Source organism: Salmo salar, chromosome ssa01 (genome assembly GCF_905237065.1).
Source record: "Salmo salar chromosome ssa01, Ssal_v3.1, whole genome shotgun sequence".
NCBI classification, from domain to species: domain Eukaryota; kingdom Metazoa; phylum Chordata; class Actinopteri; order Salmoniformes; family Salmonidae; genus Salmo; species Salmo salar.
The window spans coordinates 11543955-11616043 of record NC_059442.1 but is presented as its reverse complement, the minus strand read 5'-3'; the positions used below and the strand labels follow the sequence as shown (position 1 = coordinate 11616043).

Genomic DNA, 72089 nt, shown 5'->3' with positions numbered 1-72089 from the left:
GCAAAGAAAATATGTAAATATATATATATATATACACGGGACACGACAAGAGGAAGACAAAGGCCGTCTGAACTGCTACGCCATCTTGGGCATTAATATATATAATTAATATAGCTTACATGTGGTCAACAATCTAAGCCAACCTCATCTGTTTTGCCCCATAGTTGCATGCATGTTGATTGTTGCTGCTAAAGCCACAGAGAGAGTACATAGGTATTGTAGTTAGTGACGGGTAAGACAGTTGAATGTTAATCATGTTTAAATTTAGTAAACTACCACATACAGACTACATTTACATTTACATTTAAGTCATTTAGCAGACGCTCTTATCCAGAGCGACTTACAAATTGGTGCATTCACCTTATGATATCCAGTGGAACAACCTCTTTACAATAGTGCATCTAAATCTTTTAAGGGGGGTTAGAAGGATTACTTTATCCTATCCCAGGTATTCCTTAAAGAGGTGGGGTTTCAGGTGTCTCCGGAAGGTGGTGATTGACTCCGCTGTCCTGGCGTCGTGAGGGAGCTTGTTCCACCATTGGGGTGCCAGAGCAGCGAACAGTTTTGACTGGGCTGAGCGGGAACTGTGCTTCCTCAGAGGTAGGGGGGCCAGCAGGCCAGAGGTGGATGAACGCAGTGCCCTTGTTTGGGTGTAGGGCCTGATCAGAGCCTGAAGGTATGGAGGTGCCGTTCCCTTCACAGCTCCGTAGGCAATCACCATGGTCTTGTAGCGGATGCGAGCTTCAACTGGAAGCCAGTGGAGAGAGCGGAGGAGCGGGGTGACGTGAGAGAACTTGGGAAGGTTGAACACCAGACGGGCTGCGGCGTTCTGGATGAGTTGTAGGGGTTTAATGGCACAGGCAGGGAGCCCAGCCAACAGCGAGTTGCAGTAATCCAGACGGGAGATGACAAGTGCCTGGATTAGGACCTGCGCCGCTTCCTGTGTGAGGCAGGGTCGTACTCTGCGAATGTTGTAGAGCATGAACCTACAGGATCGGGTCACCGCCTTGATGTTAGTGGAGAACGACAGGGTGTTGTCCAGGATCACGCCAAGGTTCTTAGCACTCTGGGAGGAGGACACAAGGGAGTTGTCAACCGTGATGGCGAGATCATGGAACGGGCAGTCCTTCCCCAGGAGGAAGAGCAGCTCCGTCTTGCCGACTAAAAGTCCTAGGTGAGTTTTGTGCATTGTTTGTGCTGGTAGTCTTCTTTTTGTTTCTTTAATACAAATGTAGTCTCTAGACCCCTTATGAATGTAGGTATCTCTTTCCCAACTCCATTGGTTCTTATAGATCATGTTCCCAAACCAGTCATGGATGTCACATCTCTCTTCAACACAAGTGTGGGACTCTGTGATGTCACAGTGAACTGTTAAGGTAAAGATGGCTGGATGTTGTCTGTCTGTGGATGGGGTCAGTGTACACTGTCACAACAGTTACTGTCTCTGTCTGGGGTCAACATCATCATCTCCAATGGCAACGGGACTATCCAATGCACCGGCAGCAACCACATCAGCGCACAGACCATCTCTCAACCAATGGAGGACATATGACAGTCTAAATCTCTGGAGACTGCTATGGTTCTGGTAAGGAGAGTGCTGTGGTTGTGGTCAGGATAGTGCTGTGGTTCTGGACAGGAGAGTGCTGTGGTTCTGAACAGGAGAGTGCTGTGGTTCTGGACAGGAGAGTGCTGTGGTTCTGGACAGGAGAGTGCCGTGGTTCTGAACAGGAGAGTGCTGTGGTTCTGGACAGGAGAGTGCTGTGGTTCTGGACAGGAGAGTGCTGTGGTTCTGGTCAGGAGAGTGCTGTGGTTCTGGTCAGTAGAGTGCTGTGGTTCTGGACAGGAGAGTGCTGTGGTTCTGGACAGTAGAGTGATGTGGTTCTGGACAGGAGAGTGCTGTGGTTCTGGACAGGAGAGTGCTGTGGTTCTGGACAGGAGAGTGCTGTGGTTCTGGACAGGAGAGTGCTGTGGTTCTTCTCTCCCTGGTTAAGTGTTCACTGAGTTTTAAGCTCTTGGAACAATGACCTGTTTGGAGATGAAACATTACAACATTTAAATGATTAAAATGATTGTTATTTAAAACTATTGTCTAGTATAATGCATAGATGAATGAATGACAGAGCAGGTACCTCTTCTAGTGAATGTTGTTCTTTAGGGATTTTCTGTCTTCTGGTAAGTTTGATGTATCCAACACCAAGTAACACAGTAACTAGGAGTAATATACCAGTACCAGTAACACTACCCACAATGGTGCCAACTGGTAACACTGAGGCTACCACATCACCCCTACCTGAGGACACACACACACACACACACACACACACACACACACACACACACACACACACACACACACACACACACACACACACACACACACACACACACACACACAGATTAAGAACAGTGTTCATAAAATGATAGTTTCATACAGGCAGAATTATTCCAATCTTAACTAGTGAAGAATTACAATAATGATGTCAAAACTTTGACTGAACTTGAATTCATATGATATTATTAGTAGGTTATTAAACAGTGATGGAGGTATACAGTGAAGGTGGAGGCAAATGGTACTTACAGTCCTCCATGGGTTGAGAGATGGTCTGTGTGCTGATGTGGTTGCTGCTGGTACATTGGATCCTTCCAGTCAATACGGAGATGGTCATGTTACCACCGGTTAGTGACGGAGACTGTTGTGACAGTGTACACTGACCCCATCCACAGACAGACAACATCCAGCCATCTTTACCTGAACAGTTCACTGTGACGTCACAGAGTCCCACACTTGTGTTGAAGAGAGATGTGACATCCATGACTGGTTTGGGAACATGATCTATAAGAGACAGTTTTTAGAACCAAAGAAGAGACAGATAATTATTAGTCCTACATTCATTATTGAACCTGATCAGACACATTAAATGTACAGCACATTACCAGAACTGAAGCATTAGATAACTCACCCTCCACTAACAGTCTATATGTAGTCGTTGATTCTTTCCAACTTTTCCTGTAGTTTACCATGTAAATTCCACTGTCTGTGTTCAACAGATTCTTAATACACAGAGAATGGTTCACAGAGTTATAATCCACCTTCTGCTTGTATTTAGGAGAGATCTCTTTGTCATCAACTATTACATCACTGTCCTTCATCCATTTAAGTCCTTTGATCATCTCAGGAGGTTCTGCAACAGCCAGACATATTGAACCCCCCTTCAACCCATACTGGTCCACTGAAGGTTCTGCCCTGATTCCTAATGAGAGAGGACCAAGATCACATTTACCATTTCACTGACAGTCATTAATGTACATATTAAATCATTAAGTCATTTGCTGCCTAAAATTAAAATGTTTCCATTTACCCATGTTATGTGCACAAAGTATTCTTTCTAGAGTTTAAGTTCAAAATCAAAAGAGATTTCTCCACACGATATAATTAATACAATTAATGTTACCTGTGTTGATACCTAGCCATAGAATGAGAAAAAAAACAAGAATATTCATATTATTTTTGAAATTGAGAGATGAACTCTGCATTCTTCTGTCAAGAGTGCTGTCGCCTAATGATGCAGATGAATATACAGCTCAGTGGAATCCATGTCAAACAAACCCACCTCTTTCAGGAGTCAGCGCGGTGCTATTTGCGGAATTCTCCAACCATCAGCCCCGCCCTACATTGTCATGTAAAATCTTCTCAGGGTGAAATAGTGTCCTGTCTGTCTGACATGGCTGTGGTTGTTGTCATAGTAATAATCTAGAAAAAAGAAACGCACACCTATTAAGGCGAGGTGCTGGCTAGCGGAGTAGAACACTAGAAAATAAGGGAAGGCCGCACACTCTAAGAGCTCAGATGCAAAAATGTAATAACCTAATAACCAACGTTTCGACAGCAAAGCTGTCTTCATCAGGGTATCATCACAAACAATGCGAGATGAGTCATTTATATAGTGTCAGAAGACACACAGGTGTTTGTAATCATGGCCAAGTATGGCCTAATATCATTGGTTAATTCAAATATTTAAAAAAAAGGCATACAAAGAACATACAAAAAGACGTATGTTTTGTATGTTCTTTGTATGCCATTTTTTTTTATATATTTGAGTTAACCAATGATATTAGGCCATACTTGGCCATGATTACAAACACCTGTGTGTCTTCTGACACTATATAAATGACTCATCTCGCATTGTTTGTGATGATACCCTGATGAAGACAGCTTTGCTGTCGAAACGTTGGTTATTAGGTTATTACATTTTTGCATCTGAGCTCTTAGAGTGTGCGGCCTTCCCTTATTTTCTTGTTGTCATAGTAATGACATGGGTGTGGTCGTTGTCATAGTAATGACATGGGTGTGGTTGTTGTCATAGTAATGACATGGCTGTGGTCGTTGTCATAGTAATGACATGGCTGTGGTCGTTGTCATAGTAATGACAGGTGTGTGGGCGCGCAGTGAAACTTTTGCTTCCTATCTTCCAGAAGTCATGTAGCAAACTGAGGCGACAATGCCTGCAATGGACATGTCCCCGTTTCTTTGAATGTTTAAAATCATAGTGTAAGAACACTTTAAAAACCTAAACAAGTATTGTTTGGCTAGACACAGCAGTCAAAACACTTGGTAGCTGTTTATCTTTCTAGCACATTCACTCATTTATTTATAATCAATTAATGAGCTAGTTAATTACCACATTTTTATCAAACTGTCAACAGTGTAGCTGGCAAGCAACAAGACAGGCCAAATACGTTTTTAAAAAACACTTGAGGGCAAATACTTCAGATTTGACCATTCAGACAAGTGGCATGGCCAGTAATCATATTTGTATCTGACTTCAAACCACCAGGAAGGTGGTTTAAATATCCCATTCCATGTGCTATTTGAGTGTTCAGAGTGCAGCCTTCCCTGTAGCTCAGTTGGTAGAGCATGGTGTTTGCAACACCAGGGTTGTGGGTTCAATTCCCATGGGGGGCCAGCACAGAAAAATAATGTATGAAATTAAATGTATGCATTCACTTCTGTAAGTCGCTCTGGATAAGGGCGTCTGCTAAATGACTAAAATGTAAATGTAAAAATACGTTTTGAATCGGATATGCAAAACAAATGGATTTGATGTGAACAAGGCTTTACAGCATCTTGAAAATACCCCCGTTCTCTGTTCCACATGCTAACACCCTACACACATTTTCTACTGTCACAGTGTAACCGGTGTGAAATGGCTAGCTAGACAGGGATAAATACACTGGGGAAAATAAGCGACAGCTGGAGGGGGTGGAGACAATCACAAGGACAGGTGAAACAGATCAGGGCGTGACACATTGCTTAGAATCAAGGGCAATGGTGACATCATTGAGGACCTTTAAGGTTGCAGTGACACATCCATACCCTGAGAGGAGACCAGATTGCATACCAGAGATAATACTATAGACATCAAGAAAGCCAGTCAGTTGATTATTGACACGTCTTTCCAACACTTTTGATAAACAGGGCAAAATAGAAATAGGCTTGATCTCCCTCTTTAAATAAAGGACAAACCGTGGCTGCCTTTCAAGCAGTTGGAACCAGAGAGGAGAGACAGGTTAAAAATGTCAGAAATGGGCTTGGCGATTATAGGGGCAGCAACCTTAAAGAAGAAAAGGTCTAAACCATCTGACCTAGATGTTTTTTTGGGGTCAAGTTTAAGGAGCTCCTTTAGCACCTCAGACAAAGTGACTGCCTGCAGGGAGAAGCTCTGTAGCGGGGCAGGGGAAAAAGAGGGAGGAGCATTGGGGCTAGTCGCATTAGAAGGGGTGGGAGGTGAGGAAATGTTGGATGGGCAATGAGGCATGGCTGAGTCAAATAGGAATCCTGACTTAATGAAGTGGTGATTAAAGAGCTCAGCCATGTGCTTCTTGTCAGTAACAACCACATCATCAACTTTAAGGGACATGGGTAGCTGTGAAGAGGAGGGTTTATTCTCCAGGTCTTTACCGTTTTCCAGAACTTCTTGGGGTTAGACCCACAGAGAGAGAACTGCTCCTTAAAGTAACTAACTGGCCTTCCGGATAGCATGAGTGCAGTCATTTCTCATTTGCCTGAACGAGAGCCAGTCAGCCTGAGTATGCGTGTGCCGAGCCTTTCGCCAAATGCAATTCTTGAGGTGGAGTAACTCTGCAAGATCACGGTCGACCCAGGGGCTGAACCTGTTTTTAATTCTCATTTTCTTTATGGGGGCGTGTTTGTTAACAATATCACAGAAAACATCAAAAAAGAAGGTCCATGCGTCTTCAACAGAGGGGATCAAACTGATTCTACACCAATTTACAGAGGCCAGTTCATGAAGGAAGGCGTGCTCACGAAAGTTTTTTAGCAAGCGTCTATGAGATAATCAGGACAGGTCATTTCACTGAGCAGCGATTACGAACACAGACTGTAAAACAGTGATCACTAAGGTCATTACAGAAAACACCAGTGAAGTCATAGACAGGTTTGCACAGCTAGGCGATATACACTATATACACAAAAGTATGTGGACACCCCTTCAAATGAGTGGATTCTGCTATTTCAGCCACACCAGTTGCTGACAGGTCTATATAATCAAGCACACAGCCATGAAATCTCCATAGACAAACATTGGCAGTAGAATGGCCTTACTGAAGAGCTCAGTGACTTTCAACATGGCACTGTCATAGGATACCACCTTTCCAACAAGCCAGTTTATCAAATATCTGCCCTGGTAGATCTGCCCCGGTCAACTGTAAGTGTTGTTATTGTGAAGTGAAAACGTCTAGGAGCAACAACGGGTTAACCGTGAAGTGGTAAGCCACACAAGCTCACAGAACGGGACTGCCGAGTGCTGAAGCGCGTAAAAATCATCTGTCCTCAGTTGCAACACTCTACCGATTTCCAAACTTCCTCTGGAAGCAACGTCAACACAATAACTGTTTGCCGGGAGCTTAATGAAATGGGTTTCCATGGCTGAGAAGCCGCACACAAGCCTAAGATCACCATGTGCAGTGCCAAGCGTCGGCTGGAGTGGTGTAAAGCTCGCCGCCATTGGACTCTGGAGCAGTGGAAACCCGTTCTCTGGAGTGATGAATCCCGCATCACCATCTGGCAGTCCAATGGACAAATATGGGTTTAGCAGATGCCAGAAGAACGCCACCTGCCCCAATGCATAGTGCCAACTGTAAAGTTTGGTGGAGGAGGAATAATGTTCTGGGGATGTTTTTCATGGTTTGGGCTAGGCCCCTTAGTTCCAGTGAAGCGAAATCTTAATGCTACAGCATACAATGGCATTCTAGATTATTCTGTGGCAACAGTTTGGGGAAGGCCCTTTCCTGTTTCAGCATGACAATGCCCCCTCGCACAAAGCGAGGTCCATACAGAAATGGTTTGTCAAGCTCGGTGTGGAAGAATTTGACTGGCATGCAAAAAGCCCTGACCTCAACCCCATTGAACACCTTTGGGATGAATTGGAACGCCAATTACGAGCCAGGCCTAATCGCTCAACATAAGTGCTCGACCTCACTAATGCTCTTGTGGCTGAATGGAAGCAAGTCCCTGCATCAATGTTCCAACATCTAGTGGAAAGCCTTCCCAGAATAGTGGAGGCTATTATAGCAGCAAAGGGTGGACCAACTCCATATTAATGCACATGATTTTGGAATGACATGTTTGACGAGCAGGTGTCCACATACTTTTGGTCATTTCGTGTAGCTGACAACTCAGTGAATGACTCTCTCTGTCTCTCTAATGTTAACTTTGCTCATACTTTTGTTAACTTTTTCATTAGGGTTCACCTGAATAATTTTTCTTGCTTTCTTTCACTTTCTCTCTTGTTTACATAACTGTTAGCTGTTGATAATTATGTTAATTATGATGTTAACTGTTGCTAATTTGTTGTTAATTTCCTCTTTGCATTTATACATTTACATTTTAGTAATTTAACAGATTCTCTTATCCAGAGCGACTTATAATTAATTAGTGCATTCACCTTAAGATCGCTAGGTGAGATATCAACACATCACATCAACACAACACATCATAATCGTCTAAAGTACACTTTCCCTGACAAAGTATTTATCGGCAGAGTCTGTGCTAGTGGTGGAAAAACAGAAGTGTGTATAGACAATTGTTTGTTAGTTTTTTTTTTGGGGGGGGGGGCAAGGGGAGATGCGAAGTGAGAGTTATTTAAGATACTCTTCAAAGAGGTAGTGTTTCAGACATTTTCAAAAGACGTGCAGAGACTCTGCTGTCCTGACTTTAGGAGGAAGCTGGTTCCACCATTGGGGTGCCAGGGCAGAGAAGAGCTTTGACTGGGCTGAGCGGGAGCTGCCCTCCCGTAGGGGTGAGAGGACCAAGAGACCAGAGGTGGCAGAACGAAGTACTTGGGTTGTGGTGTAGGGTTTGAACATAGCCTGAAGGTAAGGAGGTGCAGTTCCCCTTGCTGCTCTGTAGGCAAGCACCAGGGTCTTGAAGAGGATGCGAGCTTCGACTGGAATTCAGTGGAGTGTGCGGAGGAACGGGGTGACATGGGAAAACTTGGGAAGGTTGAACACCATGGGGAGCCCAGCCAACAGCGTGTTGCAGTAGTCCAGACAGGAGATGACAAGTGTCTGGACCTGTGCCCCTTCCTGTGGGATGTAGAGTCGTACTCTACGGATGTTGTAGAGCATGAACCTGCAGGAGCGAGTCACTGCTTTGATGTTTGCAGAGAACAACAGGGTGTTGTCCAGGGTCACGCCAAGGTTCTTTGTTATGAATTTGAAAAACATATTTTCTGCAAAAATGTATTATTTTTCTTACATTTAGATTTCAGGGAGTATTTCATTGTACATTTACAGTGAATTACTGGCAACAGAGTGTGCTCCTGTAATGTCAGCTTACAGTAGGCTCATTTAAATACAGCTATATGCCCCATTGTATTAGTACAGGACTATTTTCTAGCTATAAAACATATTCATTATGATGTTACAGCATTCAGGCACCAAAAATACAGTACTTTACTGTGTGCATCACAGTCAGGATTAGCCTGGTATCGTTCCACTCCTTAACAGATATTTGCCATGCTAAACAGTGTTTAGAAATGACATAGTACAAGTAGTGCAACGTTAGCAAAAACAAGTTATGGATGTGAACAAGGCAAAAGTAATCTTTATCTTATTTCAAATAAATAGACAACAATAATTGTTTCACCTCTTCCATACTCACTTTACAGAATTCACAATTACAATGCTTGTCTTTCATAATTTGGTCAGTTATACTTGGATGTGGGGTGTCGGCGTTCGTTGCTGGCATGTCATGCCTAAATGTGTTAATCTGTCTAGCGTTTCTCCAGCTTCTGTCTCTCCTGCTCCACTCGGGTTATGTCATAAGCCTCCTCGTACACCAGCCTGTCTACTTTGTGCTCCTCATTGTAATAGATGCACTCAGTCTTCTTCTGGTATTGGTCTTTAACCTTTAACCTCGTTCACCCAGAGAATCAGCTCTTCTCCTTCTTGGGCTCTTCGTTTCCTTTCTCTCCTTGGAGGTCCACCATGCTCTACCATCTGAGCCACAGGGAAGACACACATTTGTATCCTGTTGACATACATTTCTAACCAATTAACACACATTTGTAATCTGTTAAATGAGAAGAAACAGATGGGCCTATATACATTTTATAAAAAACTAAGCAGCAACCAAATGTGAATGAAAAATGTGTGTTACGAATCCCTTTGTCCCTGCAGTCTCGGGGGGACGGCAACGAGACTCGTAACATAACTCATGCAAATTATAATAGTGATAAAGAACAGTGAGAACAAAAACCACAGACAACTGAAATCTACCGTCAAACACTACTGGTTTATTTTAAACACACGGTAATGGGGTCTGGGAAGAGGGGCTGAGCTGGACCCAAGGAAAGAAACAATAATCCAAAACCACCCCTAAGCTAGACTAGCCTATTTCAATAACAGCTAGCTATCTAACCAAAAATACAGTGGGTGGTCCGCCCAGTTCTAACTAGTGTACTTAGACACTGTTTTCCTACAGGTAATGTCTGCCCATGGGCGACTGGTCTTGTTACCCCCTTTTCCCACCAAACAAACAAACAGTCAAACAACAAAACAATACTCACAGGATAACCGGACAAATGTGACATGTAGGAGCAATACAAAAGAGAGATCAATACAGAAAGAGAGAGCTGGGGACACAGAGAGCGAGAGATTGAGAGAGAATGAGTTACAGAGAGAGATTGAACACAAAGAGATTGAGCTAAAGAGAAAACAACTGGCTGGGTTTTTAAACCAAGGGAAAGGGAATGTGATTGGGTGAGGGAAGTGGAGCAGGCGTCTTCTGTTGACTGAGTGGTGACTGATTGGTGACTGATGATTGTCACCTGTGAGGTGATAAGGAGAGACAAGAAACGCACACACAGGATACATACACATGATACCTGTATCCGTAACAATGTGTAACAGGTAACACGTGCGTTAACAAGTTACAAATGTGTGTTAACAGGTAACAAATGTGTTACAAACTAAGCAGCAACCAAAACTAAAAAAACGAAACAAAGTTTAAAGGGTTACAAATGTGTCTTACAAAATGCAAAGCTCCCAGGGAACAAACACATGCATTTATGTATGGTTTATACCGTCTTAGAAAATATGTCCTGGACTCTATGAAAATCTATGAGTCTCTCATATCTTACTCTTGTTTATTCCTGGACAGTTGTTGAATTTGCATAAGACACAATTAAACTAGCTTAAACATGTGTTGTAACAGTTCTGGCAGCCTTGTGCTTCTTAGCCCAGGCGTCAAACTCCTGCTTACTGATATCCTTGTAGCACAGACACAAGGTCCGGAGAGTCTCGTTGGCAAAGATCTACAACGGAAGAGAAGGTTTTGGTTTATTTGAACATCATAGCACAACTTGCAGACTTGTTTACGCTGCTGTGCGTTTTTGTTGCCGATCTTACTTTGATACCTGACGGTTTTTTACTTTTTCATTACCGTATATTTTTACTTTTTCCCTCACTCAACTTTTTTCATTTAACTTTTTCACCCCGGAGGTTTTATCTGGACATGGTTCGTCAGGACTTCAAACAGCCGAAGCTAAGTAACATTAACATGATGCCTTCTAATTGCAGTCGTTGTACTTATAATATACAGGAGAACGATCGCCTTACGGCAAGGATAGCTGTGCTGCAAGCCCAGCTTCAGACGCGATCGTTAGGCAAGGGTAATTTCAGTGTAGGAAAGGATGAAACAGCGTCTGTGCCACCAGTAAGTACAGATAGTAACGTTAGTATAAACCCCCTCGCACGGTCCCCGCAGCCGGACATCTTTCTCATGGCTTCTGGAGGGAAACGCTGTAGGAATGCTCAACCGGTGTCGCTTATTCAGCCGACAGAAACTTTCAACCGGTTCTCCCCATTAAGCGAGTCGGAGTCGGAGGCCGAGACTTCTCTGGTCTCTACTCCTCCCGTTGTGGGGTCTGAGATGCCGACGGCTCCCACCATTAGCTCTGACAAATTGAAAACCCTAGTCATTGGCGACTCCATTACCCGCAGTATTAGACTTAAAACTAATCATCCAGCGATCATACACTGTTTACCAGGGGGCAGGGCTACCGACGTTAAGGCTAATCTAAAGACGGTGCTGGCTAAAGCTAAAACTGGCGAGTGTAGAGAGTATAGAGATATTGTTATCCACGTCGGCACCAACGATGTTAGGATGAAACAGTCAGAGGTCACCAAGCGCAACATAGCTTCAGCGTGTAAATCAGCTAGAAAGATGTGTCGGCATCGATTAATTGTCTCTGGCCCCCTCCCAGTTAGGGGGAGTGATGAGCTCTACAGCAGAGTCTCACAACTCAATCGCTGGTTGAAAACTGTTTTCTGCCCCTCCCAAAAGATAGAATTTGTAGATAATTGGCCCTCTTTCTGGGACTCACCCACAAACAGGACCAAGCCTGGCCTGTTGAGGAGTGACGGACTCCATCCTAGCTGGAGGGGTGCTCTCATCTTATCTACGAACATAGACAGGGCTCTAACTCCTCTAGCTCCACAATGAAATAGGGTGCAGGCCAGGCAGCAGGCTGTTAGCCAGCCTGCCAGCTTAGTGGAGTCTGCCACTAGCACAGTCAGTGTAGTCAGCTCAGCTTTCCCCATTGAGACCGTGTCTGTGCCTCGATCTAGGTTGGGCAAAATTAAAAATGGCGGTGTTCGCTTTAGCAATCTCACTAGTATAAAGACCTCCTCCATTCCTGCCATTATTGAAAGAGATTGTGATACCTCACATCTCAAAATTGGGTTACTTAATGTTAGATCCCTCACTTCCAAGGCAGTTATAGTCAATGAACTAATCACTGATAATAATCTTGATGTGATTGGCCTGACTGAAACATGGCTTAAGCCTGATGAATTTACTGTGTTAAATGAGGCCTCACCCCAGGTTACATTAGTGACCATACCCCCGTGCATCCGGCAAAGGCGGAGGTGTTGCTAACATTTACGATAGCAAATTTCAATTTACAAAAAAAAAACAACAATGACGTTTTCGTCTTTTGAGCTTCTAGTCATGAAATCTATGCAGCCTACTCACTCACTTTTTATAGCTACTGTTTATAGGCCTCCTGGGCCATATGCAGTGTTCCTCACTGAGTTCCCTGAATTCCTATCGGATCTTGTAGTCATAGCAGATAATATTCTAATTTTTGGTGACTTTAACATTCACATGGAAAAGTCCACAGACCCACTCCAAAAGGCTTTCGGAGCCATCATCGACTCAGTGGGTTTTGTCCAACATGTCTCTGGACCTACTCACTGCCACAGTCATACTCTGGACCTAGTTTTGTCCCATGGAATAAATGTTGTGGATCTAAATGTTTTTCCTCATAATCCTGGACTATCGGACCACCATTTTATTACGTTTGCAATTGCAACAAATAATCTGCTCAGACCCCAACCAAGGAGCATTAAAAGTCGTGCTATAAATTCTCAGACAACCCAAAGATTCCTTGATGCCCTTCCAGACTGCCTCTGCCTACCCAAGGACGTCAGAGGACAAAAATCAGTTAACCACCTAACCGAGGAACTCAATTTAACCTTGCGCAATACCCTAGATGCAGTTGCACCCCTAAAAACTAAAAACATCTGTCATAAGAAACTAGCTCCCTGGTATACAGAAAATACACGAGCTCTGAAGCAAGCTTCCAGAAAATTGGAACGGAAATGGCGCCACACCAAACTGGAAGTCTTCCGACTAGCTTGGAAAGACAGTACCGTGCAGTATCGAAGAGCCCTTACTGCTGCTCGATCATCCTATTTTTCCAACTTAATTGAGGAAAATAAGAACAATCCGAAATTTCTTTTTGATACTGTCGCAAAGCTAACTAAAAAGCAGCCTTCGCAAATGGAGGATGGCTTTCACTTCAGCAGTAATAAATTTATGAACTTCTTTGAGGAAAAGATCATGATCATTAGAAAGCAAATTACAGACTCCTCTTTAAATCTGGGTATCCCTCCAAAGCTCCATTGTCCTGAGTCTGCACAACTCTGCCAGGACCTAGGATCAAGGGAGATACTAAAGTGTTTTAGTACTATATCTCTTGACGCAATGATGAAAATAATCATGGCCTCCAAACCCTCAAGCTGCATACTGGACCCTATTCCAACTAAACTACTGAAAGAGCTGCTTCCTGTGCTTGGCCCTCCTATGTTGAACATAATAAACGTCTCTCTATCCACCGGATGTGTACCAAGCTCACTAAAAGTGGCAGTAATAAAGCCTCTCTTGAAAAAGCCGAATCTTGATCCAGAAATTATAAAAAACTATCGGCCTATATCGAATCTTCCATTCCTCTCCAAAATTTTAGAAAAAGCTGTTGCACAGCAACTGACTGCCTTCCTGAAGACAAACAATGTATACGAAACGCTTCAGTCTGGTTTTAGACCCCATCATAGCACTGAGACTGCACTTGTGAAGGTGGTAAATGACCTTTTAATGACGTCAGACCGAGGCTCTGCATCTGTCCTCGTGCTCCTAGATCTTAGTGCCGCTTTTGATACCATCGATCACCACATTCTTTTGGAGAGATTGGAAACCCAAATTGGTCTACATGGACAAGTTCTGGCCTGGTTTAGATCTTATCTGTCGGAAAGATATCAGTTTGTCTCTGTGAATGGTTTGTCCTCTGACAAATCAATTGTAAATTTCGGTGTTCCTCAAGGTTCCGTTTTAGGACCACTATTGTTTTCACTATATATTTTACCTCTTGGGGATGTCATTCGAAAACATAATGTTAAATTTCACTGCTATGCGGACGACACACAGCTGTACATTTCAATGAAACATGGTGAAGCCCCAAAATTGCCCTCGCTAGAAGCCTGTGTTTCAGACATAAAGAAGTGGATGGCTGCAAACTTTCTACTTTTAAACTCGGACAAAACAGAGATGCTTGTTCTAGGTCCCAAGAAACAAAGAGATCTTCTGTTGAATCTGACAATTAATCTGGATGGTTGTACAGTCGTCTCAAATAAAACTGTGAAGGACCTCGGCGTTACTCTGGACCCTGATCTCTCTTTTGAAGAACATATCAAGACTGTTTCAAGGACAGCTTTTTTCCATCTACGTAACATTGCAAAAATCAGAAATTTTCTGTCCAAAAATGACGCAGAAAAATTAATCCATGCTTTTGTTACTTCTAGGCTGGACTACTGCAATGCTCTACTTTCCGGCTACCCGGATAAAGCACTAAATAAACTTCAGTTAGTGCTAAATACGGCTGCTAGAATCCTGACTAGAACCAAAAAATTTGATCATATTACTCCAGTGTTAGCCTCCCTACACTGGCTTCCTGTTAAGGCAAGGGCTGATTTCAAGGTTTTACTGCTAACCTACAAAGCATTACATGGGCTTGCTCCTACCTATCTTTCCGATTTGGTCCTGCCGTACATACCTACACGTACGCTACGGTCACAAGACGCAGGCCTCCTAATTGTCCCTAGAATTTCTAAGCAAACGGCTGGAGGTAGGGCTTTCTCCTATAGAGCTCCATTTTTATGGAATGGTCTGCCTACCAATGTGAGAGACGCAGACTCAGTCTCAACCTTTAAGTCTTTACTGAAGACTTATCTCTTCAGTAGGTCCTATGATTAAGTATAGTCTGGCCCAGGAGTGTGAAGGTGAACGGAAAGGCTGGAGCAACGAACCGCCCTTGCTGTCTCTGCCTTGCCGGTTCCCCCTCTTTCCACTGGGATTCTCTGCCTCTAACCCTTTTACAGAGGCTGAGTCACTGGCCTACTGGTGTTCTTCCATGCCGTCCATGGGAGGGGTGCGTCACTTGAGTGGGTTGAGTCACTGACGTGGTCTTCCTGTCTGGGTTGGCGCCCCCCCTTGGGTTGTGCCATGGCGGAGATCGTTGTGGGCTATACTCGGCCTTGTCTTAGGACGGTAAGTTGGTGGTTGGAGACATCCCTCTAGTGGTGTGGGGGCTGTGCTTTGGCAAAGTGGGTGGGGTTATATCCTGCCTGTTTGGCCCTGTCCGGGGTATCATCGGATGGGGCCACAGTGTCTTCTGATCCCTCCTGTCTCAGCCTCCAGTATTTATGCTGCAGTAGTTTATGTGTCGGGGGCTAGGGTCAGTCTGTTACATCTGGAGTATTTCTCTTGTCTTATCCGGTGTCCTGTGTGTATTTAAATATGCTCTCTCTAATTCTCTCTTTCTCTCTTTCTGTCTTTCTCTCGGAGGACCTGAGCCCTAGGACCATGCCTCAGGACTACCTGGTATGATGACTCCTTGCTGTCCCCAGTCCACCTGGCCGTGCTGCTGCTCCAGTTTCAACTGTTCTGCCTGCGGCTATGGAACCCTGACCTGTTCACCGGACGTGCTTGTTGCACCCTCTACAACTACTATGATTATTATTATTTGACCATGCTGGTCATTTATGAACATTTTAACATTTTAACATTTTGACCATGTTCTGTTATAATATCCACCCTGCACAGCCAGAAGAGGACTGGCCACCCCTCATAGCCTGGTTCCTCTCTAGGTTTCTTCCTAGGTTTTTGGCCTTTCTAGGGAGTTTTTCCTAGGGAGTTTTTCCTAGCCACCGTGCTTCTTTCACATGCTTTGCTTGCTGTTTGGGGTTTTAGGCTGGGTTTCTGTACAGCACTTTGAGAATATCAGCTGATGTACGAAGGGCTATATAAAAATAAATTTGAAAAAATAAAATTTGATTTGATTTGATTCTGTAGATTGTATCACTCTTTATCATTGTAGTGCTTTGGGCTATTGCTGTGTAGATAAAATTCCTCACTGAGCCACAAGATGGGAATATTTGCATGATATGTCAATAAATGCCATAGATTTCCATAACTACAAGACCTCCAGTCACTCTATATGTGAGTGTTACTGTTATCAGATATACATACTGCTAGTGAATGAGATATACATACTGCTAGTGAATGAGATATACATACTGCTAGTGAATGAGATATACATGCTGCTAGTGAATGAGATATACATATTGCTAGTGAATGAGATATACATGCTGCTAGTGAATGAGATATACATACTGCTAGTGAATGAGATATACATGCTGCTAGTGAATGAGATATACATGCTGCTAGTGAATGAGATATACACATGCTGCTAGTGAATGAGATATACATGCTGCTAGTGAATGAGATATACACATGCTGCTAGTGAATGAGATATACATACTGCTAGTGAATGAGATATACATGCTGCTAGTGAATGAGATATACATGCTGCTAGTGAATGAGATATACATGCTGCTAGTGAATGAGATATACATGCTGCTAGTGAATGAGATATACACATGCTGCTAGTGAATGAGATATACACATGCTGCTAGTGAATGAGATATACACATGCTGCTAGTGAATGAGATATACATACTGCTAGTGAATGAGATATACATCCTGCTAGTGAATGAGATATACATGCTGCTAGTGAATGAGATATACATACTGCTAGTGAATGAGATATACATACTGCTAGTGAATGAGATATACACATGCTGCTAGTGAATGAGATATACACATGCTGCTAGTGAATGAGATATACATACTGCTAGTGAATGAGATATACATACTGCTAGTGAATGAGATATACATACTGCTAGTGAATGAGATATACATACTGCTAGTGAATGAGATATACATGCTGCTAGTGAATGAGATATACATATTGCTAGTGAATGAGATATACATGCTGCTAGTGAATGAGATATACATACTGCTAGTGAATGAGATATACATGCTGCTAGTGAATGAGATATACATGCTGCTAGTGAATGAGATATACACATGCTGCTAGTGAATGAGATATACATGCTGCTAGTGAATGAGATATACACATGCTGCTAGTGAATGAGATATACATACTGCTAGTGAATGAGATATACATGCTGCTAGTGAATGAGATATACATACTGCTAGTGAATGAGATATACATACTGCTAGTGAATGAGATATACATGCTGCTAGTGAATGAGATATACATGCTGCTAGTGAATGAGATATACATACTGGTAGTGAATGAGATATACATACTGCTAGTGAATGAGATATACATACTGCTAGTGAATGAGATATACATACTGCTAGTGAATGAGATATACATACTGCTAGTGAATGAGATATACATGCTGCTAGTGAATGAGATATACATACTGCTAGTGAATGAGATATACATGCTGCTAGTGAATGAGATATACATACTGCTAGTGAATGAGATATACATACTGCTAGTGAATGAGATATACACATGCTGCTAGTGATTGAGATATACATACTGCTAGTGAATGAGATATACATATTGCTAGTGAATGAGATATACACATGCTGCTAGTGAATGAGATATACATACTGCTAGTGAATGAGATATACATATTGCTAGTGAATGAGATATACACATGCTGCTAGTGAATGAGATATACATACTGCTAGTGAATGAGATATACATACTGCTAGTGAATGAGTTATACATACTGCTAGTGAATGAGATATACATGCTGCTAGTGAATGAGATATACATACTGCTAGTGAATGAGATATACATACTGCTAGTGAATGAGATATACATACTGCTAGTGAATGAGATATACATACTGCTAGTGAATGAGATATACATGCTGCTAGTGAATGAGATATACATACTGCTAGTGAATGAGATATACATATTGCTAGTGAATGAGATATACATACTGCTAGTGAATGAGATATACATGCTGCTAGTGAATGAGATATACATACTGCTAGTGAATGAGATATACACATGCTGCTAGTGAATGAGATATACATGCTGCTAGTGAATGAGATATACATGCTGCTAGTGAATGAGATATACATACTGGTAGTGAATGAGATATACATACTGCTAGTGAATGAGATATACATACTGCTAGTGAATGAGATATACATACTGCTAGTGAATGAGATATACATGCTGCTAGTGAATGAGATATACATACTGCTAGTGAATGAGATATACACATGCTGCTAGTGAATGAGATATACACATGCTGCTAGTGAATGAGATATACATACTGGTAGTGAATGAGATATACATACTGCTAGTGAATGAGATATACATACTGCTAGTGAATGAGATATACATACTGCTAGTGAATGAGATATACATGCTGCTAGTGAATGAGATATACATATTGCTGGTGAATGAGATATACATGCTGCTAGTGAATGAGATATACATACTGCTAGTGAATGAGATATACATGCTGCTAGTGAATGAGATATACACATGCTGCTAGTGAATGAGATATACATGCTGCTAGTGAATGAGATATACACATGCTGCTAGTGAATGAGATATACATACTGCTAGTGAATGAGATATACATGCTGCTAGTGAATGAGATATACATACTGCTAGTGAATGAGATATACATACTGCTAGTGAATGAGATATACATGCTGCTAGTGAATGAGATATACATGCTGCTAGTGAATGAGATATACATACTGGTAGTGAATGAGATATACATACTGCTAGTGAATGAGATATACATACTGCTAGTGAATGAGATATACATACTGCTAGTGAATGAGATATACATACTGCTAGTGAATGAGATATACATACTGCTAGTGAATGAGATATACATGCTGCTAGTGAATGAGATATACATACTGCTAGTGAATGAGATATACATGCTGCTAGTGAATGAGATATACATACTGCTAGTGAATGAGATATACATACTGCTAGTGAATGAGATATACACATGCTGCTAGTGAATGAGATATACATACTGCTAGTGAATGAGATATACATATTGCTAGTGAATGAGATATACACATACTGCTAGTGAATGAGATATACATGCTGCTAGTGAATGAGATATACATATTGCTAGTGAATGAGATATACACATGCTGCTAGTGAATGAGATATACATACTGCTAGTGAATGAGATATACATACTGCTAGTGAATGAGTTATACATACTGCTAGTGAATGAGATATACATGCTGCTAGTGAATGAGATATACATACTGCTAGTGAATGAGATATACATACTGCTAGTGAATGAGATATACATACTGCTAGTGAATGAGATATACATGCTGCTAGTGAATGAGATATACACATGCTGCTAGTGAATGAGATATACATACTGCTAGTGAATGAGATATACATCCTGCTAGTGAATGAGATATACATGCTGCTAGTGAATGAGATATACATACTGCTAGTGAATGAGATATACATACTGCTAGTGAATGAGATATACACATGCTGCTAGTGAATGAGATATACACATGCTGCTAGTGAATGAGATATACATACTGGTAGTGAATGAGATATACATACTGCTAGTGAATGAGATATACATACTGCTAGTGAATGAGATATACATACTGCTAGTGAATGAGATATACATGCTGCTAGTGAATGAGATATACATATTGCTAGTGAATGAGATATACATGCTGCTAGTGAATGAGATAAACATGCTGCTAGTGAATGAGATATACACATGCTGCTAGTGAATGAGATATACATGCTGCTAGTGAATGAGATATACACATGCTGCTAGTGAATGAGATATACATACTGCTAGTGAATGAGATATACATGCTGCTAGTGAATGAGATATACATACTGGTAGTGAATGAGATATACATACTGCTAGTGAATGAGATATACATACTGCTAGTGAATGAGATATACATACTGCTAGTGAATGAGATATACATACTGCTAGTGAATGAGATATACATACTGCTAGTGAATGAGATATACATGCTGCTAGTGAATGAGATATACATACTGCTAGTGAATGAGATATACATGCTGCTAGTGAATGAGATATACATACTGCTAGTGAATGAGATATACATACTGCTAGTGAATGAGATATACACATGCTGCTAGTGAATGAGATATACATACTGCTAGTGAATGAGATATACATATTGCTAGTGAATGAGATATACACATGCTGCTAGTGAATGAGATATACATACTGCTAGTGAATGAGATATACATATTGCTAGTGAATGAGATATACACATGCTGCTAGTGAATGAGATATACATACTGCTAGTGAATGAGATATAGATATTGCTAGTGAATGAGATATACATGCTGCTAGTGAATGAGATATACATGCTGCTAGTGAATGAGATATACATACTGCTAGTGAATGAGTTATACATACTGCTAGTGAATGAGATATACATGCTGCTAGTGAATGAGATATACATACTGCTAGTGAATGAGATATACATACTGCTAGTGAATGAGATATACATACTGCTAGTGAATGAGATATACATACTGCTAGTGAATGAGATATACATGCTGCTAGTGAATGAGATATACATACTGCTAGTGAATGAGATATACATATTGCTAGTGAATGAGATATACATACTGCTAGTGAATGAGATATACATGCTGCTAGTGAATGAGATATACATACTGCTAGTAAATGAGATATACATACTGCTAGTGAATGAGATATACCTACTGCTAGTGAATGAGATATACATACTGCTAGTGAATGAGATATACATGCTGCTAGTGAATGAGATATACATACTACTAGTGAATGAGATATACACATGCTGCTAGTGAATGAGATATACATGCTGCTAGTGAATGAGATATACATGCTGCTAGTGAATGAGATATACACATGCTGCTGGTGAATGAGATATACATACTGCTAGTGAATGAGATATACATGCTGCTAGTGAATGAGATATACATGCTGCTAGTGAATGAGATATACATACTGCTAGTGAATGAGATATACATACTGCTAGTGAATGAGATATACACATGCTGCTAGTGAATGAGATATACACATGCTGCTAGTGAATGAGATATACATACTGGTAGTGAATGAGATATACATACTGCTAGTGAATGAGATATACATACTGCTAGTGAATGAGATATACATACTGCTAGTGAATGAGATATACATGCTGCTAGTGAATGAGATATACATATTGCTAGTGAATGAGATATACATGCTGCTAGTGAATGAGATATACATACTGCTAGTGAATGAGATATACATGCTGCTAGTGATTGAGATATACATGCTGCTAGTGAATGAGATATACACATGCTGCTAGTGAATGAGATATACATGCTGCTAGTGAATGAGATATACACATGCTGCTAGTGAATGAGATATACATACTGCTAGTGAATGAGATATACATGCTGCTAGTGAATGAGATATACATACTGGTAGTGAATGAGATATACATACTGCTAGTGAATGAGATATACATACTGCTAGTGAATGAGATATACATACTGCTAGTGAATGAGATATACATACTGCTAGTGAATGAGATATACATACTGCTAGTGAATGAGATATACATGCTGCTAGTGAATGAGATATACATACTGCTAGTGAATGAGATTTACATGCTGCTAGTGAATGAGATATACATACTGCTAGTGAATGAGATATACATACTGCTAGTGAATGAGATATACACATGCTGCTAGTGAATGAGATATACACATGCTGCTAGTGAATGAGATATACATACTGCTAGTGAATGAGATATACATATTGCTAGTGAATGAGATATACACATGCTGCTAGTGAATGAGATATACATACTGCTAGTGAATGAGATATAGATATTGCTAGTGAATGAGATATACATGCTGCTAGTGAATGAGATATACACATGCTGCTAGTGAATGAGATATACATACTGCTAGTGAATGAGATATACACATGCTGCTAGTGAATGAGATATACATACTGCTAGTGAATGAGATATACATCCTGCTAGTGAATGAGATATACATGCTGCTAGTGAATGAGATATACATACTGCTAGTGAATGAGATATACATACTGCTAGTGAATGAGATATACACATGCTGCTAGTGAATGAGATATACACATGCTGCTAGTGAATGAGATATACATACTGGTAGTGAATGAGATATACATACTGCTAGTGAATGAGATATACATACTGCTAGTGAATGAGATATACATACTGCTAGTGAATGAGATATACATGCTGCTAGTGAATGAGATATACATATTGCTAGTGAATGAGATATACATGCTGCTAGTGAATGAGATATACATACTGCTAGTGAATGAGATATACATGCTGCTAGTGAATGAGATATACATGCTGCTAGTGAATGAGATATACACATGCTGCTAGTGAATGAGATATACATGCTGCTAGTGAATGAGATATACACATGCTGCTAGTGAATGAGATATACATACTGCTAGTGAATGAGATATACATGCTGCTAGTGAATGAGATATACATACTGCTAGTGAATGAGATATACATACTGCTAGTGAATGAGATATACATGCTGCTAGTGAATGAGATATACATGCTGCTAGTGAATGAGATATACATACTGGTAGTGAATGAGATATACATGCTGCTAGTGAATGAGATATACATACTGCTAGTGAATGAGATATACATACTGCTAGTGAATGAGATATACACATGCTGCTAGTGAATGAGATATACATACTGCTAGTGAATGAGATATACATATTGCTAGTGAATGAGATATACACATGCTGCTAGTGAATGAGATATACATACTGCTAGTGAATGAGATATACATACTGCTAGTGAATGAGATATACACATGCTGCTAGTGAATGAGATATACATACTGCTAGTGAATGAGATATACATACTGCTAGTGAATGAGTTATACATACTGCTAGTGAATGAGATATACATGCTGCTAGTGAATGAGATATACATACTGCTAGTGAATGAGATATACATACTGCTAGTGAATGAGATATACATACTGCTAGTGAATGAGATATACATACTGCTAGTGAATGAGATATACATGCTGCTAGTGAATGAGATATACATACTGCTAGTGAATGAGATATACATACTGCTAGTGAATGAGATATACATACTGCTAGTGAATGAGATATACATGCTGCTAGTGAATGAGATATACATACTGCTAGTGAATGAGATATACACATGCTGCTAGTGAATGAGATATACATGCTGCTAGTGAATGAGATATACATGCTGCTAGTGAATGAGATATACATACTGGTAGTGAATGAGATATACATACTGCTAGTGAATGAGATATACATACTGCTAGTGAATGAGATATACATACTGCTAGTGAATGAGATATACATGCTGCTAGTGAATGAGATATACATACTGCTAGTGAATGAGATATACACATGCTGCTAGTGAATGAGATATACACATGCTGCTAGTGAATGAGATATACATACTGGTAGTGAATGAGATATACATACTGCTAGTGAATGAGATATACATACTGCTAGTGAATGAGATATACATACTGCTAGTGAATGAGATATACATGCTGCTAGTGAATGAGATATACATATTGCTAGTGAATGAGATATACATGCTGCTAGTGAATGAGATATACATACTGCTAGTGAATGAGATATACATGCTGCTAGTGAATGAGATATACATGCTGCTAGTGAATGAGATATACACATGCTGCTAGTGAATGAGATATACACATGCTGCTAGTGAATGAGATATACACATGCTGCTAGTGAATGAGATATACATACTGCTAGTGAATGAGATATACATGCTGCTAGTGAATGAGATATACATACTGCTAGTGAATGAGATATACATACTGCTAGTGAATGAGATATACATGCTGCTAGTGAATGAGATATACATGCTGCTAGTGAATGAGATATACATACTGGTAGTGAATGAGATATACATACTGCTAGTGAATGAGATATACATACTGCTAGTGAATGAGATATACATACTGCTAGTGAATGAGATATACATACTGCTAGTGAATGAGATATACATACTGCTAGTGAATGAGATATACATGCTGCTAGTGAATGAGATATACATACTGCTAGTGAATGAGATATACATGCTGCTAGTGAATGAGATATACATACTGCTAGTGAATGAGATATACATACTGCTAGTGAATGAGATATACACATGCTGCTAGTGAATGAGATATACATACTGCTAGTGAATGAGATATACATATTGCTAGTGAATGAGATATACACATGCTGCTAGTGAATGAGATATACATACTGCTAGTGAATGAGATATACATATTGCTAGTGAATGAGATATACACATGCTGCTAGTGAATGAGATATACATACTGCTAGTGAATGAGATATACATACTGCTAGTGAATGAGTTATACATACTGCTAGTGAATGAGATATACATGCTGCTAGTGAATGAGATATACATACTGCTAGTGAATGAGATATACATACTGCTAGTGAATGAGATATACATACTGCTAGTGAATGAGATATACATGCTGCTAGTGAATGAGATATACACATGCTGCTAGTGAATGAGATATACATACTGCTAGTGAATGAGATATACATCCTGCTAGTGAATGAGATATACATGCTGCTAGTGAATGAGATATACATACTGCTAGTGAATGAGATATACATACTGCTAGTGAATGAGATATACACATGCTGCTAGTGAATGAGATATACACATGCTGCTAGTGAATGAGATATACATACTGGTAGTGAATGAGATATACATACTGCTAGTGAATGAGATATACATACTGCTAGTGAATGAGATATACATACTGCTAGTGAATGAGATATACATGCTGCTAGTGAATGAGATATACATATTGCTAGTGAATGAGATATACATGCTGCTAGTGAATGAGATATACATACTGCTAGTGAATGAGATATACATGCTGCTAGTGAATGAGATATACATGCTGCTAGTGAATGAGATATACACATGCTGCTAGTGAATGAGATATACATGCTGCTAGTGAATGAGATATACATGCTGCTAGTGAATGAGATATACATATTGCTAGTGAATGAGATATACATGCTGCTAGTGAATGAGATATACATACTGCTAGTGAATGAGATATACATGCTGCTAGTGAATGAGATATACATGCTGCTAGTGAATGAGATATACACATGCTGCTAGTGAATGAGATATACATGCTGCTAGTGAATGAGATATACACATGCTGCTAGTGAATGAGATACACACATGCTGCTAGTGAATGAGATATACATACTGGTAGTGAATGAGATATACATACTGCTAGTGAATGAGATATACATACTGCTAGTGAATGAGATATACATACTGCTAGTGAATGAGATATACATGCTGCTAGTGAATGAGATATACATATTGCTAGTGAATGAGATATACATGCTGCTAGTGAATGAGATATACATACTGCTAGTGAATGAGATATACATGCTGCTAGTGAATGAGATATACATGCTGCTAGTGAATGAGATATACACATGCTGCTAGTGAATGAGATATACATGCTGCTAGTGAATGAGATATACACATGCTGCTAGTGAATGAGATATACATACTGCTAGTGAATGAGATATACATGCTGCTAGTGAATGAGATATACATACTGGTAGTGAATGAGATATACATACTGCTAGTGAATGAGATATACATACTGCTAGTGAATGAGATATACATACTGCTAGTGAATGAGATATACATACTGCTAGTGAATGAGATATACATACTGCTAGTGAATGAGATATACATGCTGCTAGTGAATGAGATATACATACTGCTAGTGAATGAGATTTACATGCTGCTAGTGAATGAGATATACATACTGCTAGTGAATGAGATATACATACTGCTAGTGAATGAGATATACACATGCTGCTAGTGAATGAGATATACATACTGCTAGTGAATGAGATATACATATTGCTAGTGAATGAGATATACACATGCTGCTAGTGAATGAGATATACATACTGCTAGTGAATGAGATATACATATTGCTAGTGAATGAGATATACACATGCTGCTAGTGAATGAGATATACATACTGCTAGTGAATGAGATATAGATATTGCTAGTGAATGAGATATACATGCTGCTAGTGAATGAGATATACACATGCTGCTAGTGAATGAGATATACATACTGCTAGTGAATGAGATATACACATGCTGCTAGTGAATGAGATATACATACTGCTAGTGAATGAGATATACATCCTGCTAGTGAATGAGATATACATGCTGCTAGTGAATGAGATATACATACTGCTAGTGAATGAGATATACATACTGCTAGTGAATGAGATATACACATGCTGCTAGTGAATGAGATATACACATGCTGCTAGTGAATGAGATATAAATACTGGTAGTGAATGAGATATACATACTGCTAGTGAATGAGATATACATACTGCTAGTGAATGAGATATACATACTGCTAGTGAATGAGATATACATGCTGCTAGTGAATGAGATATACATATTGCTAGTGAATGAGATATACATGCTGCTAGTGAATGAGATATACATACTGCTAGTGAATGAGATATACATGCTGCTAGTGAATGAGATATACATGCTGCTAGTGAATGAGATATACACATGCTGCTAGTGAATGAGATATACATGCTGCTAGTGAATGAGATATACACATGCTGCTAGTGAATGAGATATACATACTGCTAGTGAATGAGATATACATGCTGCTAGTGAATGAGATATACATACTGCTAGTGAATGAGATATACATACTGCTAGTGAATGAGATATACATGCTGCTAGTGAATGAGATATACATGCTGCTAGTGAATGAGATATACATACTGGTAGTGAATGAGATATACATACTGCTAGTGAATGAGATATACATACTGCTAGTGAATGAGATATACATACTGCTAGTGAATGAGATATACATACTGCTAGTGAATGAGATATACATACTGCTAGTGAATGAGATATACATGCTGCTAGTGAATGAGATTTACATACTGCTAGTGAATGAGATATACATGCTGCTAGTGAATGAGATATACATACTGCTAGTGAATGAGATATACATACTGCTAGTGAATGAGATATACACATGCTGCTAGTGAATGAGATATACATACTGCTAGTGAATGAGATATACATATTGCTAGTGAATGAGATATACACATGCTGCTAGTGAATGAGATATACATACTGCTAGTGAATGAGATATACATATTGCTAGTGAATGAGATATACACATGCTGCTAGTGAATGAGATATACATACTGCTAGTGAATGAGATATACATACTGCTAGTGAATGAGTTATACATACTGCTAGTGAATGAGATATACATGCTGCTAGTGAATGAGATATACATACTGCTAGTGAATGAGATATACATACTGCTAGTGAATGAGATATACATACTGCTAGTGAATGAGATATACATACTGCTAGTGAATGAGATATACATGCTGCTAGTGAATGAGATATACATACTGCTAGTGAATGAGATATACATATTGCTAGTGAATGAGATATACATACTGCTAGTGAATGAGATATACATGCTGCTAGTGAATGAGATATACATACTACTAGTGAATGAGATATACACATGCTGCTAGTGAATGAGATATACATGCTGCTAGTGAATGAGATATACATGCTGCTAGTGAATGAGATATACATACTGGTAGTGAATGAGATATACATACTGCTAGTGAATGAGATATACATACTGCTAGTGAATGAGATATACATACTGCTAGTGAATGAGATATACATGCTGCTAGTGAATGAGATATACATACTGCTAGTGAATGAGATATACACATGCTGCTAGTGAATGAGATATACACATGCTGCTAGTGAATGAGATATACATACTGGTAGTGAATGAGATATACATACTGCTAGTGAATGAGATATACATACTGCTAGTGAATGAGATATACATACTGCTAGTGAATGAGATATACATGCTGCTAGTGAATGAGATATACATATTGCTAGTGAATGAGATATACATGCTGCTAGTGAATGAGATATACATACTGCTAGTGAATGAGATATACATGCTGCTAGTGAATGAGATATACATGCTGCTAGTGAATGAGATATACACATGCTGCTAGTGAATGAGATATACACATGCTGCTAGTGAATGAGATATACACATGCTGCTAGTGAATGAGATATACATACTGCTAGTGAATGAGATATACATGCTGCTAGTGAATGAGATATACATACTGCTAGTGAATGAGATATACATACTGCTAGTGAATGAGATATACATGCTGCTAGTGAATGAGATATACATGCTGCTAGTGAATGAGATATACATACTGGTAGTGAATGAGATATACATACTGCTAGTGAATGAGATATACATACTGCTAGTGAATGAGATATACATACTGCTAGTGAATGAGATATACATACTGCTAGTGAATGAGATATACATACTGCTAGTGAATGAGATATACATGCTGCTAGTGAATGAGATATACATACTGCTAGTGAATGAGATATACATGCTGCTAGTGAATGAGATATACATACTGCTAGTGAATGAGATATACATACTGCTAGTGAATGAGATATACACATGCTGCTAGTGAATGAGATATACATACTGCTAGTGAATGAGATATACATATTGCTAGTGAATGAGATATACACATGCTGCTAGTGAATGAGATATACATACTGCTAGTGAATGAGATATACATATTGCTAGTGAATGAGATATACACATGCTGCTAGTGAATGAGATATACATACTGCTAGTGAATGAGATATACATACTGCTAGTGAATGAGTTATACATACTGCTAGTGAATGAGATATACATGCTGCTAGTGAATGAGATATACATACTGCTAGTGAATGAGATATACATACTGCTAGTGAATGAGATATACATACTGCTAGTGAATGAGATATACATGCTGCTAGTGAATGAGATATACACATGCTGCTAGTGAATGAGATATACATACTGCTAGTGAATGAGATATACATCCTGCTAGTGAATGAGATATACATGCTGCTAGTGAATGAGATATACATACTGCTAGTGAATGAGATATACATACTGCTAGTGAATGAGATATACACATGCTGCTAGTGAATGAGATATACACATGCTGCTAGTGAATGAGATATACATACTGCTAGTGAATGAGATATACATGCTGCTAGTGAATGAGATATACATACTACTAGTGAATGAGATATACACATGCTGCTAGTGAATGAGATATACATGCTGCTAGTGAATGAGATATACATGCTGCTAGTGAATGAGATATACATACTGGTAGTGAATGAGATATACATACTGCTAGTGAATGAGATATACATACTGCTAGTGAATGAGATATACATACTGCTAGTGAATGAGATATACATGCTGCTAGTGAATGAGATATACATACTGCTAGTGAATGAGATATACACATGCTGCTAGTGAATGAGATATACACATGCTGCTAGTGAATGAGATATACATACTGGTAGTGAATGAGATATACATACTGCTAGTGAATGAGATATACATACTGCTAGTGAATGAGATATACATACTGCTAGTGAATGAGATATACATGCTGCTAGTGAATGAGATATACATATTGCTAGTGAATGAGATATACATGCTGCTAGTGAATGAGATATACATACTGCTAGTGAATGAGATATACATGCTGCTAGTGAATGAGATATACATGCTGCTAGTGAATGAGATATACACATGCTGCTAGTGAATGAGATATACACATGCTGCTAGTGAATGAGATATACACATGCTGCTAGTGAATGAGATATACATACTGCTAGTGAATGAGATATACATGCTGCTAGTGAATGAGATATACATACTGCTAGTGAATGAGATATACATACTGCTAGTGAATGAGATATACATGCCGCTAGTGAATGAGATATACATGCTGCTAGTGAATGAGATATACATACTGGTAGTGAATGAGATATACATACTGCTAGTGAATGAGATATACATACTGCTAGTGAATGAGATATACATACTGCTAGTGAATGAGATATACATACTGCTAGTGAATGAGATATACATACTGCTAGTGAATGAGATATACATGCTGCTAGTGAATGAGATATACATACTGCTAGTGAATGAGATATACATGCTGCTAGTGAATGAGATATACATACTGCTAGTGAATGAGATATACATACTGCTAGTGAATGAGATATACACATGCTGCTAGTGAATGAGATATACATACTGCTAGTGAATGAGATATACATATTGCTAGTGAATGAGATATACACATGCTGCTAGTGAATGAGATATACATACTGCTAGTGAATGAGATATACATATTGCTAGTGAATGAGATATACACATGCTGCTAGTGAATGAGATATACATACTGCTAGTGAATGAGATATACATACTGCTAGTGAATGAGTTATACATACTGCTAGTGAATGAGATATACATGCTGCTAGTGAATGAGATATACATACTGCTAGTGAATGAGATATACATACTGCTAGTGAATGAGATATACATACTGCTAGTGAATGAGATATACATGCTGCTAGTGAATGAGATATACACATGCTGCTAGTGAATGAGATATACATACTGCTAGTGAATGAGATATACATCCTGCTAGTGAATGAGATATACATGCTGCTAGTGAATGAGATATACATACTGCTAGTGAATGAGATATACATACTGCTAGTGAATGAGATATACACATGCTGCTAGTGAATGAGATATACACATGCTGCTAGTGAATGAGATATACATACTGGTAGTGAATGAGATATACATACTGCTAGTGAATGAGATATACATACTGCTAGTGAATGAGATATACATACTGCTAGTGAATGAGATATACATGCTGCTAGTGAATGAGATATACATATTGCTAGTGAATGAGATATACATGCTGCTAGTGAATGAGATATACATACTGCTAGTGAATGAGATATACATGCTGCTAGTGAATGAGATATACATGCTGCTAGTGAATGAGATATACACATGCTGCTAGTGAATGAGATATACATGCTGCTAGTGAATGAGATATACACATGCTGCTAGTGAATGAGATATACATACTGCTAGTGAATGAGATATACATGCTGCTAGTGAATGAGATATACATACTGGTAGTGAATGAGATATACATACTGCTAGTGAATGAGATATACATACTGCTAGTGAATGAGATATACATACTGCTAGTGAATGAGATATACATACTGCTAGTGAATGAGATATACATACTGCTAGTGAATGAGATATACATGCTGCTAGTGAATGAGATATACATACTGCTAGTGAATGAGATATACATGCTGCTAGTGAATGAGATATACATACTGCTAGTGAATGAGATATACATACTGCTAGTGAATGAGATATACACATGCTGCTAGTGAATGAGATATACATACTGCTAGTGAATGAGATATACATATTGCTAGTGAATGAGATATACACATGCTGCTAGTGAATGAGATATACATACTGCTAGTGAATGAGATATACATATTGCTAGTGAATGAGATATACACATGCTGCTAGTGAATGAGATATACATACTGCTAGTGAATGAGATATAGATATTGCTAGTGAATGAGATATACATGCTGCTAGTGAATGAGATATACATGCTGCTAGTGAATGAGATATACATACTGCTAGTGAATGAGTTATACATACTGCTAGTGAATGAGATATACATGCTGCTAGTGAATGAGATATACATACTGCTAGTGAATGAGATATACATACTGCTAGTGAATGAGATATACATACTGCTAGTGAATGAGATATACATACTGCTAGTGAATGAGATATACATGCTGCTAGTGAATGAGATATACATACTGCTAGTGAATGAGATATACATATTGCTAGTGAATGAGATATACATACTGCTAGTGAATGAGATATACATGCTGCTAGTGAATGAGATATACATACTGCTAGTGAATGAGATATACATACTGCTAGTGAATGAGATATACCTACTGCTAGTGAATGAGATATACATACTGCTAGTGAATGAGATATACATGCTGCTAGTGAATGAGATATACATACTACTAGTGAATGAGATATATACATACTGCTAGTGAATGAGATATACATACTGCTAGTGAATGAGATATACATACTGCTAGTGAATGAGATATACATGCTGCTAGTGAATGAGATATACATACTACTAGTGAATGAGATATACACATGCTGCTAGTGAATGAGATATACATGCTGCTAGTGAATGAGATATACATGCTGCTAGTGAATGAGATATACACATGCTGCTAGTGAATGAGATATACATACTGCTAGTGAATGAGATATACATGCTGCTAGTGAATGAGATATACATGCTGCTAGTGAATGAGATATACATACTGCTAGTGAATGAGATATACATACTGCTAGTGAATGAGATATACACATGCTGCTAGTGAATGAGATATACACATGCTGCTAGTGAATGAGATATACATACTGGTAGTGAATGAGATATACATACTGCTAGTGAATGAGATATACATACTGCTAGTGAATGAGATATACATACTGCTAGTGAATGAGATATACATGCTGCTAGTGAATGAGATATACATGCTGCTAGTGAATGAGATATACATACTGCTTGTGAATGAGATATACATGCTGCTAGTGAATGAGATATACATGCTGCTAGTGAATGAGATATACACATGCTGCTAGTGAATGAGATATACATGCTGCTTGTGAATGAGATATACACATGCTGCTAGTGAATGAGATATACATACTGCTAGTGAATGAGATATACATGCTGCTAGTGAATGAGATATACATACTGGTAGTGAATGAGATATACATACTGCTAGTGAATGAGATATACATACTGCTAGTGAATGAGATATACATACTGCTAGTGAATGAGATATACATACTGCTAGTGAATGAGATATGCATACTGCTAGTGAATGAGATATACATGCTGCTAGTGAATGAGATATACATACTGCTAGTGAATGAGATTTACATGCATCTAGTGAATGAGATATACATACTGCTAGTGAATGAGATATACATACTGCTAGTGAATGAGATATACACATGCTGCTAGTGAATGAGATATACATACTGCTAGTGAATGAGATATACATATTGCTAGTGAATGAGATATACACATGCTGCTAGTGAATGAGATATACATACTGCTAGTGAATGAGATATACATATTGCTAGTGAATGAGATATACACATGCTGCTAGTGAATGAGATATACATACTGCTAGTGAATGAGATATAGATATTGCTAGTGAATGAGATATACATGCTGCTAGTGAATGAGATATACATGCTGCTAGTGAATGAGATATACATACTGCTAGTGAATGAGTTATACATACTGCTAGTGAATGAGATATACATGCTGCTAGTGAATGAGATATACATACTGCTAGTGAATGAGATATACATACTGCTAGTGAATGAGATATACATACTGCTAGTGAATGAGATATACATACTGCTAGTGAATGAGATATACATGCTGCTAGTGAATGAGATATACATACTGCTAGTGAATGAGATATACATATTGCTAGTGAATGAGATATACATACTGCTAGTGAATGAGATATACATGCTGCTAGTGAATGAGATATACATACTGCTAGTGAATGAGATATACATACTGCTAGTGAATGAGATATACCTACTGCTAGTGAATGAGATATACATACTGCTAGTGAATGAGATATACATACTGCTAGTGAATGAGATATACATGCTGCTAGTGAATGAGATATACATGCTGCTAGTGAACGAGATATACATGCTGCTAGTGAATGAGATATACATACTGCTAGTGAATGAGATATACATACTGCTAGTGAATGAGATATACACATGCTGCTAGTGAATGAGATATACATACTGCTAGTGAATGAGATATACATGCTGCTAGTGAATGAGATATACATGCTGCTAGTGAATGAGATATACATACTGCTAGTGAATGAGATATACATACTGCTAGTGAATGAGATATACATGCTGCTAGTGAATGAGATATACATGCTGCTAGTGAATGAGATATACATACTGCTGATGAATGAGATATACATACTGCTAGTGAATGAGATATACATGCTGCTAGTGAATGAGATATACACATGCTGCTAGTGAATGAGATATACACATGCTGCTAGTGAATGAGATATACATGCTGCTAGTGAATGAGATATACACATGCTGCTAGTGATTGAGATATACATACTGCTAGTGAATGAGATATACATGCTGCTAGTGAATGAGATATACATACTGCTAGTGAATGAGATATACATACTGCTAGTGAATGAGATATACATGCTGCTAGTGAATGAGATATACATACTGCTAGTGAATGAGATATACATACTGCTAGTGAATGAGATATACACATGCTGCTAGTGAATGAGATATACACATGCTGCTAGTGAATGAGATATACATACTGGTAGTGAATGAGATATACATACTGCTAGTGAATGAGATATACATACTGCTAGTGAATGAGATATACATACTGCTAGTGAATGAGATATACATGCTGCTAGTGAATGAGATATACATATTGCTAGTGAATGAGAAATACATGCTGCTAGTGAATGAGATATACATACTGCTAGTGAATGAGATATACATACTGCTAGAGAATGAGATATACATACTGCTAGTGAATGAGATATACATGCTGCTAGTGAATGAGATATACATACTGCTAGTGAATAATACCAGCTCTAGATAGATAAACCAATCAGGAAAAACAACGTTTTATAGGAGTGCTGTACATACATTGTAACAAATGACATTATAAAAGTAATCAGGTCAACTGCATAGTACCGTTACTTGCTTGACAACATGTGTTTGTCTCTGTTTATTTTGACCCCATCTTGGGAGGTATTTCATCGTGATAGGGCAAAAGCAAATAGGTGCGAACACAGAAACAGATTAACAGACCTTCTCTTTCAGTAAGCAAACAACCATGCCTGCTGACTAAATCACACACACACACACACGCACACACACGCACGCGCGCACGCACGCACGCACGCACGCACACACACCAAAACATCTCTCCCTGGGTGACATTTCAATACAAAACATACACCATAGCCAAAGACCTACAGATGTGTATAATATAATTGTTCCATTTACATTATATTATAGTAATTTAGCAGATACTCTTATCCAGAACGACTTAGAGTTAGTGTATTCATATTACAGTGCGATAGCTAGATGAGACAACCGCATTATAGTCGTAGTAAGTACATTTTTCCTCAATAAAGACGTTATCAACAGTTGGTGGCTGGTAGGAAAAGGACAAGTGTTGTTTTTTTCTTCTTATCTTGAATAATGGTGGTTCTGCTCCAGTTGACCATATAGCCTATGGCTTCTAGTTTCAGCGCATGCATGGGAAAGTCACTGCAGGGTGTTTTGCCAACTGCAGCAAGCTGAATGTTTATTTCATTTTATTGATTTTTTTACATTTATTTAACTAGGCAAGTCAGTTAAGAACAAATTCTTATTTAGTATGACGGCCTGCCAAAAGGCAAAAGGCCTCCTGCGGGGATGGGGGCCTGGGATTAAAAATAAAAATAAATTAAATAAAAATATAGGACAAAGGACACATCACGACAAGAGAGACAACACAACACTACATAAAGAGAAACCTAAGACATATGTATACGTAATAAGCTAAACATACACATCACCACATCTCAAAGGCCATTATCAACTCTTGATGTGAGAATTGCCTACTTCAGAACTCATTTTGCTCACTGTATTGTTTTATTGTGACCATCTTGACTGTACAGTAGATGGAAGGCACCAAGCCTAATCCTAGTGCTGTATGACCAACTCCTATTGCTGTTGTCATGACAATAGATATAGGAGTTGGTAAAATAGCACAACCAGATCTAGAAGCAGCCACCAATAGGACTTCATGTGAAATGTACAGGGGCATTTGTGTCATATTTGGGAGCTTGTGTGGGTCAATGAGGGATGGGGGGGTTGGGTATGTTTTCTAGGAATGGTTCCGTCTCTTTGTGAACTAGTGAGCGGCATATGTCATTCGATTAAACTTATTTTGCACATCAGATTCGCATACAACTTCACTTTGTGATTGTTGGATTGAGGATTTGAAATACCCTGTTTAAAAAGCTGGTTTGATTCTAATTCGTTTTTGACAATGAGATATTATGAGAGTAGTGAGGTAATAAGCATGATGGTTAACTAAATTATTGTGCTCTACTCTATAGTGGAAATAAAATAATATATAGATGTGTTTTTGTGCTCATTATATTATGCTGCTTATCAGTAAGTGTTATAAAAACATGTTATTGTTCAAATTTAAGTTTCGAAATTGGTAACTTCAAAATGACCACAAAGGGACATGCTGTTCCTTTAAAGCTGGGCACGCCCCGCGCCAACTGTTTTATGCAAAATGTACATAATATATACGGAATGTAACAATCGCAATGTGCTCTGGACCAATCAAAGACGAGCTCTAACCGCGGGAGATCCAAATTTCGCGGGACGTAATTTGGCGCTAAAAAAGCAGTTCTTCCGAGCTCCAAGTCCCTTGTATATTAAAATTAAGCTTTTTAGCTGGACAGTGAACCCGATGGTAGCAATATCTCCTCTCCTGAAAATCTGAAGAATCCTTCTAAACTTTGTATTTTCTGGAGGAATCTGCATCTCAAGACGTAAACTTAAAAGTTTGCTCATACTATACTTGCAAATATCGGGACTACTTGTTGTTTATTTATTTACTATCAAAATAATTAGGCAAAGTTTACGTTTCCTCTACTGGACAAAGGATAATATCGGTTGCAAAGCTACAATATTCGTTTAATTGAAAATATTCAAGCGAAGGATACCTCTGGTGCATATTTTCACCTGTGAATTTTGCACATTATTAACTAAATATCCTTTTCATGAACTTATTTGGACTTTAGTCAAGTTAACTACACATTGAGAAATAACGTTTCCAGTTCGTATCGGAAAGACCGCGACTCCTCTCATTCACTGTCCTGAATACAGATTACTGGAAGCTTTGTGCTTTGCTCGCTAAAGATATTTATTTTAAACAGTTGTTATTTTTTTATTTACTAAAATGATGCGGATGCCCAAAGGCGTTTCTCCTGCGTCTGGTCGAGGTGCTGTAGGGGGACTGTCGTGTTCGCAGAATAAAGTTTTGTCCGGAGTGAAGACCGAGTTTTTCAGCACCGGGTTATCCAGTCCACCGATGAACTCGGTACCGGCTGGATACTTTACCCAAATATGCAACACGACAGCGGCCGAACAAAGGGCGAACTGCCTGTATGCAACCCCCCATGGACCCGAAGCTAAACCCATCAGATCATCTTCCGGTCGTCTCCCGGTAAGACTTCATAAACAAAGGATGATGCAACTACCACCAATCGATATAACAGTTAGCCATCCACTTGATAATTAACGTTACGAACAATGTGTCATATCATATGGGCAAAATATTTCCACGTTCCAATGGCATGCATATATTTATAGGACTTGTGCAGTGCTTGACATTTAAAAAGTGTTGGACGTTATCAGACAACGTCACCGAAGCAGTGTGCACTTTGTGTCAATGAACGGGGTTGTCATTTTATTTTGGCCTAGTTTGAGAAACGAGCTTGAGTCGGTGACATTTCTCACGCAGTCCAGCTGTATTAGACACAGAGGGTTGGGGGTGTTGAGAGTGTTTTTTTTTTGGGGGGGGGGTCATCAGTGGGGGGTTAGCCAGGACTGAGGGTATCACTGAATTCAACAATGCCCGTTGCTAATTTCACCCCTATTTGGAGAGGGAGATGTCTCATTCTAAATGTCAATTTATTGTTAAATTAATTTAGAAAATGCTCCATCTGGACAGGGAACATATTTACTAATGCCCATCCAGGCAATACCAGTAATTTTCCCAAAATGCTATTTAGCTTAAGACCTTGTTTAGCCATAGCCCCCATTTGTCACTAACCAAACCATAATGTCACCTTGACTAACCAAACCATAACCTCACCTTGACTAACCAAACCATAATGTCACCTTGACTAACCAAACCATAATGTCACCTTGTCTGAATTGTTCCTGCCTATCTTACAGGTCACAGCTGGACAACCATGTACTTTTCTTGGGAGTTGACATAATTTTTTATGTTCAAGGGAGGAAGTCCTGAAGTCACACACACACACACACACACACACACACACACACACACACACACACACACACACACACACACACACACACACACACACACACACACACACACACACACACACACACACACACTCACAGTCTTGTAAAGCTAACCTTGCGGGGACACACAATTCAGTCCCATTCAAAATCCTATTTTCCCTAACCCCTAAACCAAACCCGTACTCTTACCCTAACCCTGACCTTAACCCAAAAACCTAACCCAAGCTCCTAACCTTAAAACTAATCCTAGCTCCTAACCCTAAACCTAGAAATAGCATTTGACCTTGTGGGGAACAACAAAATGTCCCCATTTGGTCAAATCTTTGTTTGTTTACTATTCTTGTGGGGACTTCTGGTCCCCACAAGAATAGTGAAACATATCCACATGCACACACACGTAGTAGTAGTAGTAGTAGTAGTAGTGATGGTGATAGTAATAGTAGTAGTGATGGTGATAATAGTAGTAGTGATGGTGATAATAGTAGTAGTGATGGTGATAGTAGTAGTAGTATTAGTAGTAGTGATGTGATAGTAGTAGTAGTGATGGTGATAGTAGTAGTAGTAGTGATGGTGAAAGTAGTAGTAGTAGTAGTGATGGTGATAGTAGTAGTAGTAGTGATGGTGATAATAGTAGTAGTGATGGTGATAGTAGTAGTAGTAGTGATGGTGATAGTAGTAGTGATGGTGATAGTAGTAGTAGTAGTAGTAGTGATGGTGATAGTAGTAGTAGTAGTAGTGATGGTGATAGTAGTAGTATTACATTTACATTTAAGTCATTTAGCAGACGCTCTTATCCAGAGCGACTTACAAAATGGTGCATTCACCTTATGATATCCAGTGGAACAACCACTTTACAATAGTGCATCTAAATCTTTTAAGAGGGGGGGGTTAGAAGGATTACTTTATCCTATCCTAGGTATTCCTTAAAGAGGTGGGGTTTCAGGTGTCTCCGGAAGGTGGTGATTTACTCCGCTGTCCTGGCGTCGTGAGGGAGCTTGTTCCACCATTGGGGTGCCAGAGCAGCGAACAGTTTTGACTGGGCTGAGCGGGAACTGTGCTTCCTCAGAGGTAGGGGGGCCAGCAGGCCAGTGGTGGATGAACGCAGTGCCCTTGTTTGGGTGTAGGGCCTGATCAGAGCCTGAAGGTATGGAGGTGCCGTTCCCTTCACAGCTCCGTAGGCAATCACCATGGTCTTGTAGCGGATGCGAGCTTCAACTGGAAGCCAGTGGAGAGAGCAGTAGTAGTAGTAGTGATGGTGATAGTAGTAGTAGTGATGGTGATAGTAGTAGTAGTAGTAGGGATGGTGATAGTAGTAGTAGTAGTAGGGATGGTGATGGTGATAGTAGTAGTAGTAGGGATGGTGATAGTAGGGATGGTGATAGTAGTAGTAGTAGTTGTGATGGTGATAGTAGTAGTAGTAGGGATGGTGATAGTAGTAGTAGTAGTAGGGATGGTGATGGTGATAGTAGTAGTAGTAGGGATGGTGATAGTAGGGATGGTGATAGTAGTAGTAGTAGTTGTGATGGTGATAGTAGTAGTAGTAGGGATGGTGATAGTAGTAGTAGTAGTGATGGTGATAGTAGTAGTAGTGATGGTGATAGTAGTAGTAGTAGTAGTAGTAGTGATGGTGATAGTAGTAGTAGTAGTAATGGTGATAGTAGTAGTAATGGTGATAGTAGTAGTAGTAGTAGTGATGGTGATATTAGTAGTAGTAGTAATGATGGTAGTAGTAGTAGTAGTAGTAGGGATGGTGATAGTAGTAGTAGTAGTAGTGATGGTGATATTAGTAGTAGTAGTAGTGATGGTGATATTAGTGGTAGTAGTAATGGTGGTAGTAGTAGTAGTGATGGTAGTAGTAGTGATGGTGATGGTTGTAGTAGTGATGGTGATAGTAGTAGTAGTAGTAGTAGTAGTAGTGACGGTGATAGTAGTAGTAATAGTGATGGTGGTAGTAGTAGTGATGGTGATAGTAGTAGTAGTAGTAGTAGTAGTAGTGATGGTGATATTAGTAGTAGTAGTGATGGTGATATTAGTAGTAGTAGTAATGGTGATAGTAGTAGTAATGGTAATAGTAGTAGTAGTAGTAGTAGTAGTAGTAGTGATGGTGATATTAGTAGTAGTAGTAATGGTGGTAGTAGTAGTAGTAGTAGTAGGGATGGTGATAGTAGTAGTAGTAGTAGTAGTGATGGTGATATTAGTGGTAGTAGTAATGGTGGTAGTAGTAGTAGTGATGGTAGTAGTAGTGATGGTTGTAGTAGTGATGGTGATAGTAGTAGTAGTAGTAGTCGTAGTAGTGACGGTGATAGTAGTAGTAATAGTGATGGTGGTAGTAGTAGTGATGGTGATAGTAGTAGTAGTAGTAGTAATGGTGGTAGTAGTAGTAGTAGTGATGGTGATGGTGATAGTAGTGATGGTGATAGTAGTGATGGTGATAGTAGTAGTAGTGATGGTGATAGTAGTAGTAGTAGTAGTAGTGATGGTGATAGTAGTAGTAGTAGTAGTAGTGATGGTGATAGTAGTAGTAGTAATAGTGATGGTGGTAGTAGTAGTAATGGTGATAGTAGGAGTAGTGATGGTGATAGTAGTAGTAATGGTAGTAGTAATAGTAGTAGTAATGGTGAGTAGTAGTAGTAGTAGTAGTAGTAGTGATGGTGGTAGTAGTAGTAATGGTGATAGTAGTAGTAGTAGTAGTAGTAATGGTGGTAGTAGTAGTAGTGATGGTGATAATAGTAGTAGTGATGGTGATAGTAGTAGTAGTAGTAGTAGTAGTAGTAGTGATGGTGATAGTAGTAGTAGTAGTAGTAGTAGTAGTAGTGATGGTGGTAGTAGTAGTAATGGTGATAGTAGTAGTAGTAGTAGTAGTAGTAGTAGTAATGGTGGTAGTAGTAATAGTAATGGTGGTAGTAGTAGTAGTAGTAGTAATGGTGATAGTAGTAGTAGTAGTGATGGTGGTAGTAGTAGTAGTGATGGTGATAGTAGTAGTAGTAGTAGTAGTAGTGATGGTGATAGTAGTAGTAATGGTGGTGGTAGTAGTAGTATTCTTGAGGGAGATAATGACATGTTGCTGATTAACAGTCACAGCATTCAGGGTGTGTATGTGTCCAGGCTGATAATTTCCAGGCAAAATATTGACTAGAGTGGAGACTACTCCACTCTAGTAGTAGTTTCTACTCCAATGCTTTGCACCAATAAAATGTATAATGAAATAAAACCAATAAAATGACATTAACTAGGCGAGTCACGTGACTGGGCTAATTCAATTTCCATTGTGTACTAATCTCCATTGTCCTGATGTCAACTTCCTATTCTAGGTCAAGTCTGAACAAAGCACTGGGTCAGGTGGTCCGGGATTCATCGACCCTCTCTATCCTACTGTTAGGATTAGGGCCATGAGCTTTTTTCTGACCAGGGAAAAAAAAAAAAACGTTTTTATAAAACTAGTTACTACTAGTTTACAACTAGTTAAAAAAAGTTTACAACTATTGATCAAATCAAATGTTATTAGTCACATGCTTCGTAAAACAACAGGGATCACCTATAACTAGGCCCCAGAGTTTTTCCTTGTCGGGTCAAGTGGTCACTCCTGGCCCTAGTTATGATAAACAACAAAATGTCAGCTTCGGCAGGCAATAAGTTCCTTATATTGTCTAGAAAGCACAGTGTTCAGAGAGGTTATATTTGCCCTGGAAACTGCAGAGTGATAGGCCTATGAGCTAAAACCTTTGAAAATATATATTTTTGGTTGAAAATACGTATTTTCAATGTCTGGTGCTCACTGAGTGTCAGATGAAGTGTTGGAGCAGAACATCCTCCTGCCCTGCTACTCGTAAACACTTTGGGCTGCGTTGCTGTGAACGAGACATTTCCTTCTCCCTGTCCTCTCAACAACACGCCAAATATATTCTCCTTGGTTGGGAGTAGAATTAAACCTCAAATATGGGCCACTCACAGACACTTCACACATAGTCATGCAGCATACTTCAAACTTGGCAGAGGCAAGTGCAAATGGATTGTATCCCAAATGGCACCCTATACATGGCACACCCATACAAAATGGACTACTTTTGGGACGCAGGTGTGGTAACGTGTCGTACTACTATAGATAACCTGAGAGGATATATCCCCACTGTGTAATATTTATAGTGGTTGCTGTGATGTTTGAGTGATTTGCGAGGCGCGAGCTGTGACATTGTCACTGCGTTTCCTGGGAAGGAGATACTACTACTACTACTAACTTGTAAATGTTTGACAGAAGTTTTACTCCGCAGTTGAAAAAAACAGGACAGAAAGGTCAAGGGTTTCAGTTTGACACAGATTGAAGTTCACAATAGGTGGGGATGTAACACATCATGATGGAAGTTTGAGTAGACATATGCGTTTATACATGCACATTGAGTGACCGCGTGAGATGGATTGAGGTTTAGGCTAGTCATTGTAACCCCTTAAGGGGTTCTAGAAGATAATATTTTCACCCCTTATGTCTCTGAAATGTGTTATTATGATAATGAATAAAACTGTGTGTTATATGTAATGTGTAATGGTGTTCTCCACAATGCAGGCCTAGGTACGTAGGTTTCCGTGACATGCTAGCTACCCCCGGATCCCCCCCACACACACACACACACGTCACTACCTCATGTCGTCATTGCCTACGCCCTCACCATCTCTGGGACCCCCCCATGGTGAGCCCCTATTCCGACTAGGGCTCAGGGTGCCGGGGGTGTGAGATTGTGCACTTTGTACCTTGTTTACACTTCAGCCAAAGGCTCTCTCTTCCCCCTTTCTCTTTTCAGCCTGCCCTAGGCCCCACTCCGAATCCACGAGCTCGCATGCTCATCCTCAATAGGGTTTGTTTAGCATGTCAAAGTCCACCCCAACTGGACCCCCCTGTCCCTCCTCATCTCCCTTTTCCCATCGGCACCTTGACAATGTCATCAGCAATGCATTTCAACCCTTTCATTGTTGTTGTGCCTCCGACTCCCAGTCCAATGGGTGTAGTGTTGTGTAGATAGGAATATGGTAGGTTTTGAATGGATCTTTTGTCATGTTTTTTTGTCAGACATATTGAAACTTGTCCCTACCTGGGAAGACTGGTTCTACGTAATTGAACTGAGTCATATTCATTAGGGCAAAGCGTAGCAAAAATGTCACAATGGAAACCAAAAAACTGTTTTGCAGTATTGGTGATGTTGATAGTAGTAGTAGTAGTAGTAGTAGTAGTAGTAGTAGTAGTAGTAGTGATGGTGATAGTAGTAGTAGTAGTGATGGTGATAGTAGTAGTAGTAGTGATGGTGATATTAGTAGTAATAGTAGTAGTGATGGTGATAGTAGTAGTAGTGATGGTGATAGTAGTAGTAGTGATGATGGTGGTAGTAGTAGTAGTAGTGATGGTGATAGTAGTAGTAGTGATGGTGATGATAGTAGTAGTAGTGATGGTGATGGTGGTAGTAGTGATGGTGATGGTAGTAGTGATGGTAGTAGTAGTAGTAGTGATGGTGATGGTAGTAGTAGTTGTAGTGATGGTGATAGTAGTTGTAGTGATGGTGATGGTAGTAGTAGTGATGGTGATGGTAGTAGTAGTGATGGTGATGGTAGTAGTAGTGGTGGTGATGGTAGTAGTAGTGATGGTGATGGTAGTAGTAGTGGTGGTGATAGTAGTAGTAGTGATGGTGATGGTGGTAGTAGTGATGATGATGGTAGTAGTGATGGTAGTAGTAGTAGTAGTGATGGTGATGGTAGTAGTAGTTGTAGTGATGGTGATAGTAGTTGTAGTGATGGTGATGATAGTAGTAGTGAGTGGTGATGGTAGTAGTAGTGATGGTAGTAGTAGTGGTGGTGATAGTAGTAGTAGTGGTGGTGATAGTAGTAGTAGTGGTGGTGATAATAGTAGTAGTAGTAGTAGTGGTGGTGATAGTAGTAGTAGTGGTGGTGATAGTTGTAGTAGTAGTGATGGTGATAGTAGTAGTAGTAGTAGTAATAGTGATGGTCATGGTGGTAGTAGTAGTAGTAGTGATGGTGATAGTAGTAGTGGTAGTGATGGTGATAGTAGTAGTAGTGGTGATGGTGATAGTAGTAGTGGTAGTGGTGATGGTCATGGTAGTAGTAGTAGTAGATGTAGTAGTAGTAGTGATGGCGATGGTGATAGTAGTAGTAGTAGTAGTAGTAATAGTGATAGTAGTAGTAGTGATAGTAGTAGTAGTGATGGTGATGGTAGTAGTAGTGATGGTAATAGTAGTAGTAGTTGTAGTAGTAATGGTGGAATTAGTAGTAGTAATGGTGGAAGTAGTAGTAGTGATGGTGATAGTAGCAGTAGTAGTGATGGTGATAGTAGTAGTAGTGGTGATGGTAGTAGTAGTAGTGATGGTGATGGTAGTAGTAGTGATGGTGATAGTAGTAGTGATGGTGATAGTAGTAGTAGTAATGGTGGAAGTAGTAGTAGTGATGGTGATAGTAGCAGTAGTAGTGATGGTGATAGTAGTAGTAGTGATAGTAGTAGTAGTGGTGATGGTAGTAGTAGTAGTAGTAGTAGTAGTGATGGTAGTAGTAGTGATGGTGATAGTAGTAGTGATGGTGATGATAGTAGTAGTTGTGATGGTGATAGTAGTCAGTTTCCTTCTGTTTGTTGACGAATGAATAAAACCCTGGTGTTTGAAGAGAGCGACTGTAGCTAGTCTAGCTAGCAAGACTGTTGAAAGCCTTTGCTTCATGTGACCCATATTTTGTGAAATGTCTCTGAAAAAATTCCAGTCATATCTGGTGAAATGGCAGGAGTTGAAGGGGAGGGTTGGGTCATGGGTGGGTGGAAGGAGAGCTGAACTTGTGCATATTTAGGGTGTAGCCTAGTCGCTGTAGGGCAATAATGACTGTGGGCTGAAACACTATAACTTACTGTGTCATGTAGATAAAGAAGCGATTGTGAAGGAGGGACTCGGTGTATTTAAATGCCCGTCAATGGTTTACTAATGTGTTGACAATTGCTGTAGTTAGCTGTTAACTCACTGTGTTTGAGCTCAACATTCTTTTAGCTACTGTTAGTGTGTGTGTCTCACTCTGTTCTATAGCTCTCTGTACTTGACTGTGTGTTGTTAGTATTTGGTGGTTGAGTGATTTTTTTCTTCTTCTTCCCCCCGTGGTATGTTAGCTGACACATAGGCCTTGTATTTTCACTCGTCAAACTGTTTGCAAAGCACTGACTCTCCATCCAAAACCTCACTACAAACACAAACTCACAGGCCTCAGCTGAGACTTTGCAAAGTTGCTGGGCAAAACTGAGGTAAAATGTTAAAGGAGGAGGTCCACAGAGCTGTCAACAACACACGGCTGCCATTTTAACCACCACACGTCATGTAATCATGTCTGTAGTTTCTGTATTTGACAACTACATTTAGACTAGATGTGAAAGTGTCACATTTTAATCCGTGAGGTCCAATGCAGACATTTTTATATTAATATCAAATTATTTCTGTGTAACAATTAAGTACCTTATTGTGATTATTTTCAATAAAAAAATTGTCAAAAATAAACAAAAATAGCTTCTTAGCAAAGAGCCATTTCTCAAACAAGAATTTTGATAGGACTGTCTGGGAGTCGTCTGAGTGGAGAGGGGAAAACTGAAAACTAGCTGTTATTGGCAGAGAGGTTTGGAACTCTCTTTCTTATTGGTCTATTAACTAATTTACCAAAAAGCAGGTTTTACATTTACATTTACATTTAAGTCATTTAGCAGACGCTCTTAACCAGAGCGACTTACAAATTGGTGCATTCACCTTATGATATCCAGTGGAACAACCACTTTACAATTTCAAATAGCTCTTACACTAAAAGGGTATTATCATTTTCACAATTTGACAGTATTATTCCAACCTCATAGTGTGGTAATATATATACACTGCGTGCACAATTATTAGGCAAATTGTATTCCTCTGGATTCATTTTATTGTTGAACAACCACAATGCTCTCAGTCAATCCAAAATGTTATTGAACCTCAAACTGAATGTTTAACAAAGGAAAAGTGAGTTTTGTCTTTCTCAGGGAAATATATGTTTGCACAATTATTAGGCAACTATTAGTGTGCAGAATTATTAGGCAACTAAATTACAAAAATAATTTCTCTCAACTCACTTGTTTATTCTAAATTTTTAGAGTAAGTGTAACAGATACGTAACACAAAATGACAAAAAAGAATCTTCCAGAAACTGGCAGTAGGTTTGGGAGTTGAGTTTCAGTCCATCTTCAACCCGAAAAGGTCCAACTACCTCATCCTCAATGATAGCAGCCCATACCAGTACCCCTCCTTCACCTTGCTGGCACCTGACTCAAAGTGGTGCCCTGTGTCCATTACTGATCCAGCCACGGGCCCATCCATTTGGTCCATCAAGAGTCACTTTCATTTCATCTGTCCATAAAACCTTTGAAAAATCTGTCTTCAGGTATTTCTTTGCCCAATCTTGACGCTTCAACTTGTGAATCTTATTCAGTGGTGGTCTTGTTTGTCTTCTTGACCTTGGCCATGTCTCTGAGCACTTGACACCTTGTACTTCTGAACACTCCAGGTATGTTGCAGTTCTGGAATACGGTGGCACTGGAGGATAATGGGTTCCTGGTAGTTTGACGTTTAATTCTTCTCAAGTATTTTGCAGTTAATTTGCGCCTTTTCTTCCCCATGCGTTTTTTGCGCCCCAGTTGACTATTCGCAACAAAACGTTTGAATGTCCGGTGGTCAGACCTCAATAGTTTAGCTATTTAAAGAGTGTCGCATCCGTCTGAAAGGCATTTTACATTTTTGGTTTTTCAGTGTCAGTTAAATTTCTTTTTTGGCCCATTTTGCCTGAGGTAATGAGGCTGCCTAATAATTATGCACACCTTGATATAAGGTGTTATTCACTTTCGCCACACCCTCCCTCATTACACAAAGACGTATCACCTGAAAATGATTAAATCCAATAAGCATTCAAGTTTGTATGGTTTGGAGTTGGAAAATATGAACAGAAACAATGATAAGATCAGAATACTCACTTGCCTAATAATTGTGCACGCAGTGTATATATAACACATCTAGTTTTTGACTGCACTGGGCCTTTAACAGTGTGGTAGTTGCCATCTTTCCTCAATTCCCCCTCTGGGCAGTGCCTCTTTATCCATTTCCTTCCTCTAGATCGGTCAAAAGGAGAAGTCATATGTTAATGCAGGTTGAACAATTTGGAAGGGAACAAACCAGTCCACAAAACAGACATTAGCCTATATAATTACTAATGTATTGTTACCATAAGTAGCACTGGTAGACTACAAATGTTTGCTTCACTACCAAGTTGCTCTAACTAAAACACAGTGATTGGTTGTCATGGTGAAGGTGACAGTAAATAGACTATGTAGTAGGTGGAGTTAGTGCTCCAAAAGTGAACTTGTGTGTGTGTGTGTGTGTGTGTGTGTGTGTGTGTGTGTGTGTGTGTGTGCGCTATAAGGATTAGGCAGGTTCTCTTGTGGTCTCCCTGCTGTGTGCGGATGCCACAGATGTCACTAACAGACGGATGGGACATGTGGTAGAGGACAGAGCGACAATGACACCTTTCTTCCCCGCGCCATGTTTCAGTCCATATCCACAAGCTGCTCACATTCTCCAGTCTCCTCTCAGGGCCCAAATTTATCAAAGCATCTCGGAGTAGGAGTGCTGATCTAGGATCAGTACAGTATGGTTTACTTAGGGCCCGGAGTTTTTCCTGACCCTGTGTAATGACAGGAAACCTCTGGACCTACAGCCTCCTATGTATCGTCTGCAGTATGGGAACACCGTAGCTGCTTTTCCAGAATCTCCCTTGTCAGTTTGTAGCATATCCATGTTTACAACATGGTGAGAAAAGAGAACCAGTGCAACAAAGACCATAGTTGAAAGTTAAAACTACAAATGAGTACTTAAGAAAACTACAAATGAGTACTTAAGAAAACTACAAATGAGTAGCTACACCTCTGTGTATCTAGTTGTACTGTAATGACGAAACTGGGTAGTCGTACATAGGGTTTATTGCAGTGTGTGTGTGAGAGAGAGAACACAGCTGGGGGGGGGGGTAAAACCCCTACCCTTTCTCCCTCCCTCCAGCAGTACCTGCGGTGCCCCCAGGGCAGGCGTCCCCCACTGCCACTGAACTCATTTTAGTGTGTGTTGGGGACGATGGAGCAAACCATTGCTGCAATATGGGGCTGTTGTGTGTTGGGGGTGATGGAGCACATCATTAATGCAATATGGGGGTGTTTTGTGTGTGTGTGGGAGGGGGGGGTCCTATGTTCTGAAGTCCCATTAACAGCGTCACTGGGCCCTCTAACATGGTAGGGTCCTATCTGTGTGAGGGGTATAAGACGAAGTGGGGAGAGATTGAGGAAATGGGAGAGGGATGAAGAGGGGTTGGGGGAAGGTGTGTATGTGCCTCCAAGCAGCAGTTAATAATTACATACAGCATGACCATCTGGATGAAATCCTATGCCTCGTTGGCTAGTTCAGTCAGGGGTGTGTAGAGGTTTTTTGAGGTGGTGTGTGTTGGTGAGAGGCGTCATGCAGTTTGGAGACAATGGTGCACTTTACAGGTCTGGTTGTGATGAATAAATGTGTTGTCAAATTGGACATGTGTGTGTGTGTCCATAACCGAGTGTGTGTCCATAACCAAGTGTGTGTTTGTCCATAACAGTGTGTGTGTGTCCATAACCAAGTGTGTGTTTGTCCATAACAGTGTGTGTCCATAACCGTGTGTGTGTTTGTGTCCATAACCAAGTGTGCGTGTCCATAACCCGTGTGTGTGTGTGTGTGTGTGTGTGTGTGTGTGTGTGTGTGTGTGTGTGTGTGTGTGTGTGTGTGTGTGTGTGTGTGTGTGTGTGTGTGTGTGTGTGTGTGTGTGTGTCCATAACCGAGTGTGTCACGACTTCTCCCGAAGTCGATGCCTCTCCTTGTTCGGGCGGTGTTCGGCGGTCGACGTCGCCAGTCTTCTAGCCATCGCTGATCCATTTTCCATTTGTTTTGTCTTGTTTTCCCACACACCTGGTTCTCATTTCCCTCATTATGTGTTGTGTATTTAACCCTCTGTTCCCCCCATGTCTTTGTGTGGTATTGTTTATTGTAAGTGAACATATGTTTGACTGGTGCGCGTCGGGTTATTGAACCCATATTTCGTATTTTCTTATGCCGTTGGTTTTTACTATTAAACTGCTCCGGCTATCTACCAAGTTCTGCTCTCCTGCGTCTGACTTCCCTGCCACCAGTTACGCACCCCTTACAGAGTGTGTGTGTGTGTGTGTGTCCATAACCGTGTGTGTTTCCATAACCGAGTGTGTGTTTCCATAACCGTGTGTGTGTGTGTGTGTGTGTGTGTGTCCATACCCGAGTGTGTGTCCATAACCATGACTGGAACAAATTGCAAAAATCGCTGAAGCTGGAGACTTATATTTCCCTCACTAACTTTAAACATCAGCTATCTGAGCAGCTAACCGATCGCTGCAGATGTACATAGCCCATCTGTAAATAGCCCATCCAATCTACCTACCTCATCCCCATATTGTTTTTGTTTACTTTTCTGCTTTTTTGCACACCAGTATTTCTACTGGCACATCATCTTCTCATCTATCACTACAGTGTTAATTTGCTAAATTGTAATTACTTCGCTACTATGGCCTATTTATTGCCTACCTCCTCACGCCATCTGCACACACTGTGTATACTTTCATTTTTTTTCTCAAATGTGTTATTGACTGTACGCTTGTTTATTCCATGTGTAACTCTGTGTTGTTTTTTGTGTCGCACTGCCTTGCTTTATCTTGGCCAGGTCGCAGTTGTAAATGAATGATGAATCGCAGTGAGAACTAAATGAGAACTTGTTCTCAACTAGCCTACCTGGTTAAATAAAGGTGAAATAAAAAATTTACAAATAACCGAAAGTGTGTGGTAGCAGTGGACCTCCTAGTAGGTGTGTGTGTGTGTGTGTGTGTGTGTGTGTGTGTGTGTGTGTGTGTGTGTGTGTGTGTGTGTGTGTGTGTGTGTGTGTGTGTGTGTGTGTGTGTGTGTGTGTGTGTGTGTGTTGGTCAGGCTGCCTGTGTGTTTACTGGAAAAAGAAGAGGGCTACAGAAGGAGTGAGGAGGAAGTGGGGGGATGGGGTTGGTGAGTTGAGTGAGTCTAGGGATTTCCTGGCGTTTGGCGGGCAGTGCTCCCCACACACACACACACACTCCCCCCCTTAAGGCGTCAGCATGCATCAGTTCCGCTGGCGCCTAGAACAAGTGTGCTACATACAGTGAGGGAAAAAAGTATTTGATCCCCTGCTGATTTTGTACGTTTGCCCACTGACAAAGAAATGATCAGTCTATAATTTTAATGGTAGGTGTATTTGAACAGTGAGAGACAGAATAACAACAACAAAATCCAGAAAAACGCATGTCAAAAATGTTATAAAATGATTTGCATTTTAATGAGGGAAATAAGTATTTGACCCTTCTGCAAAACGTGACTTAGTACTTGGTGGCAAAACCCTTGTTGGCAATCACAGAGGTCAGACGTTTCTTGTAGTTGACCACCAGGTTTGCACACATCTCAGGAGGGATTTTGTCCCACTCCTCTTTGCAGATCTTCTCCAAGTCATTAAAGTTTCGAGGCTGACGTTTGGCAACTCGAACCTTCAGCTCCCTCCACAGATTTTCTATGGGATTAAGGTCTGGAGACTGGCTAGGCCACTCCAGGACCTTAATGTGCTTCTTCTTGAGCCACTTCTTTGTTGCCTTGGCTGTGTGTTTTGGGTCATTGTCATGCTGGAATACCCATCCACGACCCATTTTCAATGCCCTGGCTGAGGGAAGGATGTTCTCACCCAAGATTTGACGGTACATGGCCCCGTCCATCGTCCCTTTGATGCGGTGAAGTTGTCCTGTCCCCTTAGCAGAAAAACACCCCCAAAGCATAATGCTTCCACCTCCATGTTTGACGGTGGGGATGGTGTTACTGGGGTCATAGGCAGCATTCCTCCTCCTCCAAACACGGCGAGTTGAGTTGATGCCAAAGAGCTCCATTTTGGTCTCATCTGACCACAACACTTTCACCCAGTTGTCCTCTGAATCATTCATATGTTCATTGGCAAACTTCAGACGGGCATGTATATGTGCTTTCTTGAGCAGGGGGACCTTGCGGGCGCTGCAGGATTTCAGTCTTTCACGGCGTAGTGTGTTTTCTTGGTGACTATGGTCCCAGCTGCCTTGAGATCATTTACAAGATCCGTCCGTGTAGTTCTGGGCTGATTCCTCACCGTTCTCATGATCATTGCAACTCCACGAGGTGAGATCTTCCATGGAGCCCCAGGCCGAGGGAGATTGACAGTTCTTTTGTGTTTCTTCCATTTGCGAATAATCACACCAACTGTTGTCACCTTCTCACCAAGCTGCTTGGCGATGGTCCTGTAGCCCATTCCAGCCTTGTGTAGGTCTACAATCTTGTCCCTGACATCCTTGGAGAGCTCTTTGGTCTTGGCCATGGTGGAGAGTTTGGAATCTGATTTATTGATTGCTTCTGTGGACAGGTGTCTTTTATACAGGTAACAAGCTGAGATTAGGAGCACTCCCTTTAAGAGTGTGCTCCTAATTTCAGTTCGTTATCTGTATAAAAGACACCTGTGAACCAGAAATCTTCTGATTGAGAGGGGGTCAAGTACTTATTTCCCTCATTAAAATGCAAATCAATTCATAACATTTTTGACATGCGTTTTTCTGGATTTTTTTGTTGTTATTTTGTCTCTCACTGTTCAAGTAAACCTACCATTACAATTATACACTGATCATTTCTTTGTCAGTGGGCAAACGTACAAAATCAGCAGGGGATCAAATACTTTTTCCCCTCACTGTACTGTCTTAAAAGAACTTCGCTTGAGAAATGAGGGGGGAAAAAAGCAGCAATAGTACTTTTTGTACATTTTGAGACGCCGTAGCCAGTATACACTTCCTTAAAAAAGCTACTTCAAGAAATCTGTCATTAACTTTGACATTTTTGCAGAGGAGATCTTAGTCAGGTAATTTTGCGTCTGACTAGGATGTTTGGTGCAGTATTTCTCAAGTGACAAAATGTGCATGAGGACGAGTCGTCTGTTGTTGAATGACAACAGGCATTTACATAATTGAAAAATCCCTACTGTTGACCAATCCCAGACGAGGGGGCGTAGACCTCGGCTGCCGACTTGTCATAATATATGCACAAACTGTTCCGAACTGTTTTGGATGAGAAGCATGTGGACGCATTTAGAAGTCTGATAATGTGGACGCATTTAGAAGTCTGATAATGTGGACGCATTTAGAAGTCTGATAATGTGAGGGCATTTAGAAGTCTGATAATGTGGACGCATTTAGAAGTCTGATAATGTGAGGGCATTTAGAAGTCTGATAATGTGGACGCATTTAGAAGTCTGATAATGTGAGGGCATTTAGAAGTCTGATAATGTGAGGGCATTTAGAAGTCTGATAATGTGGACGCATTTAGAAGTCTGATAATGTGGACGCATTTAGAAGTCTGATAATGTGAGGGCATTTAGAAGTCTGATAATGTGGACGCATTTAGAAGTCTGATAATGTGAGGGCATTTAGAAGTCTGATAATGTGGACGCATTTAGAAGTCTGATAATGTGGACGCATTTAGAAGTCTGATAATGTGGACGCATTTAGAAGTCTGATAATGTGGACGCATTTAGAAGTCTGATAATGTGGATGCATTTAGAAGTCTGATAATGTGGATGCATTTAGAAGTCTGATAATGTGGACGCATTTAGAAGTCTGACAATGTGGACGCATTTAGAAGTCTGATAATGTGAGGGCATTTAGAAGTCTGATAATGTGGACGCATTTAGAAGTCTGATAATGTGGACGCATTTAGAAGTCTGACAATGTGGACGCATTTAGAAGTCTGATAATGTGGACGCATTTAGAAGTCTGATAATGTGGACGCATTTAGAAGTCTGATAATGTGGACGCATTTAGAAGTCTGATAATGTGGACGCATTTAGAAGTCTGACAATGTGGACGCATTTAGAAGTCTGATAATGTGAGGGCATTTAGAAGTCTGATAATGTGAGGGCATTTAGAAGTCTGATAATGTGGACGCATTTAGAAGTCTGACAATGTGGACGCATTTAGAAGTCTGATAATGTGGGGGCATTTAGAAGTCTGATAATGTGGACGCATTTAGAAGTCTGATAATGTGGACGCATTTAGAAGTCTGACAATGTGAGGCGCATTTAGAAGTCTGATAATGTGGACGCATTTAGAAGTCTGACAATGTGGACGCATTTAGAAGTCTGATAATGTGGGGGCATTTAGAAGTCTGATAATGTGGACGCATTTAGAAGTCTGATAATGTGGACGCATTTAGAAGTCTGACAATGTGGGGGCATTTAGAAGTCTGATAATGTGAGGGCATTTAGAAGTCTGATAATGTGGACGCATTTAGAAGTCTGATAATGTGAGGGCATTTAGAAGTCTGATAATGTGAGGGCATTTAGAAGTCTGATAATGTGGACGCATTTAGAAGTCTGATAATGTGGACGCATTTAGAAGTCTGATAATGTGGACGCATTTAGAAGTCTGATAATGTGGACGCATTTAGAAGTCTGATAATGTGAGGGCATTTAGAAGTCTGATAATGTGGACGCATTTAGAAGTCTGATAATGTGGACGCATTTAGAAGTCTGACAATGTGGACGCATTTAGAAGTCTGATAATGTGGGGGCATTTAGAAGTCTGACAATGTGAGGACGCATTTAGAAGTCTGATAATGTGAGGACGCATTTAGAAGTCTGATAATGTGGACGCATTTAGAAGTCTGATAATGTGGACGCATTTAGAAGTCTGATAATGTGGACGCATTTAGAAGTCTGATAATGTGGACGCATTTAGAAGTCTGATAATGTGGACGCATTTAGAAGTCTGACAATGTGGACGCATTTAGAAGTCTGACAATGTGAGGGCATTTAGAAGTCTGATAATGTGAGGGCATTTAGAAGTCTGATAATGTGAGGGCATTTAGAAGTCTGATAATGTGGACGCATTTAGAAGTCTGATAATGTGGACGCATTTAGAAGTCTGATAATGTGGACGCATTTAGAAGTCTGATAATGTGAGGGCATTTAGAAGTCTGATAATGTGGACGCATTTAGAAGTCTGACAATGTGAGGGCATTTAGAAGTCTGATAATGTGAGGGAATTTAGAAGTCTGACAATGTGAGGGCATTTAGAAGTCTGACAATGTGAGGGCATTTAGAAGTCTGACAATGTGAGGGCATTTAAAAGTATTTGACAATGTGAGGGTCTTTAAAAGTCTTTGACGATGTGAGGGTCTTTGTCCCTGCTCTTGTTCACTTTTCTTTGAAAGGAAATGATTGCTTTAAGAAAACTCTCTAGCCTATGCCTGCGTCATCCAAGGATTTGAAATGTGTGGGAAGTAGTGAACGAGTGTACACTGCAGGAGAAAGGAGATATTATTGGGACACATACTCTGTCTCAAGCTGTCTTTAACCCCTTTGTCCCTCTTCTTTATCCCCCCCATAGGCCAAGAGAAAGCTGGACCTGGAGGACCCCCTCTATCTCCCTGACTTCAGGACCCCTAAAGGAAAGGGGAGCACGGCCACAGCCAGTCATCCAAGTCCCAAAAGTGAGTATCTGCATCAATGAGAAAAAGCACTGCCCCCTTCTTTAACATTTCTTCATAAGCACTGGCCCCTTCTTTAACATTTCTTCATAAGCACTGGCCCCTTCTTTAACGTTTCTTCATAAGCACTGGCCCCTTCTTTAACATTTCTTCATAAGCACTGGCCCCTTCTTTAACATTTCTTCATAAGCACTGGCCCCTTCTTTAACATTTCTTCATAAGCACTGGCCCCTTCTTTAACATTTCTTCATAAGCACTGGCCCCTTCTTTAACGTTTCTTCATAAGCACTGGCCCCTTCTTTAACGTTTCTTCATAAGCACTGGCCCCTTCTTTAACATTTCTTCATAAGCACTGGCCCCTTCTTTAACATTTCTTCATAAGCACTGGCCCCTTCTTTAACATTTCTTCATAAGCACTGGCCCCTTCTTTAACGTTTCTTCATAAGCACTGGCCCCTTCTTTAACGTTTCTTCATAAGCACTGGCCCCTTCTTTAACATTTCTTCATAAGCACTGGCCCCTTCTTTAACATTTCTTCATAAGCACTGGCCCCTTCTTTAACATTTCTTCATAAGCACTGGCCCCTACGTAACAGCCACTGGCAGCCTGTGGCGCGATTTTCAAAACCTTAAAAATCCTATTACTTCAATTTCTCAAACATATGACTATTTTACAGCTATTTAAAGACAAGACTCTCGTTAATCTAACCACACTGTCCGATTTCAAAAAGGCTTTACAACGAAAGCAAAACATTAGATTATGTCAGCAGAGTACCAAGCCAGAAATAATCAGACACCCATTTTTCAAGCCAGCATATAATGTCACCAAAACCCAGAAGACAGCTAAATGCAGCACTCACCTTTGATGATCTTCATCAGATGACACACCTAGGACATTATGTTATACAATACATGCATGTTTTGTTCAATCAAGTTCATATTTATATCAAAAACCAGCTTTTTACATTAGCATGTGACGTTCAGAACTAGCATACCCCCCGCAAACTTCCGGGGAATTCGCTAACATTTTACTAAATTACTCACGATAAACGTTCACAAAAAGCATAACAATTATTTTAAGAATTATAGATACAGACCTCCTCTATGCACTCGATATGTCCGATTTTAAAATAGCTTTTTGGTGAAAGCACATTTTGCAATATTCTAAGTACATAGCCCAGGCATCACGGGCTCGCTATTTAGACACCCGGCAAGTTTAGCACTCACCATAATCATATTTACTATTATAAAAGTTTGATTACCTTTTGTTGTCTTCGTCAGAATGCACACCCAGGACTGCTACTTCAATAACAAATGTTGGTTTGGTCCAAAATAATCCATCGTTATATCCGAATAGCGGTGTTTTGTTCGTGCGTTCCAGACACTATCCGAAATAGTAAAGAAGTGTCGCGCGCATGGCGCAATTCGTGACAATAAAATTCTAAATATTCCATTACCGTACTTCGAAGCATGTCAACCGCTGTTTAAAATCAATTTTTACGCCATTTTTCTCGTAGAAAGCGATAATATTCCGACAGGGAATCTCCTTTTCGGCAAACAGAGGAAAAAATCCCAAAGGCGGGGGCGGTCGGGTCACGCGCATAAGCCCAGTGTCCCTTGATCGGCCACTTGAGAAAGGCGATAATGTGTTTCAGCCTGGGGCTGGAATGACGACATTCTGTTTTTTCCCGGGCTCTGAGCGCCTATGGACGACGTGGGAAGTGTCACGTTAGAGCAGAGATCCTTAGTAAATGATAGAGATGGAAAAGAAGTTCAAGAAATGGTCAGACAGGCCACTTCCTGTAAAGGAATCTCTCAGGTTTTGACCTGCCATTTGAGTTCTGTTATACTCACAGACACCATTCAAACAGTTTTAGAAAATTTAGGGTGTTTTCTATCCATATGTAATAAGTATATGCATATTCTAGTTACTGGGTAGGAGTGGTAACCAGATTAAATCGGGTATGTTTTTTATCCAGCCGTGTCAATACTGCCCCCTAGCCCTAACAGGTTAACGTTTCTTCATAAGCACTGCCCCCTACTTTAACGTTTCTTCATAAGCACTGCCCCCTTCTTTAACATTTCTTCATAAGCACTGGCCCCTACTTTAACGTTTCTTCATAAGCACTGGCCCCTACTTTAATGTTTCTTCATAAGCACTGGCCCCTTCTTTAACGTTTCTTCATAAGCACTGCCCCCTTCTTTAACATTTCTTCATAAGCACTGGCCCCTACTTTAACGTTTCTTCATAAGCACTGCCCCCTAACTTAAGGTTTCTTCATTCTCAAATAAGGGATGGTTTGCATAAAGCAACACAACATCAATTCATCCATCTATCCATCCATCCGCCCATCCATCCATCCGCCCATCCATCCATCCGCCCATCCATCCATCCGCCCATCAATCCGGCCATCAATCCATCCATCCACCCATCAATCAATCCATTCATCTACCCATCAATCCATCCATCCACCCATCAATCAATCCATCCATCCGCCCATCAATCCATCCGCCCATCACATCAATCCATCCATCCATCAATCTTTCTCAGTCAACATTCCCATATACAGATATGATCGTACATGTATATATTACAGTACCAGTCAAAAGTTTGGACACATCTACTCATTCCAGGGTTTTTCTTTATTTGTACTATTTTCTATATTGTAGAATAATAGTAAAGACATCAAAACTATGAAATAACACATATGGAATCATGTAGTAACCAAAAAAGTTACCGTCAAGGCAAAGGGTGGCTACTTTGAAGAATCTCAAATATAAAAGATATTTTGATTTGTTTAAAACATTTTTGGTTACTACATGATTCCATTTGTGTTATTTCATAGTTTTGATGTCTTCACTATTATTCTACAATGTGGAAAATAGTAAAACTAAAAAACAATATTTGAATGAGTAGGTGTGTCCAAACTTTTGACTGATACTGTATCTAGATTAAAAATATAGGCATATCATAATTGCCCTGCTCCTGCATTCTCCAACACGTCTCACTTGTATGACCTATGATCCTCAGCGCCCAAGTCTCCTGGTGAGCGGACGCGCTACGACACCTCGCTTGGTTTGCTGACCAAGAAGTTTGTTGGCCTGCTGAGCGAGTCACCTGACGGCGTGCTGGACCTCAACTGGGCCACCGAGGTCCTCGAGGTGCAGAAGAGACGCATCTATGACATCACCAACGTGCTGGAGGGCGTGCAGCTGATCCGCAAGAAGTCCAAGAACAACATACAGTGGTTGTGAGTAGCACACTAAGGAGAAGTGGACAAGTACACTTAGGAAAGTATCCCTAGACAAGTAGCTTCTCATCGCTGGGTCCAATTCCAAAATCACGCCCTACTCCTAGGCGTTTTTTGGGGTTATCAATATGGTAATAGGTTCAAACCATACCTGACCATAACCTGTATCATGACGTACAGGTCCTATTCAGCGTGTATTAAAGTCCATCAGTAGTTTGAGCAAAGCATGGCACAGAATCAATAATATAGCTGACTGCAATGTAGGCCATCTCAAACACGTACATTGTCTAGCAACTCCAGGTGGCTGATAATGTAAAATATGTGTCCGTTGCCTCCCAGGGTGGGTGGTGTGTTCGAGGGCTCGGCCAGCAGCGGGGAGAAGTCACGTGCCCTGCGGCGGGAGCTGGGTGAGCTGGAGAGGGCTGAGAAGGCCTTGGATGACCTGATCACGTCCAGTAGTGCCCAGATCAAGGAGCTGACCGAACACAGAGACAACCAGCGGCTAGGCTACGTTACCTACCAGGACATCAGGTCGATAGCCCGTCTGCAGGACCAGACGGTCATCGCCGTCAAGGCCCCATCAGAAACCAAGCTGGAGGTCCCAGAGTCCTCAGGGGTGAGTGGTCAACGGTCAAAGATACACGGAGCTTGCTGTTAGCGTGTCGTTAACACCAGAGCGAATCGGCTAGCCTTTTTCTGCTTTCGTTTAACAAATAAAAAAAGACGAGTAAAGTATTACAAATCAGACTGATGTAGTTCCTGATACAGTATACTGGATTGATATATAGTTCCAGGTCGTTATTGTAAGAAGATCATTTGTTCTCAGTGATTTCCTGGGTTAAATAAAGGCAGTATGGTTTAGGTCAGCGTTTCCCAGACTTGGTCCTCGGGACCCCAAGGGGTACATGTTTTGGTTTTTGCCCTGACAGTACACAGCTGATTCAAATCATCAAAGCTTGATGATGTGTTGGATATTTGAATCAGCTGTGTCATCCTGGGGGGGGGGAACCCCTGGTGTAGGAGGACGTGTCTAACATTCTTACCAAACCGTTTCATGTGGTTTCCTCTCGTACAACTACTTACATTACGGCCCACGTCTTGAGGAAGGACCCATTTTTGCAATTACTGCATTACTAAACTATTTATTGCACGTCTACAGCTGCATTTGTGAATTCAATCTGTGAATGTACTAGCCTGTGTGTAATGATGTTTTTATGATAACTTTAACATAATGTATTTTCACACGTTGCATTGGCCTCACTGTATATAATGCAGTTGCAGGCAACACTTTACATTACGTTGCTTTTCTACTGTGATTAAATGAGTAACAACATTGTATTTACATGAGCTTCCTGTTGTCCCGTACCCTCAGGGTTCTCAACAGATCTACCTGAAGAGTAAGAACGGCCCCATCGAGGTGTACCTCTGTCCCGAGGAGGGCCTGGAGGATGCCAGCCCCGTCAAGAGCACCACCACCCCCAGGAAAGAGTACTCTCATCACCCCCTGGGTCACACTGCCGCTATCTCCCCGGCCATGGCACCACCTCAGTACACCACCATCAAACAGGAGTTCAAGCAGGAGCCCATGGAGGGTAAGCTGAACTGGGGGGCTTGTGATTGATACAGCTGAGGTCCACATTATGTGGTTTACTGACCTAATCTCTCTCTCTGTCTCTTTCTCTCTCTCTCTCTCTCTGTTCCTCTCTCTCTCTCTCTGTTCCTCTCTCTGTTCCTCTCTCTCTCTCTGTTCCTCTCTCTCTCTGTCTCTTTCTCTCTCTCTCTCTCTCTGTTCCTCTCTCTCTCTCTCTCTCTGTTCCTCTCTCTGTTCCTCTCTCTCTCTCTCTTTTCCTCTCTCTGTTCCTCCCTCTCTCTCTTTTCCTCTCTCTGTTCCTCCCTCTCTCTCTATCTCTCTCTCTCTCTGTTCCTCCCTCTCTATCTCTCTCTCTCTCTCTCTCTGTTCCTCTCTCTGTTCCTCCCTCTCTATCTCTCTCTGTTCCTCTCTCTGTTCCTCTCTCTCTCTCTCTCTCTCTCTCTCTCTCTCTGTTCCTCTCTCTGTTCCTCCCTCTCTCTCTCTCTCTCTCTCTATCTCTCTCTCTGTTCTCTCTCTCTCTCTCTCTCTGTTCCTCTCTCTCTCTCTGTTCCTCTCTCTGTTCCTCCCTCTCTATCTCTCTCTCTCTGTTCCTCCCTCTCTCTCTCTCTCTGTTCCTCTCTCTGTTCCTCCCTCTCTATCTCTCTCTCTCTCTGTTCCTCTCTCTCTCTCTCTCTCTCTCTCTCTCTCTGTTCCTCCCTCTCTCTCTCTCTCTCTCTCTGTTCCGCTCTCTGTTCCTCCTTCTCTCTCTCTCTCTCTCTCTCTCTCTCTCTCTCTCTCTGTTCCTCTCTCTCTCTCTCTCTCTCTCTCCCTCTCCTAGCTGAACTCTCCAGACCAACACCGATGGTCCCCAACTCCTCCACCAGCAGCAGCACTACCCTCCTGGACGTAGAAGGTCTCCTGGGCCTTCCCCCCAGCATGCTCCAGATGACAGAGGACCAGCTCCCGGGACCCGGGTTCACCCCTGACCCCAACGCCCCCTTCGTCAGCTTCTCACCGCCCCTCGACCACGACGACTACCTCTGGGGGCTGGAGGACAGCGAGGGCGTGTCCGACTTCTTCGCCACCTACGACCTGGGAGACCTGCTGCGAAGCTGAGAGACGTACATAGACTTTGAATCCTAAATCAAAATCACTTGAGTAGATCTGAGAGGGTTGGATAGGTGTAAAGTGGCACTGGCAACCCTGTCAGAGTGCTTATCGTTCAGGGTCTAGCAGTTGATTTGGGATTCAGGAAGAGAGGAGGGGGTAGACTATCTGCACGAATAGGGCCAGGAGTTCTTCCCACATCGCGTGACCTGGAGAAACTTGTACATCTAGTTATAGCTTAGTTGTGACCATACAAACAGAATCGCTAAATAGAATGAATACAAATAGTAATTGACCTGACCAGGAAAACCTCCAGGCCCCAGTTGTAATAGGATATAAGTGGTCAGGGAAAACTCCAGGCCCTATTCATGAAGGAGTAGTGTCCTCTAGGGGTATGGGGTCGGGAGGAAATGTTACACTATGATACCATCAACTCTTTGCTTTAGCCATGTCTATTCCACGTTAATGATTTATCAGAAAAAATGGGTCCTTTTGTGTCATTTGTACATATATTTTTATACCTTTGTGGTTTGGAATTCAGAGTAGGGCCTGACACTGGTGTTTGTGTGTGTCCAGCTTATAAAGCTCTCAACCTTTTTGTTTTGTGTATTTGTATAGCGGATAGTTCGTATCCGTCACATTTCAATTGTAATGTGTGCTGTGTAAAAATATAGACACAGCACATTTTGTATGCATATCTGATGAGAAAAACCCTCCGCAAAAAAACAACTTGGGCATTTTGGGTAGGGGGTGTTATATTGACTCTCAGGAATGTTGTCTTTTCCAGTCAAAATGTTTATAGTACCGCTCTTTGGCCATTAGGGGGCAACATTGTATTATGTCAGCTTAAACTCGCCAGCTTTACAGGGTTGAATCATTGTATGTGAAGCTAAACCAGGGTCATGTTCATAAGGAAGAAAATGTATAGAACTCGGAGTAAAACAGGGAGGCACTACCTGAATGTGTCCAATAAGAACATAGATTTTCTTTGTCCATTGTAAAACGTTTCAAAACATTGTGCCCTGTTGAACACGACCCAGGTACCAAACATGGAGTCTCTGGTGCTAACATAATATGATGTTTCATCAAGGTGTAGGAGTATGGGTAATGTAGTTGTTGGGTATACCCAAGACATCTGTTTATATTGGGGACCTGGTCACTGCCTCCAGCCTCAAGCTTTATGGACGGTCAGGTAGTGTAATCTTCTCTGTCCCGTGACAGGATGTGTCCACATCACATCGTAGAGGTTAGTTAGAAGCTGTTCTGGACCCGTAGCCAAACACACAGGGGTCGCGTCCCAAATGGTTTTGACCAGAGGCCATAGGGAATAAGATGCTATTTGGGATGCTTTCTGGGTCTTTTTAGTGACAGATATTATCTACCCTATTCTATATGTCCCTATTCTATTCTATATGTGACCGACTACAGTATCGTGCTTTGCTTGCGAATCGGCAGCTAGGTTTCACATCCTGAAGCTTCTCTATCAAGATGCATTTGATAGTGTTTTAAAAAAATAAAAATAAATGTTAAGAGACTTTGTAGTATTGAATGACTATATATTTCAAAGGAAATTATCCAGTAAGGGTAATAATATATGACAACATCTGGCTTTTAATGTGTGTTTTGATTTAGTCAGTCATTAAGATTAAATAGAGGGCAATCGTCATATCCCCCCTTCTTCTGAAACTAGATGAAGTCTTTGATTCAATGGTGGTTTGTGTGTTGTCAAACCCACTCTAGGGAACAAAGAGGACATTATATCTTTTCTCTGTTTTCTTTAGTTAATGAAGGCTTAGCCCCACGTGTGTGGTAGTTTAAACCTCGGAGAATAGAGACAGAATGGTACCCCAAGGTCAAAGTTGGGTCTCTTTAGACTGAGTTATGTTCATTAGGCACCAAACGGAACAAAACGTTCTGAAACGCGGAGGAACTATCACTGATTGTTGTTTCCCATTGCAAAGTGTTTTAAAACGTTTTCCATTGTGTGCTCTAATGAAGAACTAATCTAGGAGCTTAAAGGATTTGGACACATCTGAGGACTCTTTTTTTAGTGAATTTTATTTTGGTGCATTTTCTGCCTCTTCCCACAATGTGGGTTTAAGTCAATTGTCCTGTCCTAACAAACTTGAAAATTGTGTGTGTGTGTGTGTGTTTTCTGTGTGTTTGTGTGTGTGAAAGGGTGGGAAAGGTGTAGATTTTTAGACAATTTGAATACAACAATCTAGTTTTTTAAAAATTGAGTATTATTTTTTGTAACTGTACAGAATTGATTTTGTATTTATAATCTTTTTCCTGAAGTCATTTGGAAAGTTTAATACTGACCATTGTTAAAGAGCAACTGTCTCTGAATGACATGCGGCACTTAATATTTTGTAATATTGGGGTCTGTTTGAATAAATAAAGTATTGAAGCCATGGTGTAAACTTTCCGATTCTGTCCATTTCCTATGACATCATTCATCGATTTGCTATGGCAGGCCGCGCCAGTAGTCTTGGCAGACATCACATGTAGGTCAATGATAGATATCTCATTGTTCTTTCTGTCTTCAAAGCAGTAAACTCCCTTCCGTAGGGTGGTTTGCCTAGTTCAATACTAAACCAGTTTGATCAGAGAATCTTAATGAACTAATAACTAATCCTGTTTAGACTTGTTTCAAATGATTCCTCAAAGCAGAGAATTCTGGTTAATATGTCATGGTAACAGATTCAAACACAAACCTCAGTATCAACATAGACTTGAATACAAATGTAGTACCATGACCCAGCAGCATCTCCAGTGTGGGTGTCTTAGCTCCACAACACCGACACCAATTGATTTTGAGCTAACATGCCACTACTTGGAAAGCACTTGCCTATCTCTCTGTGTTCGAATTTTGCACAAGGACTGAGGACTTTCAGGGTAACTTAACATTGAGGAAATGAATTGTGACATTCCCACACGCTGACTGAATAGGGAAACATGAGCAGTAACAACACTGACACAGCTATTAACTTACTCTGACAGGTGGACAAAAAAAACAACATTAAAAAGCCACAGTCATTCTTTGGACTTTGAAAGTTGCCAGGGGAAACCTGCAAACAATAGATAGCGGATGAAGCTAAGGTCAAGGGGTTAGGGGTTACGATGGAACTGGACTCAATGGAATTTCCCCCATGGTAGCCAAGTAACCTCGGGCCAAGTAACCTTTCTTTTACAGCTAAGACAGCGCTAAAACTAAATGTGTATTGGATTGGTGTTGATCTGTGTGTTTATGTGTTGGGCAGAGACCTAACTGCTGTCATTCTCTCTCCAAAGACAATGAAAAAACATCCAAGCTTTAAAGGTCCAATGCAGACGTTTTCATCTCAATATCAAATCATTTCTGGTTTTAACAATGATGTACCTTACCTGTGATTGTTTTCAATTAAAATGGTCAAAAATAAACAAAAATGGCTTCTTAGCAAAGAGACATTTCTCAAGCAATAATTTTGATAGGACTGTCTGGGAAGAGGAAAACTGGAAACTAGCTGTTGGCAGAGATGTGTGGAACTCTCTTATTGGTTTATTAACTAATTTACTGTCTGGTGTGTCACCAGGCAGGCCAAAAGTCCATCCCACCACAATGGGCTGAAATCTACACTAAAAGGGCATTGTCATAATTTTCACAATTTCACAGTATTATTCCAACCTCATATTGTGTAAATACAGTGGTGGAAAAAGTAACCAACTGTCATACTTGAGTAAAAGTAAAGATACCTTAATGGAAAATGACTCAAGTAAAAGTAAAAGTCACCCAGTAAAATTCTACTTGAGTAAAAGTCTAAAAGTATTTGATTTAAAATATATCAAAAGTAAAAGTATAATTTAAAATTCCTTATATTAAGCAAACCAAAAGGCACCATTTTCTAGTTTTTATTTTATTTACGGAGAGTCAGGGGCACACTGCAACTCTCAGGCATCATTTACAAACAAAGCATATCGGTTTAGTGAGTCCCCCAGAACAGAGGCAGTAGTGATGACCAGGGGTGTTCGGTTGATATGCGCATGAATTTAACTATTATCCTGTCCTGCTAAGCATTCAAAATGTAACGGGGTACTTTTGGGTGTCAAGGAAAATGTATGGAGTAAAAAGTACAATATTTTCTAAAGGAATGTGGTGAAGTAAAAGTAAAAGTAGTCAAAAATATAAATAGTAAAGTACAGATACCCAAAAAAACTACTTAAGTAGTACTTCAAAGTATTTTTACTTACGTACTTTATACCACTGTGTAAATATACACTGAGTTTACAAAACATTAGGAACACCTTCCTAATATTGAGTTGCACCCCCTTTTGCCCTCAGAACAGCCTTAATTCATCATGGGGAATGGACTCAACAAGGTGTCTAAAGCATTCCACAGCGACGCCGGCCCATGTTGACTCCAATGCTTCCCACAGTTGTGTCAAGTTGGCTGGATGTCCTTTGGGTGGTGGACCATTCTTGATACACACAGGAATCTGTTGAGCGTGGAAAATCCAGCTGCATTGCAGTTGTTGACACAATCAAACCGGTGTGCCTGGCACCTACTACCATGCCCTGTTCAGAGGACCTTAAATCTTTTGTCTTGCTCATTCACCTACTGAATGGCACACATTCACACAATCCATGTCTCAATTGTCTCATGGCTTAAAAATCCTTCCTTAACTGGTCTCCTCCCCTTCGTCTAAACTGGTTGAAATGGATTTAACAAGTGACATCAATAAGGGATCATAGCTTTCACCTGGTCAGCCTATGTCATGGAAAGAGCAGGTGTTCCTAATGTTTTGTACACTCCGTGTATATAAAACACAAGAAAATCACATTTCTGACTGCTTTGTTTATCTTGTGTTTCTAATGTAAGTGAAGAACAATCTAGCCTGAGCCACCTGCCTATTTTTAAATGGCTGACATGCAGTCAATCTCCAAGTCCTGGTGTGTTCCTCTCATTAGTGTGTTGCCAGGGGGAACCTGCGGACAATAGATAGCAGATTAAGCTAATGTCAAGGGGTTAGGGGTCAGGATGGAACTGGCCACAATTGAATTTTCCCGCCATGGTAGCCAAGCAACCTCGGGCCAAGTAACCTTTCTTTTACTGCTAAGAAAGTGCTAAAACGAAATGTGTATTTGATTGGTGTTGATCCCTGTGTTTCCCTGTGTTTCTGTGTTGGGCAGAGACCTAACTGCTGTCATTCTCTCTCCAAAGACAATGAAAAAACATGTGTTTCTAATGTAAGTGAAGAACAATCTAGCCTGGGCCACCTGGCTATCTTTAAATGGCTGACATGTAGTCAATCTGCAAGTCCTGGTGTGTTCTTCTTTTATTTAATTTCACCTTTATTTAACCAGGTAGGCCAGTTGAGAACAAGTTCTCATTTACAACTGCGACCTGGCCAAGATAAAGCCAAGCAGAGGAGAGGATGAAGGAGAAATAAATATGAAGAAAAACCACGGAAATAAACTGTCATTCTGGAAAAGGGAATGCATTCTGGTGGTTTCATTCACCAGTCACGTGTCTTTTAGGCTTTTGTATGAGAGACTTACAGGTGAGGCTAGAAGGCTGGAGTATGAGAGACTTACTGGACAGGCTAGAAGGCTGGAGTATGAGAGACTTACAGGACAGGCTAGAAGGCTGGAGTATGAGAGACTTACTGGACAGGCTAGAAGGCTGGAGTATGAGAGACTTACTGGACAGGCTAGAAGGCTGGAGTATGAGAGACTTACAGGACAGGCTAGAAGGCTGGAGTATGAGAGACTTACAGGACAGGCTAGAAGGCTGGAGTATGAGAGACTTACAGGACAGGCTAGAAGGCTGGAGTATGAGAGACTTACTGGACAGGCTAGAAGGCTGGAGTATGAGAGACTTACTGGACAGGCTAGAAGGCTGGAGTATGAGAGACTTACTGGACAGGCTAGAAGGCTGGAGTATGAGAGACTTACTGGACAGGCTAGAAGGCTGGAGTATGAGAGACTTACAGGACAGGCTAGAAGGCTGGAGTATGAGAGACTTACAGGACAGGCTAGAAGGCTGGAGTATGAGAGACTTACTGGACAGGCTAGAAGGCTGGAGTATGAGAGACTTACTGGACAGGCTAGAAGGCTGGAGTATGAGAGACTTACTGGACAGGCTAGAAGGCTGGAGTATGAGAGACTTACAGGACAGGCTAGAAGGCTGGAGTATGAGAGACTTACTGGACAGGCTAGAAGGCTGGAGTATGAGAGACTTACTGGACAGGCTAGAAGGCTGGAGTATGAGAGACTTATTGGACAGGCTAGAAGGCTGGAGTATGAGAGACTTACTGGACAGGCTAGAAGGCTGGAGTATGAGAGACTTACCTGGACAGGCTAGAAGGCTGGAGTATGAGAGACTTACTGGACAGGCTAGAAGGCTGGAGTATGAGAGACTTACAGGACAGGCTAGAAGGCTGGAGTATGAGAGACTTACAGGACAGGCTAGAAGGCTGGAGTATGAGAGACTTACTGGACAGGCTAGAAGGCTGGAGTATGAGAGACTTACTGGACAGGCTAGAAGGCTGGAGTATGAGAGACTTACTGGACAGGCTAGAAGGCTGGAGTATGAGAGACTTACAGGACAGGCTAGAAGGCTGGAGTATGAGAGACTTACAGGACAGGCTAGAAGGCTGGAGTATGAGAGACTTACAGGACAGGCTAGAAGGCTGGAGTATGAGAGACTTACAGGACAGGCTAGAAGGCTGGAGTATGAGAGACTTACAGGACAGGCTAGAAGGCTGGAGTATGAGTCCACACAACTATTGAAAGGGCCCATCAAGTGCGTGTAGATTTCATTTTGGATTTGGCTCTATTTTGAAAATAGCAAGTATCCGAGTAACCGAGTTTAATCTGGAAGAATGGAATATCACACAGTTTCCCATAAGCATATCATTAATAGCTGAAACCTATCCAAACTGTTATTCGCCCCCGGCCTACGTGTCCATTAGGTTGTGTGGCTGGTGAATGCTGAACGCAACTCTTTACGTGTTTATGACAAGCAGTCATAAACAGTTTCAGACACCTCACCCAGCCAGCATAGTCTGAAATTCAGCTCGCCTCTATGCTCCCTAATGCCCCCTGGCAACCTCTAGCATCCTGCTTTATAAGCTGTCAACATAACAATCCATCAAATGTATTGCTTAAAGCTCTTTTCACATCAACAGTTGTCACAAAGTGCTTTACAGATGTCTAACCTAAAGCCCCAGACTCAACCAGGCCTGTCACAGGTCACACCTTAAAGGCGGAGTCTGATATTTATAGTCGTAAACTAAGGAATGGGTCTTTCATTTTGTTACATGCTCTGAAAGACTGTGGTCTCCACACTTTTCCAAACTTTTTAGAATTATGACCATAATGAAAGCGTTGCATTTTCATGTACTCACCAAGTAAACAAAACCATGCTTCTAGTTACAAGCCAGACTTCAGCCGCAACCCAAAAGGAACTGGCTTCAGACCGTTTCTATGGAACATCTAGATGTAAATTCCTTTGTAAACATGAACAACTTAAAATTGTTATCCATATAGTAAAAGTTACAATATTATGGATAAACTATTTTCTTTTGACTATATTACTATTTTGTAATGAAACTGTGATGCTCTACTAAAGCACAACACAGAGGAGACGTTTTAAAAACCATTGGCAGCCACAGTTGAACATGTCAGGTGGGTGTCAGGATGGAGAGGGACCCAGGTTCCGTCTTCATTCCCTAGAGGTGTACACTGACAAGGAACGCTCCGATGGCAAAGACAATTTAATGGAACATTTTACAGACACATTTCTATTTATTTGACTTTATTACCACCTTCATTCATAATAAACAAGTTGAACTCCCAAGCACCATTCATAACACGTAGGTGTTGCCATGACGACATCAGCGACAGATGAGTCATTAAACGTCCTGTTTGTCACTGAGATCTATTCTTGTGTTCCAAAAGTAGTGCACTATATAGGCATTTGGGATGTAACCCTACAATATAGGGGAGTGGAGGGACCAAAAGAATCAAGACTGACACTGCCACCTGAGAGCAATACTGCACAATGAGTCATACTCATACATGCTTAACGTGTTTTAGCCAAAACAGTGGTAAAAGCTGTCTTCAATAACATTATGACTTCACCTAGGGGCTTTAAAAAAATGTATTCCTTTCAAAAAATAGTCCATATGAACTCACTCACTCTCCCCCTCCCTCCCTCTGAGAAAATAAAGAAGAAGAGGGGTTTAACAGTAAACCTGACTCCCCCTGTAAATTGATAGGCCGTCTCATGTGCAGGGGAGGATGGGCGCACTGCGCTACCTCTGCTGGGAATTGGGGGAAGTCTGTCCTGGAGGTAACCTTTCCTGGAAGCCATGGCTAAGACCTCCAGGCTCCAGCCTCATACAAGACCTGAAACATGAGACACTCTGCCACTCTGCCGAAGGAAGGATTCTGATTGGACAGAGGGAGGAGAGGAGAAATTGAGAAAGAGAAAGTGTGCTTTTGAGAGAGAAAAAAAAGACAGCAAGAGAAGAGAGATTGTGAGAGGCAGAGTGTAATGGTGCAGGAGATTGAAAGAGTGTGTGGAGGATAATAAGGAAGAGAGGGAGGGAGGTAGAACAGTAAAGGGCAGAGAGAGAGAGGGAGTGAGTCACTGCAAGTTTGGATATAAACACAAAAAGACAATGGACTTCTGTAAAAGTTTTCTAAATGGCCTCCTTTCTCCCTCCTCTTTTCTCTCTCTTCTTTTCTCTCTCTTCTTTTCTCCCTCCTCTTTCTCCCTCCTCTTTTCTCTCTCTTCTTTTCTCCCTCCTCTTTTCTCCCTCCTCTTTTCTCTCTCTTCTTTTCTCCCTCCTCTTTTCTCCCTCCTCTTTTCTCTCTCTTCTTTTCTCCCTCCTCTTTTCTCCCTCCTCTTTTCTCTCTCTTCTTTTCTCCCTCCTCTTTTCTCCCTCCTCTTTTCTCTCTCTTCTTTTCTCCCTCTTCTTTTCTCTCTCTTCTTTTCTCCCTCCTCTTTCTCCCTCCTCTTTCTCCCTCCTCTTTTCTCTCTCTTCTTTTCTCCCTCCTCTTTTCTCTCTCTTCTTTTCTCCCTCCTCTTTCTCCCTCCTCTTTTCTCTCTCTTCTTTTCTCCCTCCTCTTTTCTCCCTCCTCTTTTCTCTCTCTTCTTTTCTCCCTCCTCTTTTCTCTCTCTTCTTTTCTCCCTCCTCTTTTCTCTCTCTTCTTTTCTCCCTCCTCTTTTCTCTCTCTTCTTTTCTCCCTCCTCTTTCTCCCTCCTTTCTCTCTCTCTCTCTGTCACACACACAATTTTCTCTCTCTCTCTCTCTCTCTCTTTCTTTCTCACCCTATCCTCCCCCTCTGTCTCTGTTCTCTCTTATATTCCTAATATCATATGAATAAAAGTTACATCAAAGTTTTGATATCAATAATGTAATTCTTCTCTAGTTAAGATTGGAATAATTCTGCCTGTATCAAACCATCGTCTTATGAGCACTGTTCTTAATCTTTGTGTGTCTGCGTGTGTGTGTGTGTGTCTGTCTGTGTGTACATGTACACGTGTGTGTGTCAGTGTGTGTGGCTGAACAGACCGGCTTGCTGCGTCTCAGTCTCACAATAGGACCCCAGAGAACGCAGCAGCCACAGAAAGGCCCTGCTTCATCTCCTCTGGTGGTAACTGCATGGTAACTGAAGCAGGGTGCTTCATCTCCTCTCCCTGCATGGTAACTGAAGCAGGCTGCTTCATCTCCTCTCCCTGCATGGTAACTGAAGCAGGGTGCTTCATCTCCTCTCCCTGCATGGTAACTGAAGCAGGGTGCTTCATCCCCTCTCCCTGCATGGTAACTGAAGCAGGCTGCTTCATCTCCTCTCCCTGCATGGTAACTGAAGCAGGGTGCTTCATCCCCTCTTCCTGCATGGTAACTGAAGCAGGGTGCTTCATCTCCTCTCCCTGCATGGTAACTGAAGCAGGGTGCTTCATCCCCTCTCCCTGCATGGTAACTGAAGCAGGGTGCTTCATCTCCTCTCCCTGCATGGTAACTGAAGCAGGGTGCTTCATCTCCTCTCCCTGCATGGTAACTGAAGCAGGGTGCTTCATCCCCTCTCCCTGCATGGTAACTGAAGCAGGCTGCTTCATCTCCTCTCCCTGCATGGTAACTGAAGCAGGGTGCTTCATCCCCTCTCCCTGCATGGTAACTGAAGCAGGGTGCTTCATCTCCTCTCCCTGCATGGTAACTGAAGCAGGCTGCTTCATCTCCTCTCCCTGCATGGTAACTGAAGCAGGGTGCTTCATCCCCTCTCCCTGCATGGTAACTGAAGCAGGGTACTTCATCCCCTCTCCCTGCATGGTAACTGAAGCAGCGTGCTTCATCTCCTCTCCCTGCATGGTAACTGAAGCAGGGTGCTTCATCTCCTCTCCTTGCATGGTAACTGAAGCAGGCTGCTTCATCTCCTCTCCCTACAGGGTAATTGAAGCAGGCTACTTCATCTCCTCTCCTTGCATGGTAACTGAAGCAGGCTGCTTCATCTCCTCTCCCTGCAGGGTAACTGAAGCAGGCTGCTTCATCTCCTCTCCTTGCATGGTAACTGAAGCAGGCTGCTTCGATTTTGTGAATTCGGAATTAGTGGGACACTTTTTGCATTTCCATTTTCTGTAGCCTCTTTCCAACACGTCTTTCCAACACATCTCCAACACATGAAACAATTCTAAAATCGTCAATATGTTTCCTAATCACACAAAAAGGAAAAATGTTGATATCATATTCACAGGAGGCATGACAAACCGATGTATGTACGCAGAGCCAAAACCATATTTTCAGTTTGCATTTGTTCAACAGGGACAGCAGGTTAGATAAACTGGTACTGTCCTGATTGTACCCCAATGACAACTCAATTCCATTTTTTGCGTTTAGGAAACATTTGGGAATTTCAGAA

At 40.8% G+C, this 72089-nt stretch overlaps 2 protein-coding genes across 2 annotated transcripts; one reads left to right on the top strand and one right to left on the bottom strand.

The window, feature by feature from the left end:
* Positions 1-1797: 1797 nt before the first annotated feature.
* LOC106609620 (uncharacterized) lies at positions 1798-3264 on the bottom strand. The gene is made up of 4 exons (XM_014208593.2): positions 2961-3264; positions 2579-2833; positions 2130-2290; positions 1798-2025 (listed from the first exon to the last, which is right to left on the bottom strand). The coding sequence occupies exons 1-4, from the start codon at positions 3169-3171 to the stop codon at positions 2005-2007; spliced, it is 648 nt and encodes a 215-aa protein (XP_014064068.2). The 5' UTR covers positions 3172-3264; the 3' UTR covers positions 1798-2004.
* A 33710-nt stretch (positions 3265-36974) lies between these two features.
* Positions 36975-63606, top strand: LOC106612499 (transcription factor E2F2). The gene is made up of 6 exons (XM_014213710.2): positions 36975-37775; positions 55158-55260; positions 58287-58506; positions 58846-59122; positions 59879-60098; positions 60915-63606. Exons 1-6 carry the CDS (start codon positions 37509-37511, stop codon positions 61190-61192), a joined length of 1365 nt encoding a protein of 454 aa, XP_014069185.1. The 5' UTR covers positions 36975-37508; the 3' UTR covers positions 61193-63606.
* Positions 63607-72089: the final 8483 nt, after the last annotated feature.

What these genes read in the sequence shown, in the direction of transcription:
- LOC106612499 (XM_014213710.2), top strand. Translation starts at nt 37,509, where the DNA reads ATGATGCGGATGCCCAAAGGCGTTTCTCCTGCGTCTGGTCGAGGTGCT. An exon ending in AAGAACAACATACAGTGGTT is followed by an intron (nt 58,507 to 58,845) that starts GTGAGTAGCACA and finishes GTTGCCTCCCAG; the next exon opens with GGTGGGTGGTGTGTTCGAGG. An exon ending in AGGTCCCAGAGTCCTCAGGG is followed by an intron (nt 59,123 to 59,878) that starts GTGAGTGGTCAA and finishes CCGTACCCTCAG; the next exon opens with GGTTCTCAACAGATCTACCT.
- LOC106609620 (XM_014208593.2), bottom strand. Translation starts at nt 3,171, where the DNA reads ATGATCAAAGGACTTAAATGGATGAAGGACAGTGATGTAATAGTTGAT. An exon ending in CTCTCAACCCATGGAGGACT is followed by an intron (nt 2,291 to 2,578) that starts GTAAGTACCATT and finishes GTGTGTCCTCAG; the next exon opens with GTAGGGGTGATGTGGTAGCC. An exon ending in AACAACATTCACTAGAAGAG is followed by an intron (nt 2,026 to 2,129) that starts GTACCTGCTCTG and finishes ATCTCCAAACAG; the next exon opens with GTCATTGTTCCAAGAGCTTA.